The sequence below is a fragment of the Hyaena hyaena genome, unplaced genomic scaffold (genome assembly GCF_003009895.1).
Source record: "Hyaena hyaena isolate Hyena2069 unplaced genomic scaffold, ASM300989v1 scaffold_910, whole genome shotgun sequence".
Taxonomy (NCBI): Eukaryota; Metazoa; Chordata; class Mammalia; order Carnivora; family Hyaenidae; genus Hyaena; species Hyaena hyaena.
This window is the reverse complement of record NW_024081547.1, coordinates 174,983-247,071: the sequence shown is the minus strand read 5'-3', so window position 1 is coordinate 247,071 and position 72,089 is coordinate 174,983. Positions and strand designations below refer to the sequence as shown.

The following is a 72,089-nucleotide window of genomic DNA, read 5'->3' as shown; positions in this document are numbered from 1 at the left end:
AATACAATCATATACATGGCTCTACAGAGAGAGCCTTTAAAAAAGAGAGAGAGCAAGAGAAAGGTAAAGCAAACGTAAGTAATCATAAGGAAATATAAAAGCAATTAGGTACTAATATATTTGAAAAGTTAGATCAAATAGTAAATTCTCTGAAAATGTTATTTTATAGAGATGCCTGGATGGCTCAGTCTGTTAAGCATCAGACTCTTGATTTCAGCTCCAGTCATGATCTTATGGTTCGTGAGTTTGAGACCCATGTTGGGCTTTGTGCTAACAGTGTGGAGCCTGCTTGGAAGTCTCCTGCTCCCTCTTTCTCTGCCACTCCGCTGCTCATGGTCTCTTTCTCCCAAAAAATAAATAAGTAAACTTAAAATTCAAAAAAAAGAAAATGTTATAAGATTTAACTGGAAGAATTACAAAAATAAAAATCAATTAAAGCAATGACCATTGGCAAAGCCTTTTGCTTTGTTGTGTTTCTCATGGTATCTTACGTGCCTCATCTACTGACATCTGTTTGGTATCTAATAGGCCAGGCTGGCTGTTCCTGCCACCTCTGAGCTGAGGCTCATTACTAATGATGGGGTAGTAGCAGGATAGACACCCAGCTGGGGGCCGCAGTGCTATGAGAAGGGAGAGGCGATGAACTTGCAGAAACCAGACAGGGAGTGATGGCCGGAAAGCTGGCAAGAGAAACAGCCATTGGAAGTTTCCCTCTGCAGGGGGAAGGAGAGAGAATACAGTAACTGATTAGGGGTGGGAGAGCCTGGCATCAGACACCAGAGGAAAAGGATTTCATTTCCAGTATTTCCTCGGGGGTAAGTGGAGAATCCACCCACATAAGGACTGGCCTTATTCAGTCAGTGGGAAGACCTTTAAAGAAGAGCACGTGCTTCCTGAAGCGGAGGAATGCCAATGGGTGACTGGCCGCGGTGTCCAGACTTTCAGCTGTCCTTCCTCACTGCCAGTTCATACTTGCCTGGCAGGCCCCGCAATTGTGTCAATTTCCAGTACATGTCATGCTGCCTCCTACAGGCTCTGCTCCTGCACCTGAACCTGGCCGGCCACACCGCACACGGACATCTATACTGCACACCTGGGGAAATCTACAGAGACTCAGAGCACAGTTGGGGCAGGAGACAAGTGACCCATTATGTCCACACAGTCTGAGGGAAAGCTATGCAGAACTCAACCTTTCAGGTCCCCTACTTGTCTCTTCTCCTCACTATACCTTTTTCTTCAAGAAGCCACCATTGGTACCTCACTCACTTTTGAAAAAACTAAACACACACACACACACACACACACACACACACACACACACATTCCTAAAGACAAATATTAATTCCCTGAGGCAGTACAGGCGAAACTCGGAAAAAGAGAAACACTATCCAAATTGCTTCATAAATTACAGGCTCATTTCAGCTGCCCTGGAATAGGCATTAATATGCATCATAGGGTTAGTTCCTTCATTCCGCCCCCTTCCCCCTTCTAGTTGCCTTTCAGATCCTGTGCACTCTTACCTACAAGGAATAAAATGAACCATATGCCTTTTATGGGCTATTTCCCTAGCTGTCACAAGGCTGGCTGATTCTGGAATCACCATGATGAAGGCCTGATGGAGTGTGCAGACGTGGGCCAGGCTTTCTCAGAGCCTGCCTTGGCTGGGAGCCTGGGGAGAGGGGGAATTCCATCTCTTTATTCAACACCTGCTGTGCTAGAGACTCTGCTCAGAGCCATGACACGTAAATTCAATTTCTTTATTCACGCACTAAAATGTGGTCACCGTGACCACAATTAACAGTCTCTCCTCTCTCTTGCTATTAGAGCCTGAGGTCCTTGCTGTATCATAAGATCATGCCAAGGCAGGTCTAGGACCCCTACAAAGGGGGCTTCATGCACTTGTGAATCAGTCCTTCGTGCATCCCCTTGGCATCCACCTCTCCTCTGTGAAGAAAGTCTGCAAGGCACCAGGTGGCCTTCATCCCTTGGAGTCCTTGATGCCCACATGGCCCATGGTGTCCAGGTGGATGTGCAATGAGGCCCCTTTGGCCCAAGGAGTCTTCCTTTGTCATGGATGAACCACTAAGTGTTACCTTGAGACCCAGTGTCAACAAACAAGCCACAGAGCAGATGTCTTGTTCCGTTCTGTTTGCTGGATGATTTGCACCCATCTTCTCCCCACAACACAGACACAGAGCTGCCTTTCCATCTTTTGATACAGCCAACTAGGTTCCTGCCAGGAAAGCCCTTCTGTAGGTAACATCTGCACACCACTGGGAAAAAATGCAAAGAAGCAGAGGTAGAGGAAAGAAGGAGAGGGGGGAAAAACAGTCCAAAGGTACTATAAAAGAATATAGAAAGCTTGGTGCTTGGAAGAGCAGAAAGGCAATGGATAAGCTCTGGTTTTCATAACGTTTAGCCTGAGGTCAGGGCACAGGCAGAGCTGTACAGGGACCACTGAGATACCTAACATCTGTCTTTCTGGTTCTGAACAAACAGAGGACAGGGTTTGGGTCACCAGTCGGGGGGTGTGAAAGGGGGTCCTGGAAAGAAGAGGATCCAAAAATTGAATTATCTGGCCACTCTGGACTCAGCATGGGCAGAGAGGCAGCAAGCAGCCCCGTTAAAAAGCAAAGAATGAAGCTGAGATAGAAGTGCTGTTCAAGGGACAGAGTTTGATGTCCACAACCAACCAAGTTAATTTTGATAAAACATCATGCATGCTCATTGGAGGAAGATGCCCAAATCTAAAGTCTGTACCACAGAGCATTCACAAAGATCAGGACACAAACTAAAATCATCTGGCATCTAAAGAAACTAGAAAGTAAGGAATTCCTAGGTGGCTCAGTTGGTTGAGCATCGGGCCTCGACTCAAGTGATGATCTTGCAGTTTGTGAGTTCGAGCCCCGCATTGGGCTTACTGTTGTCAGTCTGTCAGAGGAGAGCCCGCTTCAGGTCCTCTGACCCCTCTATCTACCACTCCCCCGCTTACACTCTCCCCCAAAATAAATAAATATTGAAAGAAAGAGAGAGAGAGAGAGAGAGAGAAGGAAGGAAGGAAGGAAGGAAGGAAGGAAGGAAGGAAGGAAGGAAGGAAGGAAGGAAGGAAGGAAGGAAGGAAGAAGAAAGAAAGAAGGAAAGAAACTAGAAAATGTGCCACCATCTCATGAGAAGACAAAGGATGGAGAAGACTCTGATATGACCCAGATGTCAAAATTAGCAGACAAGGATTTTCAAGCAGCTTTAACAACTAGATTCAATGAATGGCAAGCTCTTAATGAATTAAGAGATAGCAATTCTCCTCAGAGGAATAGAAACTATAAAGATCCAAGTGGTAGTTCTGCAACTCAAAATTATTATACCTAAAATGGAAATGTTTATCAGCTTAATGGAAATGACAAAAGACTCAGTCAGTGAACCTCAAAGATTAGTATAAACTATTTAATCTGTAGGAGAGAGAAAAATGAATGTGGAAATACCTTGGCAATTAAGGTGAAATGGACAAATTCCTTGAAAAATAACACTTAGCAAAACTGGCACAGGATGAAAGAGCAAAATTGAATAGCCAGATGTATGTTTAATAAATTGAATTTTTATTAACATTTTTCCACAGAGGAAGCTCCAGGCATAGATGATTTGACTGGGTAATTTATCAAACATACGAGGTGAGTATAACCCTGATATCAAAATATGACAAATGTCACTAGAAAATAAAAATACAGACCAATACCTCCATGAAATAAATACTTACCAAATTCTTTAAGAAAATATTACCGAATTGAATCAAGTAATATAGTAAAAGGATAATACACTACAATCAATCATCTGAGCCCTTTTAGTGCAAGTTGCAATGAAGTAGATGTCTTGTTTACCTTTGCAGGCCAGCATGAAGTACAGGACTGTGTGATAGTTGGGTTTTAAGACTCAGGCTGAAGCAGACCCAGGAGAACTTTCCTTAAAATTCCATAAAGTTCAAAGCCAGGATTCCCCGTCCCTCCCCTAAGTGTCTCATCAAATACCCCTGGCTCTCACAACAACATGTGTAATCTTCTCCACAGCTCCTAGACATTTTTTTTCCCAGTGTTTTCTGCTCCATTTATCAAGTGTGTCTTCTGCTCCCCAAAACATCTGGGTCCATCATTAATTGAGACTATGATTTTCTGAGGACAAAGTTAGATTAATTCATTGGAGATAAACTTACCGGGGGAGTATGCAAATTCTGTGAGTTTCTATTTCCTCAAGTAAAAAATATAGATAGTAAAATATACCCCTCTGATCTCTCTAGCCTGTTTTAAGCATTAAGTAAGATGATAAGGGTGTCAATGCTTTGTATGTGTAGTGTCCCAACAAACTTTTGGTATGATGTCTTATAGCAGGAAGATTGCCCAGCATTGATTATACTTATGATCCTCTCCCAGTAGAAGGCTGCTCACCCACTCATACGTAAGTACCGTGTGTGCACAAAATAGGAATATTTTGTCTATTTTTAAGTGAGGAAATATCCTAGGGAATATGAAATCATTGTGCGGATCTTGTCCTCTCTGCACCCCAGAAGACCTAGTTTTATACTCTGACCCACTGAAAGTCCTCAGCAAGTGTTTGTTGCCATATTTGCTTTCTTGGATTCACCCACCAGCTGTGTCTTCCCCTTTGCATTAATTCGCTTTGCACACATACACTGAACGCCTACTATACACCTGGTGCAATGTTAGATGAGCTTATGGTGCAATATGGGGGCAGGGAACAAACAAACAGACATGTCCTAACATGTCTGGTCTGTGACGGTTACGGATATGCACACAAGGTTTGTAGGGAAAATCAGAGGGGTTCAGCAGCTGGAGACGTTTCTCCTGCTTGAATATCTCTCCTCCTGCAGCCTCACTACCCATGAGCCTTTTCGGTTCACATTCTCTCCATTCTTAAGGCTTAGTCCAAATGACTCCTAAGGCACGAGGCCTCCTCTCATCATACTGTTTTATTGTCTTGTTGAAATCTAGGCTCTTTTTTCCCCTAACTTACGGTGTTCAGACATTTATAATATGGATAAGGGATGGGTGAATGAAAACCTACCATCTCGCAACTCAGTGTAAGCTTCAAAATCAAAACAGAAGCTTCTAGAAAAATTAAAATCTCCCTGTAACTCCTTTTTTTTTTTTTTTTAAGTACACCTTTATAATCCATTTCACTGACTATGTGAGCTGTGATGATTACTCTTCAGGCTGTGATGGTCACTAGGTTGCAGGGGTAAGGCACATGAAAGAAAAACAGAATAATGACCAAACTTTTCACCTCATCACTCCACACTTCCTCTTTAGTGGACATGCAAAACTCCTACACTTCTGGGTTCCCGTAGTGCCGTGCTTATCTGTACTCCAAGGACCTGAGCCAATGAATACTTTTGTTCACAGCCTCTCAACTGCCAAACGATGCACGTTGACTATCTCTTCATTTCCAGAAGGAGTGCCAGTGGGCTGGCGTGTTGACTTAAAATTATCAAATATTTTTTATTCTAAGAGATAGAGGTGTATTCCCAGCACTTGGGGACCACATGCCCCTCTTTGATGAAATACAAATGTAATTAATGCTTTGCCCTTTAGTTTGAGGTTGTACAGTTATATGTATTTCTGTCCCAGGTGGTTGATCTGTTTTTGTTAGTTTACTAGACCGTTTTCCTCTGATAAATGAGAGTATTAGTTGCCAAGACAACGAGGGAGGGAGAGAGGGATAAAAAGAGAGAAGGAGATGTGAGATGAGAAGGAAAGAAAGAGGAAGGAAGGAAGGAAGGAAGGAAGGAAGGAAGGAAGGAAGGAAGGAAGGAAGGAAAGAAAGAGAAAGACAGGGTAGAGGGAGGGAGGGAGAGAGGGAGGAGAAAAGGAAAGAGAAAGAGAGAAGGAAAAGAAAGAAAGCTTGGTTTATGGCTATGGTCCCTGGGTTCTCATCCCTGCCTGGTCTTGGATTCTTATTTATATCCCCACCATGCAGCAAGGCATCTGTAGCTTCAATGACTTTGATCCCAACTGGGAAGATGAAAACTCTGGAGAATAATGGTGATGTTCTCCCCTTGTCACCTTCTTACACTTCCCCATATGTGAGTCTACGGGTTCATACAAAATTCCCAATTCACAACCCTCTTCTAGCTATTAATCATGGTTTGTTTTTTTTTTTAAACCAAACTCAGGATTTGCCATCAAAAAGCTTTTAAGACATAAAAGAAAAATTTATTAGTGTGCTCTGGTGCTAGTCCAAATTGCATTTGCTGCACAGCACAACTCAAGTTATTTTGCCTCAAGTTTGAAAAAAATATTAATCTGTATTTGCCCAAATTAATCAAGGGAGATTCTCCGTGGTAAAATGATAGGGAAGTTTACATCATGGTCATGGGGTTCATTTTCCCAAGATGTTCAGGTAAGTCCCAAAGTGCTGGTGAGAGATGAGAAAAAACTCACGTAGCAGGGGTCATCGATTTCCAGCAGCTTGTTCAGAGTAAACTAAAGTGGTTTTCAGTGTTTTATGTGGAGGAAGCATTCAAGCGGTTTAAGATGTGGAAAACAGAAGATCTGGAAGGATTTAGCTGCATGTAATAACTCTGGTCTCATCACAGACACCCAGGATCACTCCTATGCTGATGACGTGACAGGCAGGGAAACATTCTGGTCAGAGAGAAGAGGAAAAATCACAGGGTTCTTTTCATCACTTGCTTTCCTAGTGAGGAGACACACCATAGAACTGAACCATGAACGTGGTGGACCACACAGAGCTGTCGTGTGCTGAGGTACAGAACTGTCACCTCTGGGTCTCACCACGGTGCTCACCCTGTCCCAGCCCTTCTACATCTGCTTTCCCTGGAAGCCCACAACCAGGTTCCTCACCTCCTTTGCCCCAGGGGCTGTAAACCAATCCTGGCCCTGGTGGTGCACTGGTGGCCATCAGATGAGGCCTTATGTTAAGACAATGTGGCGGGGAGAAGGGGGACAGGGCTTTCTCACCTTCTTAGCACAGCAGTAGCACTTCTCAGCCCAGTGGTCGTGAGCATTACTTTGCCTCAGTTTCCTCATCTGTCAAAATAGCAATAACACTTCTTATTTTGAAAATTGTGTTAAAGAAAGCAATGTTGTAAAGTGATGATCCTTTTTCTTTTTCCCTCTCCCTCCCCTTTGCTTCTTCCTCAGGTAAAGAGGTGAAAAAGGACCCTGACAGTAGCTGATGTGACTACAGAGGATGGTATTTGGGAATGTGTCTGTACCAACTAGATGCTCACTGGGACTTTTCCTCTCTTTTCGGCTCACCCAGAAATCAAGGACCCGGCGCTGGTCACTGAGTCCCTACAGGGAACCTCCTGTGCATGCCTACTGACCACATACCCAACTCTCTCACCCCCTTCCCTCTAGTGAGCCTCCTATGTTCTGTCCCTTATGCCCTGAGTGCACCCCAGCTCCGATAGCTGCTTGTCCCTGCTCCAGAGTCCCATTCCAGGAAGAGGCTTAGCTCCATGTACCCCTATTTCAACCTTGGCAACCATGGCTTGCCAGTCCCCATCCACGGTGACATCCTGCTCCTCACGGAAGACCCTCCCAGGGATGGCAGCAGGTGTTATTTTATGAATGCAGCATCATGCTCTGCCAACTCATAAAGGAAAAGGAAAGAACTCATCTTTAGGGTGAGAGAGAGAGAGAGAGCCAGTATGGAACTTCTGTATTTAGAGGTCTTGGGCTCATCCTCCAAAACAAGTTTGGGAAGATAAGCCTGGAGATGTCTGCCATGTGAACCATTGTGGGGAGGGGCCTCTCATGGCCAGTTTTGCATTCTCACACTGGCTGATTTCCCTGGAGAAAAGGCCCCAGTTGAGCTCGCCATTGCCATCAGCCTTCCTGGGCAATGTGGGCAGTAGAACTGGAGAAATAGGACAAAACAGGATGGGGAGGCATGTAAAGGGGCCCAATGAAAATCCATGAATTCCTTTATGGACTCCAAACATTGGTGGTTGCCCTCCCCTGGGGCTTGAGGTTGCAGAGCAAGGTTGGAACAGTGTTCCTGGAGCCAGAGAAGAGATCAAAGCCAGTGCCTCTGGCGCATTCCTGGAGGAGTCACCCTGGCAAAGTTCTTCTTTGTACTCATGGGACAGAGATTCTCAGGGGGGCATATATTGATCCTGGAGGGCTGAAGGGACAATAATCCTTCCACAGGCTACCCTCCTGTTCATATCTAGCCCAGCTCATTTCTGCACAGCAGGTGTCAGAATGAAAGCCATAAGGCATGGCCTGGCTGTCCTTTTCCTGCTAGAGGGGAAGGCGAGAGGTGGGCCCAACTTAGCTTCCCTCACTGCCTCCTTAGCTTACCCTGCAGTAGCCACATGCTCTTCTGCAAGCTGGCCTTGCCATTCTTCCATCTGAAAATGGAATCTAACTCCCCTCCCATTCAATCTGGGCCAGCCTTAGCAATTTGCTTGACCAATGGAATGAGGAGGAACTGGCGTGTGGAGACTTCTAGGCTTAGGCTGTAACAAGCCTTACAGCCCCCACTTGGGTCCCTTGGAATGTTTGTTCTTGGGATGCTCTTGGGACACAGTTGCCATGATGCAGACAGCCCGGCCACACCGGAAGGCCATGTGGATGTGGTCCAGTTGATAACTGCAGCTGGTCTCCAAGCCAACAGCCAGCCTCAAGCGCCAGTCCCAGGAGAGTGCCGTATTTGCTAATCAGCCAGCTCAGCCTTTCTCTGACTCCAACCTCCACCTCCTTCTAGCAGCCATCCAGAAGAACCCAGTTAAGGCTGCCTCATTGAATCCAGTCAATCCACAGAACCAAGAGAGATAACAACAAAATGCTGACATAAGCCTCTAAGTTTTAGGATGGCTTGTTATGCAGCAACAGATAATCAGAACATACGCTCACCCCCAACACTGTGGCCTCATTGAGCGTGGCTTGTTCAGAAAGATCCCATTCTGACTCACTGAAGATCTTTTATGGTCACAATGCCCCCTTTCTGTTGACTTACAGGTAGGAGACTCTTACTTCCTTTCCAGTTCCGTTCTGAATTGGAAGTTGCTCAGCTAGAGGACCCACTCAGAGGCTAAACCATACCAGAAGTGAATCCCTCCAAGGTCATCTAGGATTACTGAAGCAGCTGTCTGCAGAGTACACACATTTGCTCTCTCCTGTAAGCCCCTCTCTGGGCTCCCTTTCAATGGAAAAGATTCTACCTGAAGAAGGAAGAGTGAGCCCCCTAGGTTCCAGGTTCCTGGCAGGTCAGCCAATCCAGCTCATGACACTACTTCCTCTCGTTGACATTGTATATACGGTACTTTGTAAAATTTTCTTACCAAAGTTCAAGGACGATGAGTCAAATCCCTGAGACAGCTCTGGAAATATTGACAGCCAAGTAATACTGAGCCAATGGAAGAAACCACCCTCAGTGTTCAACGATGTAGCTGGCAGCAGAATTCAGAGAGCAGATGCTGGGCGTTTGCATACCTCAGAGCACGTAAAGACGCCAGCTCCTCTCCTTCCCATACCAAAGGCTTGTTCAAGGGCAAACCATAGGTCTTGAGAGGTGATACTAGCCTCCCCCTGTACGTGTGGAGCCATAGTTGAATATGAGTAATGATCAAAAAGGATCGCACATAGAGTCTAAACCTAAATAATTTTAAGTAGGAAATGGATATAGGTGAAAGGCAGAGGACAAAGGTGTATCACAAGACATGCCGCATCAGGACTCCAGTGCATGGTAGTGTAACAGCATTGTATGGCGACCGATGGTAGCAACCCTCATGGTGAGCTGAGCCTACTGCACACTCTTGTCAAATCACCATGGTGTACACATAAAACTAGTGTAAAATTTTTAAGATGTTTTGTTATTTATTTTTGAGAGAGAGAGAGACAGCATGAGCAGGGAAGGGTCAGAGAGGGAGACACAGAATCTGAAGACAGGCTCCAGATTCTGAGCCGTCAGCACAGACAGCTCACAGAACCCACGAACTGTGAGATCATGACCTGAGCAGAAGTCGGATGCTCAGCCAACTGAGCCACCCAGGCGCCCTGCCCTGCACGTAAAACGAATGTAACATTGTGTGTCAACTACACTCCAATGAATTAAAGAAAGAAATACTACAGAATCATAAAAAAGAGAGACGCTGCATAAAAAAGAGGCAGATTTAGAGAAATAGTTCTCCATAGTCTTTTTATTGAATATTAATTTATTTGGGGGGAGAGAGAGAGCACAAAAGGGAAGGAGAAGAGATAGAGAAAGGATCCCAAGCAGGCTCCACTGTGTCAGCGCAGAGCCAGACATGGGGCTCCATCTCACCAATGGTGAGGTCATGACCTGAGTTTAAATCAAGAGTCAGACGTTTAACTGACTGAGCCACCCAGGTGCCCCTCAGTTCTCCATAGTCTTAAAGAAATCGTGCTCACACGTGGTGTGACGTGGAAAGGAGGAGGTATTAGGGTCCACAGCAACCTTCTCAAAGAAGAAATAGAAGACACAGCCAGAATTTTTAAAAGATGAAGATGGAATATAGAAGCCCACATGCCAACAATGGCGTGGTTTAGGACACTGCTGGAGACAAGGTAGGCAGGGGCAGCGATCCAGAAAGACAGTTCTCAAGCTGGTCATGTAGAAGACGGCATGTGTGGGCCTGGGAGAAGTCCAACAAGCTTATGCGGGTGCTGCCACAGAAGACGCAAAGCCAATAGAAAGACTCAAAGTTACAAAGGGATTAGGATTGATCATAGAGGGACCAAAGCACCCTTTCGGCGCTGCCACCCTCCCACCTCCATAACCTTGTAAGGAGAAGCAAGGAGAAAAGCAGGGTTCAAACCCCAAACAAAGGAGAACCCTCAAGAGCCAGACTTGTGTTTAAAGCACTAACAGATTTGGCAGATTTAAGGCTACACCTTAAGTGCCTGTGGACCCCTGGAAGTCTGGAGAGCTGGACTTGCCAGGAATCAGAGAAGTGAGGTGAGGGGTGGAAACAGGCAAATGGGGGTCTAAATCTGGCCAAGGAGCCATGAAACCCTGTATCCCCAGCCTGGCGTGCTGCCTGAGTGAAAATCTCTCCACCCCCTGGTGGAGGCCAGCGGCATGGACTATCTTGGAAGGTCAAGTGAGTGTCTACAGGCTGCTGCAAGACAGCTGGCCCTTGCTTCCTCCTGCTCACGGAAGCTGGAGGTGCCTTCTCCGGAAAAATAGATAGATCCAGAGAAGAGATCTGCAGTTCCTGATGATCTGGGGATCCTCCGAAGAAACTTCTGAATACCTGTGCACATCTGAGGCACAGCCCCTTCATCATAAGGCCCGCCCACAAATAGCTCCTCCCACTAGTGCTTAGTGCCTCCCTCTCAAATTGAGAATCACAGAGTATCACCAGACATATGCGCATCGCCTCTAACAGGAAAGGCAGAGGCCAACACACACACACACACACACACACACACAAATGGAACTCAGGGGCAGAATTTCAAAAGCACAGTAACATCTTCCAAAAGATAATACAGCAAAACTATGGTTTGCAAGCATAATTCATTCTGGAAACATACTTGTAATCAAAGTACTTGTATATCAAAGTGAATGTCAAGAACTATGGGCTCAGTTGTGATCATGTGACATTCAGCTTCACATACTACTCCTATTGCAAGACATCGCTCGTTTGTTAGAGATGTTTGTTCATCTTGCGGAACACTCGCAGAACAAGCTACTCGCAATCCAAGGTTTTACTGTATATGGTATTGCATTCAAAAAATAACAGTTCATGTTAGGGGGGAGAAAAGGAACAAATAGAAAGCAAGGTAAGAGAAGAGGGCTTGGTGGAAATTAAAAATATGAGAGTTTAGATGAAAAATGCATGAATGATTTGAAAGATAAAATTGAGAAAATCCTCCACTGTGTAACAAGATGAAAACAGGAGAAAAAAAAGATAAAATCAGAGAACTAAATCAAGATGTGTGTCACCCCACTACTAGGAATCTAAAAAGAGAAAACAGAAGAGTGGAAACTATTTCTAAAGACTTTTAGTTTTTAAAAAATTAAATGCAGATCTTGATATTCCCCGTATAATCTATGCAAAGAATCCCCCAAGGCACATCATCGTGAAATTTCAGAACACTCCTTAAAGAGAACATCCCAAATAATTTCAGAGAGAGGGATAAAGAGGAAAAGCTGCCATAATGGCAATAGACTTCTCAAAAGCAACATGGGATCTAGAAGATAATGAAGGAATGTCTTCAAATTTCTGAGGGTTTCCCACCTAGAATGTTAGTTTCAGCCCAATCACAAATATTAGAACGAAACAGTTCAAACATGCAATAATAGCTCAAAACAGTGTGCAGAGGCATTTTCAGGGAATTGCTGGAAGATGTGCTCCACTATAATGAAGGAGGAAACCAAGAAGAGGAAGACGGGATTCAGGAGGCAGGGACCCAGAAGGAGCACCCTGTGTGTGGAAGGGAGTCCCCGGCACACAGCTGTGGCAGTTTGGACCCCCGGGAGGCTGGGGGGTGCTGGACAACCCTTGGTCTCACACCGCCACACAGAGAAACAGTGTTCGGGATGGGCATGGAAATTACAGTTTCTTTGGAAATTTTGGAAAGGTTTGATTATAATTATAAAACTATAAAGAAAATGCGAGGCAGTGATTAATTCTAGGTAATTATTAATTCAGGGGAAAATAAAATTCAAAAATAGAATATATAATCACAGTGCTGGAGGCCCACTCCAGTCGGTCCAGTGGTCCCTGAAGGATGGGCGGTGTCGGCGAGAGAGAGAGACAGAGAGAGAGAGAGAGAGCACCCCGAGAATCTTTCTGATCACCAGGCAGGCATCTCTGTCCTGTCTTTATTTAAAGGTCCAACGACAACATGAGATCAGAAAAAGGAATTTTTTACAATGGAAAACTCTTTGTGATAAGATGCTTTGAAAAGTGTACAAAAACAGGTTTTTGGAAGTATTCTTGCAGAATTACCGCAATCGTAGTGAGGTTGAGTAAATCTTACAACTAAGGAAATAACAGGATGTTCTTAGTGAAAAACAGGATGACATACATATTTGTTCTAAGTGAATGACGCTTGGATTAGGACATAGGCTAAGTTGTATATAGATGGGCTGGGAGTCATTCCGTCTGGCTCACAAGAGGAAGAATGTTTTTGAGCTGCTTAATAAGTTGTTTGTGGAAACGTTTTTGACTTGATGCTGGATGTGTAAACACCATGGAGGCCCTAAACGTGTCGGCCTTTGTTTTTGGGTTACGTTTTAGCTACTCTTATCTATCCTCATCCCAGCTGCCAGTGTAAGGGAGGGTGTTTGTGGAAAGTAGGCCTTAGGGAAGGGACCACCATACATCACCAGTTAGAAAAGGTGTATTAACTTAAGTTCTGCCCTTATCTGTTCCTTAACTCTAAATTGGGCTCTTTGTCTCTGGTCCAGGCTCAGTTTTTAACTCCTGTGTTCTTAACCCCCTTTATTATCTAAGTCTTGGATCTGCAAGGCCCATCGGAAGAGCCTGTTGACAATCACCCACAATGCTTTCATCTAAAATCTCTTTTGAAGACGCAGGAATATGCTTTTCCTTCTGAGGTATCTGTGTGGGGAATATCGGTCTGATCTGGAATATTGTGAGGCCTGTTAATACCAGTAGGCTTATTTCCAACATGAGCCGGTAGTGGCAGGAGGAGATACCAGTTTCACTTCCCATGGCAGAAGCTGTGCAAACGCTGCCATTTCCTCACTGTGACTGTCATCAGTGAGGCCCGTGTGGCTCCCGGTATCACATCACTTAATTTTCTCAGCATTTCTTTACTTAACAAGGATTTAATGAGTAACAATTTCAGGGCAGGCTTGGTTCTTAGCCCTGGGGGTAAAGCAGGAACAAAACAGATTAATCCTTGGATTGCTTTCTTGAGGGGAAGAAGGACAAGCGAGAGTTATGGAAAAGAAACCTCAGGGTAAGGAAGATGAGAAAAGCCTTCAGGTGTTCAAGGGAAACCTCTGTGTTAGTTATGGCAACGTTGAATAGTCGATAAACATTATTCATATATTTAAAATGACGAAATCATAAGGCGTTAATCAATCAAACTGTTAGCTGAGAAAAGATAGAAAGAGTAAGAGGAAAAATCTCAACTTCCACCAAAGGAAGCTATTAAATAACTTCTAAAATCTAAAAATCAAGACACAGCTTTATAGGTGTGTTATTTAGAAATACAGAGGTACATAAAAAAGAAACAAAATTTGAAGCAGTCGGTTCTGGGAAACAGGATGGGGGCTTGGGGAAGTGTGGGGCAGTGTGTCTTTGACTCTACACTTTGTACATATATTACCTTGATGAAAATAATAAATTCATTTAGTAGAATTAAATATTCCTGAGATAATGACATATTTAACTCTACAGATTAAAAGAATACAACCTGGGGTGCCAGTGGCTCAGTAGGCTAAGTGTCTGGCTTTGGTTCAGGTTACGATCTTGCGGTTTGTGGGTTCAAGCCCTGTATTATGCTCTGTGCTGAGAGCTCAGAGCCTGGAGCCTGCTTCAGATTCTGTGTCTCCCTCTCTCTCTGCCCCTCTCCCCACTCATGCTCTGTGTCTCCTTTCCAAAATAAACAAACATTAAAAAAAATTTTTTTTTAAAGAATACAACCTGCCCTATAAATATTGTAGACAGATGAGCAGAAACAGATAATAGATAGATGATAGGTGATAGACAGATAGGGATAGAGATGTAGAATTATCAACAACAAACTTTTTCCAGACTACTTAGTGGATTCCAAGGGTACCGAAAGATTTATATGCTCGCCCAAGCAGAAAATCAACATTACATACAAGGGAAAAGGTTGGTTGGGCTCAGATTCCAATATTCAATGCCAGAAGTCAGTGGAGCAATATTTATAAGGTTCTGAGTAAGAAAAGTGTCACCCAGGAGGTTCCTACATAGCTAGGTTATACATGAAGTAAAAAGACAAAAGGCAGATCAAGTAGGCAATCATTCAAGAAATCCATGAGCCTTCCGTGGAGAAAGAAAAAGGATGACATTCAGCCAATCAAAGGAGAAATCAAAACCATTTCTTAAAAACAAAAACAAAAACAAAAACGATGAGGTGCCTGGGGGGGCTCAGTCGGTTGAGCGTCAGGCTTTGGCTCAGGTGATGATCTCACGGTTCGTGGGTTTGAGCCCTGTGTCTGGCTCTGGGCTGACAGCTCAGAGCCTGGAGCCTGCTTCAGATTCTGTGTCTCTTTCTCTCTCTGCCCCTCCTCTGTTCATGCTCTGTCCCTCTCTGTCTCTCAGAAATAAGTGTAAAAAAAAAAAAAACATTAAAAACAAAAAAGAAAAGGAAAAGAATAGTTAAAAATGAGTGGTGAGCTCTGAACTCATTTAAACAACTAAGGGACACCTCGGCGGCTCAGTTAAGCATCCGACTTTGTCTCGGGTCATGATCTCAGGGTTCTCTACTGTCAGCGTGGAGCCCACTTCAGATCCTCTGACTTCGTCTCTCTGCTTCTCCCCGGCTCTCAAAAATAAATAAACATTTAAATAAATACATACTTACATAAGAATAAGAAACTGACGAAATTGTCATTAAAGAACACAACATAGGGGCACCTGGGTGGCTCAGTGAAACGGTTAAGTGTGGGACTCTTGATTTCAGCTCAGGTCATGAGCTCATTACCTCGGGCTCTGTGCTGAGATCTCGGAGCCTGCTTAGGATCCTGTCTCCGTCTCTCTCAGCCCCTTCCCCCTCCCACACACTCTCTTCCTCTCTCTCTCAATATAAATATAGGTAAGCATTTTAAAAAAGAGCACAATGTAAATGTTCTAAACCTTGAAAATGGAAAATAAAATATATACTAATATAACAGTAAAAAATCAGGACGTATTTAAAAAAACAGAGTGAGGACCCCAGGTATGCTAATGATCCCATTTCCAAGCAAGGGATCAACAATGTTTCAAGTTGAAAGAGTTAGGCATAAAAGCATAAACAATCTAATCCATTATAAATTGGGGAGGAATCTTATAGAAATGGATCTCTTCTGTGAAGAAACATTCATCTGAATTTCTTCTCTTTCACTAAGTTCCATGGAGCTTAAGTGTGACAAGTTGATTTTAAAATAGTAAATAAGATCTTATCCTGTAAAATAGTTTGTATATTTTTGTATTTTCACCAGTTGTGCAGAAGACTGGCATGATCATCACAAAGGAAACATCTACTTCTGAATGATAATATTTGTAAGAATTTGTTTTTGTCTTTTCCGTGTACTTTTTTTAAAATTAATTTTTTTGTTTAGTTATTTTTGAGAGAAAGAGAGAGTGCAAGTGCGGAAGGTGCAGAAAAAGGAGACACAGAATCTGAAGCAGGCTCCAGGCTCTGAGCTGTTGGAAGAGCCGGATGCTGAGCTCGAACCCACAAACCGCTAAATCATGACCTGAGCCGAAGTAGGACGCTTAACCGTCCTACTGAGCCACCCAAGCACCTCTTCCTTGTGCCTTTTGGGTTGTTTGCTGTACTTTTTTTTTTTAATAAGCAAAAAGTTATATCGTGTCCATAAAATAAAACCTAAAAGGAAATATTTACTGACTGGTAGTTATTTTGTATCTAAGCCCTGGCCACATTTAAGCACGTGGAATATACAAAAGGTTCCTGGGGTCCTTCTGTGCAGTTTAGCTAGAGACAAAGGTGGTGGTGGTGATAGTGATGAGATTAGTATATACAGATAAATAGGTGAGAAATAATACAGACACATGATGTACACACACATCAATAGTCAGCCCAATGGATATAGAAATACCTAATAACACAGCAATGCATAACCCAAACATCTTGCTTTTGCATTTGACTTCACTTATCATAAATTTGCTCAGTAAGGAAATTAAAAGCAGGAAGATTTTCTGGGTGTTACCATATTGTCTAACTCAGGGAGAAAGAACCCCCCACCCCCTACATGGGTGCTATGGTTTGTTAAGATATTTCTCTAGTTCCTTCATTCATAATCCCATGTCCTATTTGAATAAAATGTTGTGCTACTAGTCAACCTGGGTATACCAGATGGTTTTGGTAAAGATTTTTAAAAGAATGTAAGATCTGCAAATTGAAGGGGAAATGGCTATTACTCGTTTTAGCTGAGTTACATATGTGTAAAGGAAGCCTAGTTTTTCAGACAGAGGGGCCATTACAACCAATCACCACCACTCACCTGTGAAATAAAGATAGTCAGGATCAAAGAGCTGTGAGCAGGTGCTGAGGAGGGAGCAGGTGCTGAGGAGGGTGCCCTTGCTGAGGCTCCAGGCATTCACCCAACTGCCCTAGCAAGTTCCCTCCACTGCAGTGGGCTCAAGGGACCAAAGCAGTAAAATCGGCATTTGTCTTTTTTACATTTGACACCTTCTTGTGTTCATCTTTATCCCTTGAATTCTGAGTTGTTCAAAATAAAGGGTCCTCCCTCTTTTGTGGGAGAAGACATTCCTTCCAGGGCCTCATGCATGGGCCCCGCTCATTCTATTCCAAAGTCTGAGCTTTAACCAATAAAGATCTGACACCTGCCTTTGTATCTGGTCCACATATTTACCTCTCTGATCAGAGTGAGAGCTTAAAGATGCCTTTAAGGCACCTTCGTGGGGAGTGTGTAACTAAAGCTTCTTGCACACTGGCCATGTTGTATTACATCACGAACACAAGAAATCACATTAATCTAGACACAGAGCAGTAAATGTTACCCAGTCAGAATGGAAAATGAAGTGGATGAATTATTGAGATGCCAACGGACAGGTTCTTCTTCCAGGGATGCTGGGTGAAAGCACATGTGTCTTGTCTTTCTAAAGGCGATAACTCCCTTTTTGTGTGGAACTTGGGGAAAGGCTGAGTGCTTTCCCAGGAGGCCACAGCCACTTGTTTGTGGGGGAATTTTCAACAATTCCTAGGGATTCAGGTCAAATCTCTACTCTTGTCAATAATTCCTAAAGACTCAGACCCACCCTAATGCCCCAGAAAGAAGCCCCTTCCTCCTGCCCTACCACAGGGCCATAGCACTTTCCACACTACATTGTAAGTGTGTCTGCAGCTGGGTGTCCCAGGTGAGTGGAGACCGCAGTGCAAAGGAGGGTGTCAGTGAGGTGGAAGCAGGCAGCTCCTTGGCAGGTCTAATCGTGTGAGGTTTTATTTGGGGCCTAGGGAAGAAGGAGAGACTGAACTGTAGGAAAGATGAGGCAACAAGTGCCATGGTGCCTTAAACAAATTGGTTCGTTTGTCTCTTCTGTGTAACAGGAAGTCTGGGCATAGTCAGAATGGGTTTAATCGGTGGCTTCATGATATTGCAGAGGGTTCAAGCTCCGTCTACTTCTCTGCTCTCACATTCTTAACATGTTGACGTGTTGCAGATCTGAAGCCTGGGCAGGGGGGAAGGATCTATTTCCAAGGTGGCTCACTCACATGACCGGAAAGCACGCGCTGGCTGTGGGCAGAGGCATCCTTTTGATGAGGGAGCATGGGGTGGGCTGAGGGCAAAGTGTAAGCCGTGGCACTGCCCCCCCCCCACCATGGGATTCTCAGGCACTCCTGGCTTCCCAAGGACCAAGGAAAGAAAACAAATGGTTAACTGACAGAGATCACAGTCATACAGGACATGGGTCTCCATCAGCTTACAAAGATCTTAGTAAATTACAAGAAAAAGGCAATCTAATCAATAGCCTCATCTCCAGAAACCTATAGAGTCCAGTTCCTGGAGCCCCAACATCACCCTCCATAGTGATATGGGGAACAAAGGTATGAAGGAAATGGCAGGTAAATTTAAATTTCCTTATAACCTGTAGCCCATTGACAAATACTTGAGGCAAACACAGAGTAGAACATTTCTCCAGGAACCCCCTGCCAACAAATGTTAATGCCTGACTAGAGGGAAAACAATCTGAGCCTGACAACAGCAAGGTCTCAGGTATCCTAGGAAACTTCTTTAGCATATCAAAGCCCTCTGGACGCCTCCCTTTGGACTTTACCTCCCCAACTGCATAGTATATAAGGAGCCACTTTTTTTTTTAATTTTTTTTTAATGTTTTATTTATTTCTAGGAGAGAGAGAGAGAGAGTGTGTGAGCAGGGGAGGGTCAGAGAGAGAGGGAGTCACAGACTGAAACAGGCTCCAGGCTCTGAGCTGGCAGTCAGCACAGAGCCCGACGCGGGGCTCGAGCCCACGAACCGCGAGATCATGACCTAAGCGAAAGTCGGACGCTTAACCGACTAAGCCACCCAGGCGCCCCAAGGAGCCAGTTTTCACATCCCCAGTGCAGCTCTTCCTGCCCAGGAGTCCCATCCCTGTGCTTTAATAAAATCACCTTTGTGCACCAAAGATATCTCCCAGAATTCTTTCTTGGCCCATGGGCTCCGGACCTCATGAGCCCCCCATCACCCCACCCCAACACCTCATCACTTTCCTCAGCATGTGGACCTCCCCACAAAGCCACCTGAGCAGCCTCACAGCTGGTTTGCCCCAGAAGGAGTGACCTTACTAACTGGGGGAAGCCACAGTGTCTTTTATGATCTTGGCCTCAAAAGGCAACAGCGTGGCCCCAGGTCAGCCCAGCTTCACTGTGGGAGGGCCATGCAAGGCCAGGAGTACCCAAGGGCAAGCAAGGGCCTGGTGAGGCAGCTGAGAGGCTAGATTCCCAGCATAAGCAGAACTTCCTGGTAGAGGGCAAGGAGCTGCACCCTGGGGAGCTGCAGAAATTATGGGCGTGTTGGGGGAAGTTCTGGCTGGAGGAAGGCCCAAGATTTTGCAGCTGTGCGGGTACCTGTGAGAAGTCACTGTACTTGGCCATTATCGTGAATGTGAGGACATGTATACCCCAAAGCTGTGCGGACTGGGGACAGTCTGTTTGTCTACAGGTTGGCCTCCTCTGAGGGACCAGGACCCCCTCAAGGGGAAGGCCGCTTGTCATTCACTCCCTTTACAGAGTACATTGCCTGGAACAGGGCAAGTATGTCCTGGGTGTTTGTGAAATGAGCAATTGGATGAGTTGAAGGAAGCATTTCTGGATATCATTCGACAAGGACTCTTTTTTTTAAGTCTATTTACTTACTTATTTCCTTATTTAGAGAGCATCTGCACACATACGAGCAGGGCAGGGCCAGAGAGAGCTAGGGAGAGAATCCCCAGCAGGCTCCGCACTGACAGTGCTAACAGGGGGCTCGATCCCTGAACGGTGAGATCACGATGACCTGAGCTGAAATCGGGAGTCAGACACTCAACTGACTGAGCCACCCAGTGGCTTGACAAGGACTATTATGGAGCCAGAAGAGAAATGGGGCTGGAGTAGGGTGGGAGGGGAAGGCACACTGCCCCAAAGCTCACACTCAAGGGACAGCACTGATGGGAGCAAGAGCGGGGAGCCTCCAGGGGCCGCCTCACCGTTGCCCGTGCTCTTCTAGCCACTATGAAAGCCGGAGCCCAACGCTATTTCACACCCACTTCGGGACCAATCTGCTTGCTCCTGACTCTGACAACCCGGACAGTGAGAAGACAGGGAGAATGCTGCTGCCAGGATGAATGCCATGAGCCATGGTGCCCAGTCTAGTGACGCAGACATGTGAGGCCTGACGCCTCTCTGTTTTAGCTGTGTTACCACACAACCAGCCTACGAGTGGGGGGCAGCCCTTGGAGATCACCTGAGATGAGAGAGGGCTTCTCTCGTCAAGGGGTTTCTGGAACACTCCCAGCAGGAAGGGAGATCAGCATCAAAGTGAGCCTATCTACCTCCGATTCAGGACAAGAAAGCTCAAGATTATATTTACCTAACAGAGTAAAGCATGAAGTGGCCTAAGTGGCATCAAGCTCTGTGCTTGGTCCATTGTTTCTTTTCCAAGTCCCTGTGCATCTGGAGCCGCACTGGTGGCTTGAAATGTGCAGCCAGCAACGCACATCCTGTCCGCCCCCAACGGAAGGACCTCGTCATCAGCACCTGCAATCCATCCCCGGCTACAGACAGAGTCACTGGATAACAGCACTGCCCCTTTGAGGAGCAGGGACTGATTTGTTGCAGGGACTAATTCTGAGTCTACCAGAGGCAGGGCAGTGGCTTGGGCAAGGGCATGGCCAGCAGGCACTGAAGGGAGAGTTGTGGCATCTCTCTGACCCTGCAGAAATTTCCCTCCGTCCTCAGCGCTGGCTTCCTAGGAAATCTGGGTGGAGGGTTGTGTGCTCCCAGGAGTGCTCAGGGGCTCCTTTGCCCCCGCTCGTACTCACGTTCTCTCAGATTTGGAGATGCCCACCGTTCTTGGGTTCCCACTGCCAGTGTCAGCAAAGAGCTTCTATTAGACCTTGTTCTACGAAGTAATCAGTTTGGACCCAGTGAAGCTGAATTCTTAAGGTCAGAAGTGAAATTGACCCAGATTTTCCTGGTGATCACATGAGCCTGAATACGCTGGGAATACACATTATTCTGGCCTCTGCCCAGCTGGAGGGGGTCACAGATCAGATTTTTCTTTCCTTGGTGAAGGGGTGGGAACAAAACGACCCCCAAATGAGCCAGAGGTCCAGTGTCTGCCAGAAGGTGTGATCCTGTAGACGTGCAGCTGCCTTTCTGTGCCGCCTCTGGGGACTCCATCTTGATGGATATGATTGAATTTTTCCAGGGAAGTCTTTCTAGAAAAGCTATCCCTTCCCCCTGCTCCCCAGCCTCACACCTGCCATCCAAATGCAGCCAAGCCCAGAAGTCAAGTAGTGCCTCACACTCCTGCAGTGGGACGGGCAGAGTCCTAGAGGGGACAGATCTTGGGGGACCTAGGGGCCATTCCTACAGCTCTGTGCTGGGCCAGACCCCCAGGTTCATGGGCCACCTCACCAGCATGGGCCTCTGTGCTGTAGCGTTCCGGGAGTCCTGAGTTCCCATGGCATAATATTCATCTTCTGGCCCTGCTTGCAACCTTGACAGCCGCCTAGTCCCAGAAGCCAGTGCGGATCCAGACTTCGTGGGACCTGACGCATATACAGTTTGGAAGAGCCTTCCTTAAGAAAAATTGGAATACAAAATTAGGTTAGAAGTGCATGTTTATTTAGAAGGAGAAAGAAATACTGCACTCTAAAAATCTGGAAAGCTGGCAAATCCCATAAACATTACAAATCCCAGGGGGAAAAAATGTTCATTAACTTACTCTCTGTTATAATTTTATAATACTTAATTTTCCTAATATTCTTGGGTTTCATATTCTCTGATCTTTTTCTTACATGGCAATGGTTTTATGTTATCCTTTTTCTTTGAAGAGGAGAGTTCAGGTTTCCTCTAACATGATCAAACAGATTTCGTTTTCTATCACTGACAATTAGGAAAGTATCTTTTGTGTTAATGGCTCATTATTAGTATTTCTGTGTGTTGAATTTTTGTCAAATTTGAGGAAACCTCTGTCATGTTTCTTCTACGTGTTAACTGTAAGGCTTCAGGACAGTTCACATTTTCATAATCCATCAGTTGATGGACACTTAGGTTCATTTTCATAAATACATTTTAAAATGACCACATTCATTAATGTAATTGATGTTCTCACCATAATGGCACATTACAGATTTCACTGATGATCTCAGTGTCTTGAGAAGTCAGCAGGAAACCCACCTCTTTCTCCATCCCCAGTGTGTTAACACGCTCCACTCCTCTTCATACACAGCTGCCTCTCTGTTAACTTCTCCCCCTGCTTCCCTCATGCCCTGGAGAGCCAACCTATACCGGATTGAACATGACCCTCCAGATTCATGTCCACCCAGAGTCTCAGAATGGACCTTATTTAGAAACAGGGTCTTCACAGATGTGATTAGTTAAGATCAGGCCACGCTGGATCAGGGCGGGTCCCAAATCTAATGACTGATGTCCTTATGAGAAGAAGGGAAGAGAGAGGTACTGGCGCAGAGAGATGAAGGCCACATGGGGATGGAGGCAGAAACTGGTGAAGCAGCCAGAAGCCCGAGGACACCACACATTTCCAGGAGCCACAGAAGTGGGAAGGAGCAATGGAGAAATCTCCCCTAGAACCTTCAGGAAGAGGCGGTCCTGCTGGCAACTTGATCTTGCACTTCTAGCCTCTAGAGCTGGGAGAGGATAAATTCCCATGGTTTGTAGCCACCCAGTTTATAGTACTTTGTCACAGTAGCCTGAACAAACTAGGGAACAGTCCCCTTATCTGGACTCCATCATTGTCCTGGCCACTTACTCCTCATGTGGGAGGGGAAGGGAGGCTGGGATTGAAAGACACTGCCCAACCCAACTGTATTTAAAGTATCTTTTTTTATAATTTTATTTATTTATTTTGAGAGAGAGAGAGAGTGAGAGCAGGAGAGGGGCAGAGAGAGAAGAAGAGAAGAATCTCAAGCAGGCTCCGCACTGTCAGCACAGAGCCCAGTGTGAGACTAGAACTCACCAACAACAAGATCATGACCTGAGCTAGGGTGTGGTGCCTGGGTGGCTCAGTCGGTTAAGCGTCCTACTTCGGCTCAGGTCATGATCTCACCGTTTGTGGGTTTGAGCCCCGTGTCAGGCTCTGTGCTGACAGCCAGCTCAGAGCCTGGAGCCTGTTTCAGATTCTGTGTCTCCCTCTCTCTCTGACCCTCCCCTGCACACACTCTCTCTCTCTCANTTTCAGATTCTGTGTCTCCCTCTCTCTCTGACCCTCCCCTGCACACACTCTCTCTCTCTCAAACACACACACACACACACACACACACACACACACACACACACACACACACACATTAAAAGAAAAAAACTTAAAAAAAAGATCATGGCCTGAGCCGATGCTCAGATGCTAAGTTAGATGCTTAACTGACTGAGCCACCCAGGCACCCCTGTATTTAAAATATCTTACAAAAACTTACATAAGCACATTGGTTGGTCCCTTTCCCAGCCCTGAAAGGCCCTGGGACATAAGCTGCTTCCAGAACCAAGCATCAGACCTTCTGCCCGGGGAACCAAGAGCTCCTCTTTAAGGAACATCCAGGTTCACATCACAGGTCAGGCACTGAGGTTCTCAGGACTCTGTGACATCCTTCAAATGCAAAATCCTCCATAAACACAGATGCTCAGAGTGAGTGAAGGAATGAGCAAATGGGTGACTGAAAAGACAGTCTGCACATAAAGCATAGTTCCTATCCTTAAGTAGCTGGTAATCCCCAAGAGGCTGCCCATACTGTGCAGCGGAATCAGAGAAATGTCATCAAGTGCACACGAGCAAAGGCTTTCAAAGCTCAAGAAGGAAGGACAGGTGTGGAAAGCAGATGCTGGATGCTGCATGGAAAAAGTGGCAGAAGTCTTGGACCTAAAAGATCATAAAGTTTTAACCAAAGGTGTTGAGACCTTCCCTCCAGCCTGACCCAGAACGGAGTGTTTCCATCACTCAGAAGCCCTGTCATGCTGGAGCTTTCCAGGCAGCAAACATAACAGCAGCCTTCTTGTAGCCATCAATGTGGAGAAGTTTGGCATGAAGCCCGACATCAACCTTACTTGTCCTTCGCAGGGCTTCAGGTGTGGTAAGTGTGTGTGAGACCTAAGAAATTGAATTTTTATATCTATGATGAGGAGGAGAATAATTTAAGGCCAACCTGAAGGAAAGAGGGCATTAGGTCATTTTGTCATAAATCCTAGTCTTGAACATTTAGGGACCTTGAGTGCACCTAGGCCCAGCCCCTATTTTCACAGCAGAGGCAATGAGAGCCAGGGGTGCGGTGGCCTGGCCACTGTCACAGCTGGAGAACAGTCACCCTGCTCCAGGCCCTTGCCCAAAGCCATTGCCTTCCTGCCACACCAGGCTGCCCTGAGCCACTAAATCATTGCTCTCAGTGCTATTGATTAACCACGAGAGAAATTTGGAGCCTAATTTGCTCTGTATGAAATAGCATTTTTTTTCCTATTTATTTATTTATTTTGAGAAAGAGAGAGAGAGGAGCAGAGAGAGAAGGAGGGAGAGAATCTCAAGCAGGATCCTCACTGTCAGAGCAGAGCCCAGTGTGGGGCTCAAACTCACAAACCATGAGATTATGACCTGGGCCAAATCAAGAGTCAGACACTTAGCCTACTGAGCCACCCATGCGCCCCTGAAACAGCTTTAAAGGTGACATTGGAAGCTAGATCTTCACAATTTAGCAATGTGGCAACAGGATCCACACAAGAACCTTTAAGAAAAAAAAAAAAAAGAAAATCAATGATACAAAATCAAATACAAACAGTATATTTCAACTATCCTCATTTAACACAATTATTCTGGCACCATGAAAACACAGTTTGAATTCATTAGTCATTTCACTGATTGAGCTGAAGTCTAAGTATTTTCCCTAAGCTGTGCACTTATTTGACTAAACTAATTGACTTTGATTTTGACAGCAGGACTGCTTGGCTTCCCTCTTGGGCCAGGACCAGGGGTTGCAGGGGTGGGGATGAGGTAATACCTAAAACTGCACCAGCAAAACGCCAAAACAAATCATTAAGATGGAGAAAACTAGAGGTTCCTGGGTGGCTAAGTCAGTTAAGCGTCTGACTTAGGCTCCAGTCATTAACCCATGATTCATGGGTTCGAGCCCCCAGTTGGGCTCTGTGCTGACAGCTCAGAGCCTGGAGCCTGCTTCAGATTCTGTGTCACCCTCTCTCTCCGCCCTTCTCCTCATACTCTGTTTCTCTCTTTCTCTCAAAAATGAATAAATATTTTTTTTTTAATGGAGAAAATTAGGAGTGCTTGGGTGTCTCAGTCAATTGAGCATCTGACTTCGGCTCAGGTCATGATCTCACCGCTCATGGGTTCAAGCCCAGCATCGGGCTCTGTGCTGACAGCTCGGAGCCTGGAACCTGCTTCGGATTCTGTGTCTCCCCCTCTCTCTGCCCCTCCCATGCTCATGCTCTCTCTCTCTGTTTCTCAATAATAAATAAATGTTAAAAAAAAATTTTAAATAGAGAAATTAGAAAGTGATGGTCTCTATGCAGTGGGTCTTTGACTGTATTCTTTGTGTAGGGAGACCAGCTGCTCTAGCTTTATGTGCCCATAGCTGGCATAGAACTTGCCTTTGTCTTAAGCAACTGATGCCTGGAGAAGAGAGTGATGGAGAGGAAATACAGAGCCACTGGTGATAGGGGGACAGGATGGGGGAACAGACATAAACCTTAATCTAGATTTTAGTGGCTCACTTTTTCTGGCTCCCTTTGAGCCACTTAAAAAAGCTCTACTTCCAGGGGCATTCACTTTCAAATGCCCCCTCTCTGTAAAGAGAGCTTTCATGCTATTCTTACTTTCTGATCATGCATCTTAATAAATTTTTGCCTGCTGCTCATTTTAAAAAAGAAGCTCTACTTCTGGAAGAAGAACTAATTAAACGCTTTTCATAAGCTTTCATGCATGTGATCAGATGTAAAGTGGAAAAATATACTCTTCAATCTTCCCTGAGAGGCACCTGGCTGACTCACTTGGTTAAGCATCCAACTCTCGATTTTAGCTCAGGTCACGATCTTGAGGTTCATGAGTTTGAGCCTGGGCCCTCTCTCTCAAAAACAAATAGACATTAAAAAAAATCCCTAAAAGATGAGAATTGTACCTTCTTCTTGGGATGGCCAAATTATAAAGCTTTAAGTCAGAAGATTTAAAAGAAATCCTCCCAGAAAAGCTATACCCCTCTATTTGGTGAGATGTACTTTCTCACCAGGAGGGAGGCCAGACATTGAAAAAAAACAGACTTTGAAAAAAACAAAAAGTCAAATATCAAAGGGCAATCATGTCAAGAGGCTTAAAAATAATTAAGGAGAGATCTTTTTTAAAAAATGTGTTGCATCTAAAATACAGAGCAGCTACATTAATAAAGAAAGCAGCAAAGGCCAGGGAAATTTTGTATAAAGCAGGAAATCCATTTTTAACACAGTCTCATTCTTGAGTTCATTGTGGGGACCCAAGTGAAGACTCAAGAGGCACAAGTCTCCAGATTATAAGCCCCACTGATGTCAATTTCTCATTGCTTTGCATCTGTTCCTGTCAGAAGCCGTATGCCAAGAGAAGAGACAGCAGACTGTTAGGATTCTAGAACTGACAATCCCAGGTCCCAGGTGACCCCTAGACCTGAGCAAATCATCCTGGTTGGTCACCCTAACTCTTCAGATAATTTCAGCGTTATTTGTTGTTCCTTATTTTTATCTTCCTTTGTCAGGTTGATGGTTAAACTGCTTCCCAGTGATCTATACGAGTAAACGTGTAAATCCAATGCAAAGCAATAAGGACAGTCTTCAATTACTCCATCTGTTGAATCGAAGCACAATTTGCTTCCTGGTGGAAATTACAATGGTAATGAAACTCTGCCACAGACCACATCGTATCTTCACCCAGGAAAATCAATGAGGTTGTCTTGAACCATATCCTAGGGAAGCTCTTAGCTTGCATTATTTACACATGCAAAGTGTTCCTTCTTACATTTTGGAGGAAGTAGAGTGCGAATCAAGGTGAATCAGGTTCTTTTCTAAAACAATAACTGAGCAGTAAGCGATGAATTGGCTAACAGAAATGGTAATGTGAGTCGGTTTCCCCATCTCCCAATCAGAAGCTGTGATAGTATCTACTTCATAAAATTGTTCTGAAACAATTTTATGTGGCCATATTTGTAAACCACTTAGAACAGTGTCCAGCATGGAGCAGGGGCTATATGAGTGCTTGTAAAGCAGATTAATGAATTAAAGCTGCCCTGGTTCAGGGGCACCTGGGTGGCTCATTCAGTTGAGTGCCGACTCTTGGTTTCTGTGCAGGTCATGTGAGTTCGAGCCCCATGTTGGGCTCACAGCTGTCAGCACAGAGTCTGCTTCAGATCCTCTGTCCCCCCTCTTTCTCTGTCTTTCTCCCTCTCTCTCTTTCTCAAAATAAATAAATATATATCTCAAATATATATATCAAAATATGTATATCAAAAATAAATAAATAAACAGTAAAAAAATTTTGTTACTGTTGCCCATATGCAGATGGGTATAAATACAGATATATACACATGTATGTCCATATATATGCACATAGCTATAGACACGGGCAGGCTTATGTGAAAAAACGTTGACTTGTGTGTGAAAACGTGTGCAAAGAAGGAGTATAAGAAGGTTTGAGCAGATGTCTGGACATCTCTGACCCTATTTCCGATCCGTGCCCGGGGCACCCCTGTGGGGATGGGTGTCAGCAGAGCTCTCCCTGGACACCAACCGAGCCGGCACCTCCAGGAAGAGGGGAGCTGGAAGGCTGCCCTTGTGAAAATACGTGAAAGAAGATGCCAGCCAGTGCCAGCCCAACCCCCTCCAGAACCGCCCCGATGTCAGGCTAAATCCCCCTACCTGGAAGTGGGAGGCAAGGGAACCTGGGTCCCAGCCGTAGGTGTCTGGCCCATCCCCTGCCAAGCTGGGTGCAAGGAGAGGGTTTCCCAAACAGGAAGAAGGATGCAAGAGCCCAGTGGGCTCCGGGGTCTGGTCTCACGTGGCCCGTCCTGACCCCTGGCCTTTGCAGCTTTGCCACAAAAGAATGATCACAGCAAAAGCGCCTACGAACAGTCTCGTCTCCTGGGAGTGTGAGAATGGAGCCTCGGAGCTGGGAAACCGGCTATCCTGAAGGAGGGCTAGCCATCGGGACTGGGAAGCCACACAGAGTGAGTGACCTGTGAGCCTGTCTCCAGGGACAAGACCCTGGAGGGCTCCCTGGATGCCACAGGACAAAAGGCAAACGCCCCGAGTCCGAGCCAGGATAACCGTGCACCTTGGGAGGGTGGAAGCGAACCAGGACATGCCGAGGACCAGTGGGAACAAGTCATATCCGGAGCAGCACGAATTGGGCTAAAGAAAACATTTTATTGGAGTTAATTTCACCTGTTTCCTTTTACTTTTTAATATGACTATCAGAACTTTCAAAATTACATATGTGACTCAGATTATATTTTTATCACCCAGCACTGATCTACATTGTTTTCCTCATCAGACTGAACAAGGCAGCATAGTTAGAAAGGAAAATTCTCTGAAATATACAATGTGTCAGTGCTGCACCCTGGGAGTGAGGCCTGTAAAATTCAATCTCACAACACAGGCATTCATTATTCAGCTCTTCTGGCAAAGCCTGTCCAGATGGACTTGACTTCTGAAAGCAATTGGCACAAAATGAGGTGGGAGACGTGGACAGCCCTTGTAAAGCAGCTTAAGAAGCTGGATTTTCTCCCAAGTGCAGGGAGAGGTTATCAAAAGGCCTTAAGGAAGAACAAGGCAGGAGTTAACTTGTATTTCCAGAGACCTGTTTTTGCTGCTGGGTAGACAATGGACTGGAGGGGGACCGGCAGACCACTGCATCTGCACAGGTCGAAGCTGGCGGCCACCCCTGTAGTGTGCGGGTGCAGTGCTTGACATTAACTCTTTGGAGAAGAGAAAAAGTCAAGAGAGAAGAAAAAGCCCTGATCGCTAGGGCTTTTTGTCAATTTCCATGGTGGAACTATTGCCACCATGGCTGGTTCCAAGTCACCGAGGTCAAGTTATTGATGACGAAGCTGGGGAGAACTAGCAGCTCCACCGCCTGAACCAGAAGATTCTGTCTCCCCCGCTCTCTGCCCCTCCCCCACTCGGGCTGTTTCTCTATCAAACATAAACATTAAAAAAAAAAAGCAAACAAAAACAATGAAACCTTTTGTTACTGTAAAATGTTATATCATTGCTGTTGCTGTCGTGCTCATCAGTGACAAGATGTCTTTTGTCACCAGGGCTGTGACAATGGCTATTTCTCACTCTGGTGAAACTTGCTTCTGGGGGCAGCTCTCAGGCAGGCTGGCACTCAGCATTGTCACCCAGAAGGGGAAGCCTGAGCTCAGATGTACAACTGAGTGGCCTTTGTGGCCTGGGGCTGGGCCCAACCACCTGCAGAGAACCTCCCAGCTCACAGCTCTGTCTTTGAGGGACCCCGTCTGCTGTCTGTGGATGGTCTTCAGGGTCAAAGCCATCAGGAAAATGCCAAGGTATATGATTTGTAACTATTTCCTTGGCCAGAACTTCTCTGAATCTTTAATATGCTACAGTGCATTGTGAGGTTCCAGAAAATACTATGTAGACTTTCTTAAACTTTCTTAAACATTGAGCTGTTTTCTTAGAACTGTTTTGTCAAGGAGCATCCCACGAGATCATGGCCTGAGTCACTCCCTGGGAGATGCCACATGCTGGAAGGGTTTCAGAAACCCCTAGTCGAGATTGAAAAGTGTCGAACGGGCTCATTTCTCCTCTGGGATGTTGCTGAGAGCATCTTTTCCTCTCTGGGCCAAGGAGATGTTTATTTTACTTAAGGCAAGTCTCTCTCCGCTAACAATTCTTGTTTTTTTAAATTATTTTAAATGTTTTTTATTTATTTCTGAGAGAGAGAGAGACAGCATGAGCAGGGGAGGGTCAGAGAGAGAGGGAGATACAGAATCCGAAACAGACTCCAGGCTCTGAGCTAGCTGTCAGCACAGAGCCTGATGTGGGGCTTGAACCCATGAACCATAAGATCATGGCCTGAGCCAAAGTCAGACGTTTAACTGACTGAGCCACCCAGGCACCCCTAATAGTTCTCACTTGTTGAAGCAACTTAGGAGCCCGCCTACACGGGGCTGAAGCCCACGCTCACAGGACCTCACTGAGGAGTGTCCATGCTCCCTGCTCCCGAGCTGCCACTGCCTGGTGCCTTCTGTGGAACTGAGCCCCTGTGTCCTCTGTTGGGGAAGAGGGTATTTCTCTAAGAAACCTTTATATATGTCTCTGGGTTGCTGGCCTGGGAAACCTTCCTCTAGTCCAGTAATCCAGTCTGAAAGGAGGAAGAGGAGCCAAGGACTCAGCATTTAGGCAGCTTTGTGACTCTCAGGAGAAGGAATAAATCCAGTGGGGTCGGACACAAAACAGAAGTTACTTGGGGTGCTGGATACCAGGTCCCCTGCAGCAGGTGTATGTGAAACTCAAGGGGGAGGGGGGCAGACAGGAAGACCCTGGGAAGATCTAGTTCCAGAGCTACAGAATCTGCTCTTCCTGCATCTGCAGCTGCACAGGTGCCTTGGTCCGCAGGTGCGTCACCCACACTGGATCCTAATAGAGGGGCCCAAACCGTGCTCAGATGTACTTGGAAAGAACAGTCCAGGCCAGCACTGCCCAGTAAAACTTGCCGGAATGACAGAAATGCTCTCTTGTGCACACCCAGTCCGGTAGCCACTAGACACGCGGGGCTATCCAGCACTGGGGATGTGACTAGTGTGACCAAAGAGATAAGATGAATTTTACTTTCATCTCGTTTTGATTTATTTACATTTTAGTAGCACCACGGGGTATCATATAGGGCAGCACGGTCTAGAGCCACATTGCTGATGTTCTGACGTTAGGTTAAGTGCTTAGAAGTTAGGGCAGAGAGATACTGTATTCTCAAAGCTCTCTTGGTTCACAAGGGACATTAGCCCAACCCTGGGTGGGGCACCTACAGATGTGTGAGGACATTATTGGTTTGTCACCATGCGTGGGGGATACAACTAGCATTTAGTGGGCAAGAGCCAGGGAAAGCTAAATGACCTACAATGAGGGGAACAGATCCATACAAAGAACTGCCCTGACTCCATGCCGTTACCACCTCCTTACTCCTCTTCCCTCACCGCCGGCAGAAGCCCTGAAAGTAGCTCAGGACAAAGCCTTCAGGAAGGCCTACGCCTGTTCATGTCCACTATATAATTGTATGCTATAGGTTGGGGCTAAGAGTAACAATAAATATAACCAGCGGTTCGCATAGAGCGCATGGGTGCCCGACTGTGCTCGCACACCTCTGTGCATGATTCAGAGAGACAGACACAGAGCTGCAAGTTTTTATCTGATTGGTAACTTTGAATCCTATTCAGCCATCCTATAGTTTGTTCACAGTCTGGGAGTAGTAACTTTGGAGCTGTGTTTTAAGCATGGCCCGCCCTCGGTCACAGATCCAGGCGCCCCCCACCGGCAGGCTCCCGCCAGGCACGTTCTACGGATGCTCTGCAGCGCCAGCTGGTGGCTGGAAAGTTCTAACCCCGGAGCCCTGGAAACTGTCCTGATAAACCTAAATTATGGTGCCCCAAAATGGGAGAGAAATGAGCAACAAATAAAGGTTCCATTCCAGAAGTGTTTTCTGGTGGAAAACAGCACGAGGTGTGTCTTCAGAGCTCTGTTCTGTTCCAAGATGAAATCTGGGGAGGGTCTGAGAGGAGGGTCTCAGGAGAGCGCTAACTGCAGCAGCCCTTCCCCAGAAGGACGTCCTCATCTCCAACACACACCCCCCCCCCACTCCCACCCCAGGGTCCGGGGGAAAGCTGTGGCTCCATCTGACGTGGCTCCACAGGCCTCCTGCCTCTCACGTGGGTAGGCGGCTTCCCGCAGCCCCGGTTTGAGGCCTTCTTCACTCTGCTTCTCCATCCATTCTCCGAGGCTGCTTCCAGATGGACTTGCCATGCACTCTGCCTGCCCTCCTTCCCCCACTGCATCCCTAAAGAGGGAGGTCTCTGGCTCCTGTGTCAGTTATCAGTCTGTGTGCACAGACTGGGTCTGAGGACATTTCTAGAGGGCACCCAGAGAGGCTGACGTGTGACCCGCACTCGAGAAGGCGGAGGGGAAACAACACAAACAGGAACACCGTGGACACAGCCGGCAGAGAAGCCCCCGAGGGTCTGGTGGGAAGCGTGAGGATCCTGTGTCCCGCAGCCCCTCCCTGGCCTTCCCCCTGGGTCTAGGGCATGGCTACTGCAGACTGATGTCTGGGTCTCCTTAGACTTCCCCGCTTCTTCCCTCACCCCCAGGGGTGTCTCTTAGCTTAATAATTCAAGGAGGCTGGATCATGAGAAGGAATCGGTATTAGCATGATTAGCTCTTTGTGCTTATTTACTCTGCAGTAAAGAGGCTGGAAGGCCTGGGCCCCCTCCTGCTAATGACGGTGAGGACGTCTGCACTGTATGGATCCATCTTCACCCACCTTCCAGAACTAAGACCCCCAGGCCCAAGAGGAACTCCTCCAGGACGGAGTAACATCTGGGATGCCAAGAGGGAGAAATGTGTACCTGACCCAAAGGTGCCACAGCTCTGGGTTTGGCTCAGGCACCTTTGGCCTTTGGCAGGCGACCAGTGCAATCGCACAAGGTCCATTGCTCAAAGGGGCCCACGCCTGGGGTCATCTTGAATTTCTCAATAATCTTGTCTTTGGATTTGTATTTTGTAAGCAAATCTGATGGGACAGTGGAGGATGTGCCAGGGCCTTGGAGCCTTGGTTCATGCAGGGTCCACCTCCCCATTGTCACAGGACAGGTTCTCAGCAGATGGCTCCCTGTCCCTGCCCACTGAGCTGCAGCTGCCTCTGCTGGGATGGTGACCTGGGCGTGGGTAGGGCCGGCGTCCGGCATGCACCCATGTCCGGTGCACGGCAGGGCTAAGCCTCCATGAGGGTCTGCTCCTGAAGGACCCATACTGAATAGCAAATGCAAACACTATGATAGGCAGAGAGAGAGAGAGAGAGACGCCGAGGAAAGAAATTGAACTTTTCCCCTTATTTTTGGACAAAGGGGCCTGTTCTTTCATTTTGCACGGATCCAGAAAAATCATCCAGCTGACCTCCAAATTCCAGACTCACGGGAGCTGCATATGGATCGCCAGCAGCTGTGGGGCAATTCCTGGCAGCCTTGAAGTTCTAGGTCATTTGGGGAACCTTGCATTTTCTCTTTCTGCAGTTGTCCACAGGCTCACAACTCATGCAGGGGGATGCAGGAAACAGGGAGCAGGCCCAGTGCTCACCAACCTGGGTAGCCACACAGTCACATGCCAATCCATATATCCCAGATGAGTAAGCACAGGTGGTGGGAGGAGTCAGGTCCTGATGAATCTTAATACTTCCATCCCACTCATCTTTTCTTCTCGTGCCTTCTGCACCCTTCTCTGATAACTCACATATAGAAACCCACTGCTTTTGCCAAGAGAACTGGTTAGGATTATTGCATTATAATGTTTAAGCCAATGTTCAGCTCTGAAAATAGAAGTCCAGACATGCCTCTTATATATCTGCCAGGTGACACAATGGCCCAGCTTCCGGTGGGGCGTTCATCTGTCTATATGCCCACAGAAGCCACAGATATGGCCCCAGAGCAGAGTGGCTTCTGTAGAGGTGAGGATTGGTTGGTGGACGATATGAAGAGGAAAACAATTCGTAGACCGAGGAAGCTGTTGAAGATGCTGGAAAAACAACACAGCTACAAAATGACATACAAAATCTGGGAATAGATCAAAATGTGTTGCTAATTCTACAACGCTCTAAACATCACAGTTCAATTTTGTGAGTTCACTTAGCATGCTTGCTGTCAGCCCTGAAGTTAAAAATATTCATCTTCATGGGAGATATCACTCTGGCCGGTGACATTTTATAAAGGCTCCTTCAATAAAGTCATATTCAATCAAATCTCAAGAAACATTTGCTAACATCACAGTTAAAAGGAGCTATTGGCTGAAGGACTAAACCTAAACACATCAAAAAGGTCAAACACTAGTTTCATCTTGAACAGACATCTTCTGCAAGGGGACTTCTGCAAGCTGTCCATGCAATAAGCTATCGCAATGTTGCCTGTTCTCACCACCAAGGTCTTCGGTGCGAAGAATGTAGGATGTTCCACTTTCTTGAAGTGGGAACACCAGGTTCTAGAAAGAGCTTCAGAGGGGCTTGAAGAGGAAAGGCAAGGCTTCTGTGTACAAGTTCTAAGATTTGAACAGCACAGCTCAAACCAATTTTGTTTTCAGATTCTCCAATCACCACCCCTCTGATGGATCGCCCCTGTGAAATCAAAGCCAGACTGTACCTCAGTTTCAAGCAATAAAACAACTTTAGATTTTGGCTCTGATATCTGGAGAACTTGCAGACTGAGACTCCCCCAACATGGCCTTGCTGGGCCCTGAAGGCAGATAGCTGAATGCATCTCTGTGTGCTCACGTATTTCTCAGAGCACATCTGCATATCCTATGAGGGCCTTAGCCTAATATCTAGCACTCCCTCTAAATTAGGCACAGAGGGAGCGGGATAACCGAGAAGCTCATCAGTTAATGTTTTCATGACCTTAGTAATGTTATGTCTGTTGGGTTTGAAAAGCACTGGATAAATACTGGCTAATATAAATTAAGAACGACAAAGAGTAGGACCAGAGACTGGCCAATTTCAATAAAGAGCAAATGGAATAACATGTGTTGAGTGCTTTTGTTCGTGTATCTATTAATATGTATTCAGTGCCAGAAACTGTTCTGAAAGACTCACAGGTGAGGGAAAGAATGAAGGCCCTGCTCTCATGGAGGCCATATTTTAATTTAATGGAGTTCACATTCTCTTCACCATTGGTAGACAATAAACACACGCATACAGAGCATAATTTCAAGTACTGAGAGGTGCTGGGAAGCAAAATAAAACAGGACAGAGAAAGAGCGATCTGGATAGTGAGAACAAACCCCACATTCTCTGGGAAGAAACAAACACTAATTTGCTCAGCTTGAGTCAGAAGCCAAGTTTGGGACCAAACCAGTGGCCAGGAGGGTGGGGACAGTGTCTGAACCTGACAGCTGAGGGCCTACCACACAGCTTGCAGAGGGAGGACAGAGATGTTGGGCTGTCACCCCACTCTGCCCCCAGGTTCCGGGCCACTGGTCCTGGTCTGAAGGCAGGCAGATGTCAGCCTCCAAGAGATCATGGAGCAGTAAAGGATACAAACAACTGTGGGAGAGGCAGGCAGGCAGCATCTTGAAAATGCAGAGCCCATTAGTCAGTCTGACCTGGAGGTGCCAACAGGCACAGAGATACAAGTCCCTAGCAAGGCTTGTCCTCAGTTGGAATCGGGCCACGATGAAAATAAAATGAGGTCTTAGATAAAATGACTTACACTGGCGTCTGAAATGCGTAAGTTCCCAAAAAGTCTGGCTGTCAAAGTTGGAACTATTAACTGGCCTTTTCTCTCCCAGAGTTCAACTCATTCATCACTGAGCACAGAACCCGCTGTCAATTACTCTAAGTGCTTTGTATTTGTGAACTCATTTAATCCTCCGAGCCCCTTTAAGTAGGCGCCATGAGGCTCCTATGGTTAAGTGAGGAAACTAGCTTGCCCAAGATCCACGGCAGGTCAGCTGGGGGCACCGCGGGCTGGCCTGCCCAGAAGCCTGGCCAGCCAGCACAGCACAATACCACAATACGGCTTCCATCAACTCTAACAGGAGAGTCATACACACTTTCCGAAGGCCAACTAAAAAGCTTACAACAAAATGCGCCTTATTCCAGGTTTATATTCTTACGGAAGTAATAAATAATATTTTCCAAGAAAAATTTTTTGAATAATTAGTCAACTTCTGTCCAAATCCTGGGACAGTCTTCACGTACTAAGATGCACCGGAAACCTAGTTCATTCCTGCTTCTTGTGCATGATGGCTCAGCTCTCTGGGGCTCTGTTCACGGAGCAGGGGTCTGCTCACAGCTTCCGCTCTCCGGGGGGACAAGGGAGCATTCTGGATCTGAGTGGCAAAGGAATGGGAACTTCACAGTGTTCCTCCAGCATTAAGAGGTCTGTCCCAGAAGTGATGCACTTGACTTCCACCACCTTCCTTAATGAAAGAATTATTCTCTTGGAAAACGTATTGAAGTCTTCTACCTCATCAAGTAGCAAACAGTACAGCACTGCAGTAAGTGGATGATCAGTATTTTAAAAACTCAAATAGTTTAAAGTAACTCCTAAAGGTACTTAACTAACTCCCAACGAACAGAATATATGACATTAACAAAATACTGTTCTTATATAAACATAGTTGCAATCACATGAGAATGTGTCTTTGGAAAAAAAGGAAATAAGCAAAATGAGTAACAAAAATAATCATACTTACATAGTTTCAGATTTTATTTTCATAATTATCTTCCTATAGAAGCAATAATCTACATTTCCTTAACAACACATTCAATATTTACTCATCAAAGAACTGGAAAAAATAGGGAGGAAGCACAGATTCCATACACAAATACCATACATACTTTGCATATGTACAAATAAACTCAATATATTAAATATAATTGTAGATTGACTTCACTTACGATATAATAGAACATTGAGTATTCAATTCTGAGCATACTCATGCAGACTTCCACTTTGGTAAACGGGAGGACACGAGCTCTGGAAAAGTGTTTCCTGCTGTAAACACACGTTTCCCACTTCTGTCCACACTCGGGATAAAGACTTCTATGCGTGGAAAAACAAAATACGTGACGATGGAGCAAGGGCTCTTTCCTGGACACCGTAGCCCCAAGTCCTGCACGTGAGCCCCTAGGCGTGGACAGGGAGGGGGAGAGAAGCTGCACTTGGAAAAAACAGAGCCTTTTATGTTGTTTAGGGTCAGCTGCCCTGCTGATACCGAATGCGCTGAATCACTCCTCGGTTTTAGAATGTAAAAGTGACCAATTTTTCCAAGGCTGCAATGGCTAATATAGTCTTCAAACAAACGGTCCAAAATATCTTTCAAGTGCTGCCGAATCTGTTTAGACAGATAGTTGCTTAGTTCACAAGAGCATGAACATGAGATTCCTGAAGTTTCCGACTAGATCCAAAGGGCACAGCAGCGAAGGCGGGATCCTGGAAGTATCAGTGTGTCATTCAGGTACAAATATCTCAATGCAGCTTTACTGTGACTGTTCCAAGCTAATCTGTACAGAACTAGTGGAAACGGGCTGCTACCAGAACTGTGGAGGGAACTTGGGGAATCCAAACGCTGTATTTGTTAGTGTTTTAAATTGGAGCTTCAGTCAGTATTTCTCCCCACCCACTCCTCACCCAAGAGCACCTGCCACATGAAGATACCGTCCTGAGTACACCCTCCTATCCCTCGGAGGCAACCAGGGCTAAACAGCACTCCTTGTGACGGATCGGCCCTGGGCCCCCGGGTCTTCAGGGAGCAGCGAACAGACACACACTGCACTCCATAAGGCCCGGCTCCGGGAGGACACAGGACGTGGGGATGGGAAACCACCCTGGGTGGCATCTGCCCGCAGAATGCACCCTGCTGCTGAGCGGGGCCTCTTTCCACTCAGCAGATTCGGAGATAGGGCCATGCCACACAGGTGAAAAAGGAATGCTTCAAAAATCATCTTTTAGGAATACCCACCAGGACTAAACTGCTGGCAGTGGTCAGTCCTTTAAACAGGAGCACTTCAGAAACAATTCTGCCCTTTCAGCTAAATGTCTATAGCATGTGGCATTCTCCACGTCAAGTTACTGTCCTGTTACAGCTCTAAGTGAATCGAAAATTATTTGGGAGGGAAGAAATGTTCTAGATTGATGGAATTAGAATGCATAAAACAGTCCTCATTCGTTCCCATTTAGTCAAAACCAAGTGGATTTGGGGAGAGCCGCTATGTTTTTTTAGGGGGAAAAATGTACTTCAAAGAGGAGTTAAATATACTTTCAAAAGATTCCATTTACATGTAAGACCTTAAATGTATCTTTCATTGGGCTAAACAATATTGTAAGGCTCAAAATAGCATCCTGTACCAGTCTCGCCTCTGAAAAATTTTAAAGATTTAATAATTTAAATGTATCTAGTATCACTGGGAATAAATTTCCTTTTCAAAACGAAAGTTTAAAATGCTACCTTGTTGAACCAGTAAACTTCATTTTTAGCAGCAATTACTAAATAAAACACAAAGAAAACTCTCTAACAATAAATTTTAAAAGCCCAGGAGAAAAGAATTTCTATGCTTACTGTCCCTTTTGTTTAGAACATCCTTTGTGGCTTGCAAATTTAAAAATCAACTGTATTAAAATGTGACAATACATTTGCCTGTTCATTCTTGCCGGGTGTCTTAGAAAGGCTCTTATGGAAAGAAAAAAAAAATGTTTTCAGGTAGTGGGTTCAACGGGTGACTTAGAGAAATGAGGAATAAAAATGAGTCTTTATTAGCATTTTCAAAACCAGGACTGCAGCGACGTCTAGATCCCCTTAGACAAGGTCCAAGCCCGTGAGCGGCACGTCAGGAATTTCTCTTCCTTTCCGCAGAGCAAGACCCTAGCACAGGCCTCCCGCATACTCGTCCTCATCTTCCTCAGCGGCGGGGGCAGCGGCGCCTTCAGACTTGGCCTGTGGTGTTGCAGATTTCTTCTTGATTCCCCCTCCTGGAACCACCAAACTCAGGCCCAGCTTAGCATACTGTCAAGGACAAAGCATGTTCTCAGGAGCTGGACAGCCAGAATCTCAACCTGCCACATGTCACCAGTAGTCATCTACAGGAGACAGCTGATTCTTGGCCTCAGGAGAACCCATGCTACCTTTTAGATGGAAGAACAACCACAAGTCGACACTGCTCTGCCATCAGATGGCTCAAGACCATGACGTGACAGGTATGCAAGTGGTAGAAACAGCAGTTCTATGCCACATCTAGGAGCCTGAGATCATCGGGACACACTAAGTAAAGTAATGCTTGCAGTTACCTACAAAGTTAAGCTACGGACAAATTCTTAAAAAATAAACTTACATAAGCTTGTGTGAGAATCTATCAAGAAAAAAACAGTTCCTCTGTATACATCATTACAGAAAACTGAAGGTCTTCAGCTGATCTAATACCAAATCAAATCAACAGGGGCTCATAAATCTACTGAAAAGGGAAACACACAAGGGAGACCCCCAGACATGGCTCACGTTCTGTACACGGCGCTGTACGAAGCTGTTTCTCAAATGCAAACCAGTCTATTCTTCAAGACAAGCGGGCAAGACAGGGACCAGCTGCTCCGTTCTTACGGATTAAGTTAAGTGAGGCTTACAGAGTTCATTAATACCCTGCATCACACATCCAGCTGTCACAGAAGTGGGCCTCCAGCAAGTCCACTGAATTACAAAGGCCACTACCTGAGGAGCCTCTTTCAGTGAAGCCTAAAAGAAACTCAAACTAAGCAACCTATAGAGGCCAACAGACAGTCGGCAAAGTGAGATATGGAGCCCAATTAAAAAACAGACATAGAGTCAACAGTTAGAAGGCCAGATAAACAGCTGTAAACCCACATGGCTGACATGGAAAGTCTAAGCCTACAGTGAAATTCAGTGCAAATCCCACCTTCTTTTTTGAGCAGTAGCTGGAGGTGAAAACTAGAGGGGGCATATCTCACACACCCATAGGAGAAAAACTATCTCGCTAGAAGCCTCCACTTTTGAAGGGGAAAGAAAAGAGGCCACTTACATCATTGTCCATGTACTTGAAAAGGGGTGAGTTGCAGACCTCCGACACCTGGTCTTGGTCTTGCTGGTCATAGCCTTCAAGGAGCTGCTCCAGTGCGGCGCAGTCTTCACTCCCGCTGAACCCTGGAATGCTGCGGCGAGCAGTAGTCACACGTCTCCACCTGTCTCCCCCCCATTCTGCCCCCTCTTTCTGCAAACGTTTGGCAATATCTGGAGACATTTTTGTTAACAGGTGGGTAGAGGCCTGGGATGCCCCGGACACCCCACAATGCACAGGACAGGCCCAACAGCACGGAATTATGCACCCCAAAATGCCAGCAATGCCCAGACTGAGACCACTCATTTGAACTAGCTTCAACAAGAAAGGATCTTCCTGTAACATACAATCTGAGAACATTTCTTTACTCCTTTGTTGTTGTTGTTGTTGTTGTTCTTTATTTCTTAGAAGGCAAACAGAAAATCATTCAACTCATTCACTCCCACTAAATCCCCAGGAGAAAAGCAGAGGAAAGATCCCAACTTGTCAAAATCCCGCTGAAACGGAAGGGAAGTCCTCCCACCACTACGCAATTTATTAAAAACCAAAAACAGCTTCATGGCCAAGAATAGCTGCTAAGCAGTGACCTGACCTGGAGGACCACAAACCTTAAAACATTAACACCGCACGTGCGGACAGTGCGGCCAGCGCCTCACCTGTAGCTCTCCCTGACGCACCTCTCTGCGGCCACGTAGTCACTTCTGTGCAAGTGAACTAAGACTTGAGCGATCGTTTTCTAAAACAGAAGAGGGGATTATGGTCCAAATTTACATCTGTTTAGCAAAGTCAATCCCCTGACATCTGAAATTTGACTTTGAGAGTCATACAGAGACTTACAAATTCTTAGCAGCTTCCACAGGACATGTGAGGGAAAACATGCAACAGCACACAGAGTCAAACTCTACTGTGCACACGAGCTACGTGGGGTCTTGCTAAATGAAGATGGATTTAGGGACACTGAGGCAAGCCTACAATCCTGTTCCCAGGTGCCCCAACACTGCCAGTCTGAGGGCCACACTGAATAACACAACTTAGGACACCATCACTACACACTGTAAAGAAAACGTCTCTTAAATATCTACATAGGTTCAATCTTGAAAAACGAATGAAAAGGAGGGGGGAAGCCGTGAGTCAACAATAATACTCTGGAATTCTTAGATAGTCCGACAAAGATGAATGAACGAGTAAAAACTTTAGATAATAGGAACAATACTATCTATATGCCAACAAAAGCATTAGTAAGACCAAAGATATAACTGATAAGATCTTATTGGTAGAATAAGCTCCTCAAAAAGGGTTTTTTAATCTTTTCTCTCCATTTTTCAGGCAACTTTTATTGATCCATCTTTAACTTCGCTGTATCTTTTATCATCTCCATTATCAGATTAAGTTCATACAGTATTAACTGCAGACATTGCTTTTTTAGTTCCAAAATTCTCATTTAGTTCATGGAAGGAAGGGAGGGAGGAAGGAAAAAGAAGAAAGAAAGAATAAACGAAGGGTCCTTTGGTCTATTCATCTGTTTGCCTTTCTACCTCATGGACCAGTTGCAACAGCTGCTTCAAAGTTCTGAAGTTGTGACCTGGTAATTCCAACATCTGGGGCACCTCTGGGTGGGCATCCGTGTCTTCTCTTGAAAACTGGCCCTACTTCCTGGCTCCTTATGTGTGGAGCACTTCGGGACTGTATCCTGGACACCGTAGATGTTATGCTGCATAGACTCTCCTATAATTCTCAGAAGAGCGTGGATGTTTCCAGCAGGTAGTAGTGCAGGCAGGCTCAGGCTACAGGTTCCATCTGGTCTGGGGGGCAGCGGCCCTGGTCTTCAGCTCCTCTGCCCTGCTGCTGGGGCTCGGCCCCAAGCCAAGAGCCCTGCCAGGGTGCTGTGAGCCCTGGACAGTGGTCAAATCTTACTTCAGCTCCGAAGCCTACGCTCTGCTGCTCTGGGTCTGTGCAGCCAAGGCAGAGCTGGAGAATAAACCCAGGACTTGTGTCGGCACCTGCTCAGACCCACACTTAGGGGATTCCCTTCACCGCCTTCCTGGGTGTTCCACCTTGCTCTTAGCTCCTTGTTCCAGCTCCTCTGGCCAAAGAGACTAATAAGCCTCTTGGGTGTTTTATCTGCATGCACCATCATCAGAGCCATTGCTTCATGACTAGGGCTTACCCTCAGAGCAAAGACAAGGGAGAAACACGGGGTAGAGGGGTCCCTCCAGTTAGAAGCATGGGGTAGTTGGGTTTGTTTTAGCTGCTGGAGCTCCAGGGCTGGGAGCCTCTCTCAGGCAGTGCCACATGAGGAATAGGGAAAACGCTGGAAACCCTCTCCTGTACTGTCTGCTTGTCCAAGTGTTTACTTACCCATGCTTTTATTTTTCAGAGTCCAGGAATTTTTGTATTTTGTCCAGGAGTTTCAGTTGTAATCAGCAGGAGAGACAGACTGTAGGGGGCTTACTCCATCTTGGCCAAAATTATTTTTAAAAATACCCATGGAATCCAGTCTTAGGTACAAAGTTATGGCAATATGAAAAATTAACAAATATAAAGCCAAAAATAAGCACTTTCAAATCATACCTTATAACAAGTTGGATAATTCTCAATCTCCTTATAAATATTTTTTTCTTTCTGAATAGAAAGTGCTGCCTCATCAAACCTAAAGACAAAACAAAGAAATGTCAAACAAGGCAGCTCTAAATGACCTCAAGTGGAGATCACCTTTGTATTTGATAGTACACAGTTTAGCGAAAATAATGCATAAGGTATTTGTAGCTCAGTAACCCAGTTTCCATGAGCTCTGCACATCTGCTTATCGTTTTTGCGTGTGTGTGTGTGTGTGTGTGTGTGTGTATGTGTGTGTGTTTGAGAGACAGAGAGAGAGCACAAGCTGGGGAGGGGCAGAGATACAGAATCCAAAGCAGGTTCCAGGCTCTGAGCTGTCAGCACAGAGCCCGATGCGGGGCTTGAACTCACGACTCGTGAGAGCATGATCTGAGCTGAAGTCAGATGCTTAACCAACTGAGCCACCCAGGCTCTTTTAAATGCTCCCAATGGCTGTTTCAGGCATTAAGCAGACAGACAAAAAGCAGAACTTAAGGAGAAGATACTTTAATCAGAAAAGTTTAAGTCTGGTAAGGATCATCCATTAATAAGTGTCTATCCAATTCAACAAACTGCTCTGTGATCTTCCGTGAAAAGTATTAGACTAGCCCTGATTTCATCATCCCAGAGTTCTTTCCTTCCACTAAGACCATCTAGACACCATGAGGGCCGTGCCTCACAGCTGGGGAGTTCCTTCCCCAACTCAGTCCTCACCACCACACGCTCCACTGTTGCTCAGTAAAAAGTCGCTTTCATCCTCAACATTCACCGGTTTCAGTGACCTCTCCCCATTTTCCTTTTCTTCCATCCCACTCAGATGGCAGGATGAAGAGGAAAAGCACTGCTAACACTGTTCCCCAGAATCCTCCATGGGCCTCGCTCTCCTACTCCGCAGCCTCAATCCCAGCACACCCTCACCTCTTTGTACAGGCGTGTCACACCCCCGTCCCAGGACTCCCTACCTGGCATCTAACCTGTGGCTGAAGAAAGTGTGCGGGCCTCACCTGTCTCTCTCACCCCAAAAGCCAAAAGGACAAGCTGTCTGCACTGTTTGAATGCAGAGGCAAAGAGCTGTTTCAAATGCAAATTAAAATATAAAAATGTTAACAATTATCTTTTAAAAAGATAATTTTAAAATTATGCCTGAACAGGTGAGTCGCATACACGTGCACATACCACCCCCACACAGTATGGCATAGTTTAAGTCATATGAATTAAACTGAATTTCTCTGGGCGGTCCCCTGGCAATTTACTGCCTCACACAATAAAGAGCACTTGTCGGGATGAGCACTGGGTGTTGTATGTAAGCGATAAACCACGGGAAACTACCTTAAACACCAAGAGCACACTTTACACACTGTATGATAGCCAATTTGACAATAAATTATATTTAAAAAATAATAAGGCTCACTGAAGAAGTGCATTCTGAATTTCTAAAGACCAACTTGATAAATTTGGGGAACAAAGCCGGTTTATAAGTTGCACATGGTAGCAGAATTCTAAGACTGTTCCCCAAGATTCTTGCTCCTTATATACATCCTTGTATAGTCTCCCCTTGAATGTGGGCATGATTTCTGAATATGATGGAACTCACTTTTTTAATATTTTTACTTATTTCTAGGAGAGAGAGAGAGAGAGAGAGAGAGACAGCGTGAGCAGGGGAGGGTCAGAGAGAGAGGGAGACACAGACTCCGAAACAGTCTCCAGGCTCTGAGCTGGCATTTAGCACAGAGCCCGACGCGGGGCTCGAACCCACGAACCGCAAGATCATGACCTAAGCGAAAGTCGGATGCTTAACTGACTAAGCCACCCAGGCGCCCCATGATGGAACTCACTCTTATGAGGATACTAATCAACTGACTGAGTAAAGCAGAGACGGTCTGGATGGGCCTGATCTAATCATACGAGCTCTTGAAAGGTCAGAGATTGGAAGTCAAGAGACATGCTCTCACCACCCTTGAAGAAGCCACAAAACTACTATCTCATAAACCATCTAGAGGACACATGCCAAGCAACTATGGGTACGTCTAAAGATAAGAACTGCCCCTAGCCAACAACTAACAAGAAAATATGAGTGTGCATCCTATGGCTACAAGGAAAGGAATCCTGCCAACAGCCAGTGAGCCTGGAATGACTTCACAGCCATACTGGACACCTGACTCCTGCCTAGTGAGACCCTGAGGACAGGACCCGGCTATACTGGCCTGAACTTCTAACCTGCAGAACTATGAAACAATGAGTGAGTGTTGTTTTAAGCTACTAGGTTTGTTATTTGTCATACAGAAAAGGAAATTAATATAGTGGATAACATACATCTGTTTCATTTGTAATTATGACCATGAGCTTATCCCAGATCCTGTTTTATAAAACATATTACATCAGGACATTTAGTGAACATCATACCCAATTATACCATTCTAGTAGGAATCTTAACGTTTTAAGTTTTTCATATATTTAACAATAAAGGCTGTATTCTTCACACGATTCTACTTCCTTGGCAAAAAAAAAAAAGAAAAAGACAGCATTTCCATGTGCTCACAGCTATTTAGCAAAACAGCCATCTAAGAGAAATACTGTTTATTTATATGTGATTTAAAAAAATGATTAACTTGGCTAAAAGTCCATGAAACTGATACATAAAGCCAACTGTTTTCAAATGTATCTGGAAGTTATTCATAACTTATTATACTGGAACACAGAGGTACTCCTAACAAGATAAAATGTATCTGGTTTTGCTGAAAAGAGAATAAACTGTTTTCGATATTCCCATAATTCAAAAACAAAATAAAATGTAAACCCCACAAAAATTAGGTGCATATGACAGGAAACTGTCATAGGACTTCACTCAACCCAGTTTTCAGTGGACATCTCCCTCACAATGACTCAAAACACCTCCATGGCCTCCTGAAATCCAGAACGTATTTTTAACTACCTACAAAACTTTTTAGCCAATTCATATTGCCAACCAAGCTTATCATCACTCTAATAAACCTTGGCATCACAACAGAAAGGACAAGACAAAGACAGGAAACTAGTAATTACGACCAACTAGTACCTACCTACCCCACATACACACGCCCAGCTCTCCCTGTGTTTAGAATCTAGTGACTGTCTCAGCCACCAGGTGAGAGTCTGAGAGACAGCCTGACAAGTGGGGAGTCAGGTCATGTTGGGGGTGCTTAAATGACACAGAAGTCAGATTCCCCTCCTCACTGAGAATCAGGACAAAGCTCTAGAAAGCACTCTGGTTTTGGTTCACTGAGCACCAACTACACAGTATTGCCAACCAGCTCAGCTGCCTCAGAACGTCCCTGGAAGGCAAGGGAATGATCTGCTAAGTCAGACCAACTGGAAAGGCCTTTTCAGGGAGGGAACACGGGCACTGGTGTGGACTGATTCAAGGCCTCAGATGCAACCTAAACAAACTCTGACTCACTTCCGAATTATGGCTCTCCAGAAATGAGGGAAGAGCTGGAGATGAATGCCAACATATTAAACAAGCTATTTAATGTCGCTATACTAAGATAGAAACTATTGTTAAGTTAAGGTTAATTGTTACAGAATCGCACTAGTGTAAGAAAATATTATCTAAGTGTAACAAACACAAAATATCTGATGCTATCTGTATAAATGTATAAAATTACTGTTTTAGTTCTCTTAGACAACTGACAGTCCCAGTTCAGATTATAATTAAAATATATAGTCAAAATACTCAAAGTATCATATAAATTCTTGCAGTTATCTTTCTTTTAATATAGATCCTCCAGGTTTTTCTCACCCTGTACTACTGAATATCCTGATGGCAGTACTGTGACAGCTGACTTCTAACTCTTTCACACGATCCATACAGTGATAGTTTTCAAAATATCAAATTCCTTACCACCTGTGAATAAATTCAAATCAATCTTTATGTCCTTATACAACTTAAAAAAAGTATCCCCACAAAATATTTGTTCAAGACAGTGCATAAAATACTATTAATTTTTCAATGCACTTTTACTCAAAAGGAAGAAAAAAGCAATAAAACAGCCATGAAGTAAATAGAAGACGTACTGGTTGCCCTAGATATATAAATGTCCACCTTCTCAGCACTTCCATACCAATTTCCATGACTGTGAAGAAAACTTGGTACTTGGTCTAGAATAATGGTTCTCATTACACACGCTGCAAGTGACCAGTAACTTCTGAGAATGGTGGTGGCTACAACGGAGCTTTCCAGCTCAGCTGCCTTCTTGGGGAGCTCCTCCCCCACCTCTCCTCCAGGCCACATCCTTCCCTGTTCCACCCCCTAGAACCCAGCTTTAGGTAATCCCCATCTGGATAACAGGGGAGCGGGTGTGAAAGCAGAAACACCCAGGGAGGCAGAAGCAGAGCGCATGCCTACCCTGAATGGGCCTGACTTTGTCTCTAGCACCAACTTCACTTCTGAGGTCTTCAGTGGTTAAGGGGCCTCCGGCCCTAAGAAAGCTCTGGGGGTCTAGGGGGAGGACCATCAGACAGCTCTGTTTCTGTAAGAAACCCTTTCAGGGACTAACACGAACTTACTCTACCACCATTTATAAGTTGAGAATTGCCAGAGTTAGCATTCTAGTTCTCTGGGTTTCCAGGAAGCTAAGATAATTAAGATGAATAAATGCAATGACCTGAGGTTTATGTATAAGTTAAATTTTGCTTCATGGTTTAATACAGAAGTCTTAATTTAAAAACACAATAAAAAATACTATTCCATTTAGCCCAACAAAAAAATCCAAAGCAATGAAAGAAGGTCCTATAAAGTAGTATATCTAAATGAAAACATGCCAAGAGTTACTAATTCTGTACTAATTTACTCTGCTGCTACTTTAAACCTGTTTGAATTATAATTTAGAATATACGGTCTTCATGAAGAAAACATTTAATTCAGTCTCAGAAAAAGGTCAACAGATTCTTTAGTCATTTGTTTTTTGATTCCTTCACAAAATAGATCTTGGGTCTCTTCTGTCACGAAGGAAGTAGGGGCAAATTTCAATGAGGTTGTCTACATTCAGACTTACAGTTTTCCGAGTGTGTTCATCTTACATAGATCTAAACAACATCTCAGCAAACATAATTTTATTAATGACAGAAAGTGTCTACTAAGCGTAAATTTAATAAAAAACAAAGGAAAATCCAATAGGATTCTAGGTTTCTGAGGTCCAACTATTTATGGCTTAAGTCATATGTTTAAAGAATAAAAAAGCAAATAAATACCCTATTTAATGACAATATTTCACTGTCAAGCACCTGTCAATTTCCTTGGGTGAACATTTAGGATACCTTGTTATTTATGCCTATATAGCTATTTTTTCTCAAGAGAAACACATTATAACCCAACCAAATAACATATCAAGACAACTGCTCTCCCACACTGCTGAGCCAGGTTTTAACCAACAAAATCACAATGCATGCTACATTTTGGCATCAGATTTAGAAAAACAACAGTTTTAATATTTAATTCAATGTTCCACCTTTGCGGACATTACTCTTCCTAATAGGTAGTCTGGTGTGCCTATGGCTTACACCAAAAAGATGAACAAGCCATTCCCCACATTATGTAATGGTTCCAAATGTGGACTGAAGGTTTACATGGACACACAGGAACAGTTCTGGAAATCTTACCTGCGTCCTCGGACCAGCAATCTGGAGGCTTTTCCTAGTAATTCAACTGCCTGTCGTAAGCGTTCCTCATTCTGAAAGAATCAGAGAAAAGAAACAGTTGATTGCTTTAATCTAAAATCTTTTTTTTCCTCTCATCTTCGCAGATGACATGATACTCTACATAGAAAACCCGACAGACTCCACCAGAAGCCTACTAAAACTGATCCAAGAATTCAGCCAAGTTGCAGGGTACAAAATCAACGTACAGATATCGGTTGCATTTTTATACACCAATAATGAAGCAACAGAAAGAGAAATCAAGAAACTGATCCCATTCACAATTGCACAAAAAACCATAAAATACCTCGGAATAAACCTAACCAAGGATACAAGAGATCTGTATGATGAAAACTATAGAAAACTTATGAAGGAAATTGAAGAAGACACAAAGAAATGGAAAAACATTCCATGCTCATGGATAGGAAGAATAAATATAGTTAAGATGTCATTACTACCTAAAGCACTCTACACATTCAATGCAATTCCAATCAAAATTGCACCAGCATACTTCTCAAAACTAGAACAAACTATCCAAAAATTTGTATGGAACCACAAAAGACCCCGAATAGCCAAAGTAATACTGAAAAATAAAACCAAAACGGGAGGTATCACCATCCCAGACTTCAGCCTCTACTACAAAGCTGTCATCCTCAAGACAGTATGGTATTGGCACAAAAACAGACACATAGACCAATGGAACAGAATTGAGAACTCAGAAGTGGACCCAAAAGTATACAGCCAACTGATCTTTGACAAAGCAGGAAAGAATATCCAATGGAAAAAAGACAGCCTTTTTAACAGATGGTGTTGGGAGAACTGGACAGCAACATGCAGAAGAATGAAACTAGATCATTTTCTCACACCATGCACAAAAATCAACTCAAAATGGATAAAGGACCTGAACGTGAGACAGGAAACTATCAACACCCTAGAGGAGAAAGCAGGAAACAACCTCCTTGACCTCCACCGCAGCAACTTCTTACTTGACACATCCCCAAAAGCAAGGGAATCAAGAGCAAAAATAAACTGTTGGGACCTCATCAAGATTAAAAGCTTCTGCACAGCCAAGGAAACAACCCAGAAAATTAATAGGCAACCAACGGAATGGGAAAAGATAGTTGCAAATGACATATCAGATAAAGGGTTAATATCCAGAATCTATAAGGAACTCACCAAACTACACGCCCGAAAAACAAACAACCCAGTGAAGAAATGGGCAGAAGACATGAACAGACACTTCTCCAAAGAGGACATCCAGATGGCCAACAGACACATGAAACGATGCTCAGCATCCCTCCTCATCAGGGAAATACAAATCAAAACCACACTGAGATACCACCTCACGCCAGTCAGAGTGGCTAAAATGAGCAAATCAGAGAACTCTAGATGCTGGCGAGGATGTGGAGAAACGGGCACCCTCCTACACTGTTGGTGGGAATGTAAACTGGTACAGCCCCTCTGGAAAACAGTGTGGAGGTTCCTCAGGAAACTAACAATAGAACTCCCTTATGACCCAGCAATAGCACTGCTAGGAATTTACCCAAGGGATACAGAAATGCTGAGGCATAGGAGCACATGTACCCCAATGTTCATAGCAGCACTCTCCACAATAGCTAAAACATGGAAAGAGCCTAAGTGTCCATCAACAGATGAATGGATCAAGAAGATGTGGTTTATCTATACCATGGAATACTACATGGCAATGAGAAACAATGAAATCTGGCCATGTGTAGCAACATGGATGGACCTTGAGGGTGTTATGCTGAGCGAAATAAGTCAGGCAGAGAAGGACAAATATCATATGTTTGCACGTATAGGAGGATTAGGAGGAACTTGACGGAGGACCAAGGGGGAGAAGAAGGGCGGAAATGGTGGGGGAAAGGGAGAGAGGCAAACCATGAGAGACTCTTGAATGCTGACAAAAACTGAGGACTGATGGATGTGGGGGGGAGGGGGGGATGGGCATGGAGGAGGGCACTTTGGGGATGAGCACTGAGTGTTATGTAGAAACTAATTTGACAATAAACTATTTGTAAAAAAAAATAAAATAAAATAAAATCTTTTTTTCCTCTCAATAATTATTTGATTAAAAAGTAACAGCAATCGATCAAAATGGGCAGGGTGAAAACACCAAAGCTGTTAATCCATTTTATTAACTGTCTAGTAAAAAACTACAGTTCAATTGTGAGCACAGAAAAACTGAAAAGCAGTCACTGCATTTCTCTATTTTCCTACATATTATGAACCTAAACATTCTAAGGAAAAAAATAAAATTCAAACTTACTTCAAACACATTAGCTGTCTGCTGATATAACTGCACAGCCTTTTCTGGATCTACATTTTCTATAAGCCTATATGAGACAAGAAAATTAGACTCTTATGAGAAACAGAAAACTTGTTTTTATAAGGTCTTTATTAAGATAAAAAGCCAATGGCTCCTATGCAGAGACTGTGTTCTACATACTCACTTTCCAGCACGTTCCAAAGCCATGGCTGCCGTGTCAGGGGTGCCGTTTTCCAGATACATCATGCTGGCTTTCTCGATCAGCTGAACAGCTTCTGGTAGTTTCTGCATCTCCTTTAGGCAAAGGATATATGCATCAGCTTCAACACAAAATTAACGATCGGAAACTCATTTTATTCTTAATTCATGAAAGTAGAGGATTCAAAACATACAACAGATATATTTAAGATGAAATGCCTTCACATGGTTACTCTCTCCCGAGTTTATTTAGCCAAACTACAAACGTATCCATTAAGTTCTACAGAGTTCATCAGTGCTTTAGTTTCAGAAAAGCTCTACAACAGCAGAAACCAAAACCCTTGCTCTTGACTGTTTTGTAGGATTTATAATTCTCTGAACACTTACTGTATCCCTACTACGTGTGAAGCCTATGCCAAAGGCTGCAAACCGGCAGCTCAAGAGCTGTACCTCATTTCCAAGTTCATCTAGCTTGAACCATTCAGTAGTTTTAAATCAGAAACTTTCACAAAGGTTCTGTTTCACAGCTTCCTATTTTAAAGAAGTCTCACAAGCTCTGGCATCAGCAGGCTTGCACCTCCACATGGCAGGAGTGGGTTGGGGCTGAGCAGACATCCTGGGAGACGTGGCACCTCCTGCAGTGGCCTCATCCCTCCGCGCTCCCCACCGTCCTACAAGCCCAGGCCTGCCTCCTGAGTGTCAGTCAGTCCCCACTGCTCTGGGCTCATTGGAGTCTGCAGCTCTCTTTCATGATGAGTGCCACCAACACGTAAACTCCGTGCCTCACTGTGGGATCATAGTTCTCAGCATCCTATGCTCCTTACAACTATTATCTCCAAATCAAAACTCTTTTAAAAAGAGACGAAAAATCATTTAAAAGCTAGATATAAAGTCTATATGGCATTATTCTACTTACGGCTGACATCCTAGATCTCAAAGTAGGCTCCATGCAGACATCTCACAGGTTGTTCTCAAATCTGCCTATTCGGTCACTCACTAAGTTGACAAATTCTTTAGGATAGAAAACCTGCTGGTGTCATTCTTACTGACATCCAAATCTAACTTTTTTATTCTTTAGCTAAGGAATAAACAAGGATGGGCTGCCTTCCTAAAAGTTACACTATTTTATACTTTTCCCCATGTTCGTGTAGCGTGGCAAAATCATCAAGAGGAAAATAAAAACATGCCTATTTTCAGTGGTTTGTGTGCCTTAGTCACCTTATCACTTCTGCGGAGCAAACAGGATATAAAATCTAACAGCTGTACAACGACAGAATCTGAGGCTGCTCTCTCTAACAAGCGGTGTCTTCCACTCTGCCTCCTTCCACATCCTGCCGCTTCCTTATGAAGGTCTGTATGATAGACTGATGGAAGCTTTAACCCACAAAATTAACACCGGGCCACGTAGCTCAGGACCCCTAATGCTGCTGAGGACTGTCCAAAGGCATTTAATTTAAATACAAGAGCAGGCAGAAAGCATTTTCTCTTGTCTCTTCCCCTATCTACTAGGATTATTTTTCCTTCATTCAAAGCAGAGCCTTCAAATCCTCAAATTAAACCAATACTACTGCAACAGAAATGATGTCGAAATATCTTCTGATGAAGACTCAAGTTTTCACACAGCTGTTACAATATAAACTGAAGCTATGGGGATTATAAATTACAGTGCTCTAGCATTTCTGTATTAAGAGAGTGTATCCTATGGGGCGCCTGGGTGGCTTAGTCGGTTAAGCGCCCGACTTTCGCTTAGGTCATGATCTCGCGGTTCGTGGGTTCGAGCCCCGCGTCAGGCTCTGTGCTGACTGCCAGCTCAGAGCCTGGAGCCTGTTTCGGAGTCTGTGTCTCCCTCTCTCTCTGACCCTCCCCTGCTCACGCTGTCTCTCTCTCTCTCCCTCTCCTAGAAATAAATAAAAATAAAAAATATTTAAAAAAATAAGAGAGTGTATCCTAATAATAGGCACAAATGAGATGACACAAGCCACCTGGGAGCTTTCTATTTCTCAGAGGAACCTGGGACAGCACAAGGTCAGGGCGGACACTCAGCTCCTTTGGCTACAAGAGAAATTCTAGTTGCTAAGAAACTGCTGCTGCTAACCTGACCTGCATCACGAAATCTGGTTGCATGTTTTATCCAGAAAAGCTTTACTACAATGGCTACGTAACAGCTTATCACATGGAAGTACCATAATTTATTTAGGTATTTTATTATTAAAAATTTAGGTAAATGCCATTTTTCTTAAGCAATATATAATAAACATTTTTACACATAAATCTTTGCTATCTGTTTCTTTACAACAGAGTCACAGCACTGGAATTCCTGAGTCAAAGGCTATGGAAACTCTTAAAGCCCTGGATATATATTTTCAAAGTAATTTCTTAAATGGCATTAGAAAATCTGCATGAAAAAGTTAAATGTAAAGAGTACAATATGTATGTGGATAAAAAATAACTAGAAGAAAAACTAAACTCATCATTAACATTTTTGGGTGTTTCCAGTTTCTAAATGTTCTACAATGAGCATGTATTCTTTAAAAAAAAAAATCAGTAAGTAAAGATTATAAAAGTCACTGAGATTAAAAAAAAAGTTTTAGTAAAGCAGGAGTTCTCAAAACAAAGCTTCATAATTCAAACAGCTTTTACCATTAGGGAACATAAAAATGGAAAGGAAATTGTTCCATGTCAACTGCTACTCTGCATGCTTTGAGTAAGTGTCATAAAGTAACATGTTTTTTCTCACAACAGTATATTAATTGCCAACCTGCTTTTAAGAGGCAGAAATATGAAAAGCTGCACAGGCACATTAGCCAACTATTCCATTCAACAGGAATCAGAATTAAATAGCAATAGCTTAAGTATAAGGTTCTCTTCAATGCCAGCTTTTACAAAACAAGCAAAACTCTTCTTTCTAAAACCCAAAAGTGGGGCGCCTGGATGGCTCAGTATGTTAAGTGTCTGACCTGGGCTCAGGTCATCTTGCTGTTCATGAATTCGAGCTCCCTGTCAGACTCTGTGCTGACAGCTCAGAGACTGCTTCGGATTCTGTCTCTGTCTCTCTCTGTCTCTGTCTCTGTCTCTCTGTGCTGACAGCTCGGAGCCTGCTTCGGATTCTCTCTCTGCTCCTCTCCCACTCGCACTCTGTCTCTGTCTCTCTCTCAAAAATAAACCAACATTTAAAAAAGTTAAAAAATAAAAGTGAAATAAAACCCAAGAATAATAAAAAAAACATGTATTTGTAAATTTTTACTACATTAAAATGTCCTGAAGCTCTTAGGAGTAGGGAAATCTCCCACAGAGCTGTTTATCAATATGCCCCTGCTTACAAAGCTTAGAATCTGTTTATCAACAAGCTCCTGCTTACAAAGCTTAGAATCTGTTTATCAACAAGCCCCTGCTTACAAAGCTTATAAATGTGTTGTTCCTGGTTTACTCCATCAAGTTTTCTCTTAAAATTCACCTTTAAAACTCCCTATCTTAAGACACACAGAATGTACCCTTGGGTCCAATTAGCATTATTTTGGAAATGAAATCTTAGCACCTCTCACCTTACAGCAAGGAGACTTTCCAACCTCAACACAGATTTACTTTAACACCTTGTAGTTAATTCATTTTACCTACAGAACAGTTGTGGCACATTACTGACCTTCAGCATCATGCCAGCTTGCTCATAAGCTCTGCAAAGAGAATACAAGTTCTCAGATGACATCTTCATGAAATAAGGGGGAGGAGAAACTTTCTACCGCACATAGGAGAGGTGAGGTCACCTAAAACTGGCTCAGGCACTATATATTGTTTTAGGCTTTTAGTAACACAATTTTTCCTTCTTTTTATTTTTGTGGGCAATGCTGCCTTGGAAACAACAGATATATGAGTTAAAGGGACTTTATTCTGCAGACGCAAAATTAAGTAAAACTCAGAAAGGTTAAAGGACTTTCTGACAAACCTAAATCCAAGTTTTGAAACAAGTATGTACTCTCCACGAAAGCAGGAGAAAGCCTCCTTCTCTCCACAAGTACTATTAACTATCAAGGAAAAGGGAGGAAAACGTACTTGTTTTTTCATAGGTCATTGAAGAAAATGGCCCTAGAAATATCTGGTGAATTGAACTTAAGCACTGTATATCTTAGTTAGGAGTGACTTCTTTTCTAAGGGGCAGGTAAAAAACGAAACAAATGGAAATGATGATTTTATCTAAATCAATACAAAATAATTCACTGTTTATGGATTTATAACTTAGGAAAAATTTACTGACCTATGGAAAAACAGCAACATTTAAAACACAAACTACAAATACATGAAAACATGGAAAATATTTACTTACTTGGCAGCATGAAAAAGACTGAATGGATGTAACAAAGTTAAAATTAAGGAAAAAAACCAAATCAACAGTTTCTACAGATCTACTACTTAAAAAAACAATGTCAACTGCCCCAGTTGATTCCAAAAGACAAATCCTACCAACAGATGAAGCAGTCGTTTTATGCCTGTTGATGTCTCTTAAAACTACATGATTCACAAAAACACTGACAACAGTATATAGATTTTTAAGCTGTTTCCACGGTCTATTTATCTGAAGAGTGTCACTAACATGCAAGTTATTACATCCACAATTTCAAAGTGGGATAAAACAGACACTTTTTACTTAGTAAATGTTCAAATACCTCAGGAAAATTTACTCAACTACTTAATCTTTTTTCAAATACCTAAGGAAGACTCTATTTTAAAAATACTGATTTTATATTTTATACATTTCCACTACCTGCCTCACCCTTCACGCCTGTGTATTCCCCTCACTTCAGCCCAAGTAAAACCACCATCGAGGAAATCCAGATTCAACAGAAATAAACTCTCAACTACAGTTCTGCAAAACAGGGTAAACATTATGAGAAGTCTCTGTAAATGCTCCCTCAGAGTCTAAAAAATGCAGAATTTTCCTAATCATTTTCTAATTTAATACCACTGGACTCCACATGTAGCCAACTTCTAATAAAATAACGAGTTTTTGTCCAAATCATCAAATTGCTGAATTCCTCTGCAAAGGCTGAAAAAGATACGCCCTGTTATTCTCGTGAGCAACAGCTTCTCGCAGGCAGGCATCTTTTGCTTGCTCAAACTGTTTGGCATTTTTAAAAGCAACAGCTGAAACAGAACAACAAAGACAGACTTTCTAATCCATTGTTAAAAGACTTCAAATGAATCATTACTAAAATCTGCATCAGGTGGAAAGTATTAGAAAATATATTTATTTTAATCAAATACCTAAGAAGCTTTACAAAACAGTATTTATTAAAGCAATTTTCTTACAACTTTTTTGATAACCAGTAACTTATAAGTACTTTCAAAAGTTTGGGTTTTTTTGTTTTTTGTTTTTAATTGTAGACTACTGGTGATAAATCCATGCTACTTCCACTCAAAACCAAGTCTTTTTAACACCAGCACCTAAGCTTTGAGAAACTAAAATCGCATCAGTCAAATCAATACTCCCAAGTAGCGGATACTGTCACAAAGGATAGTACCTGACTTCACCAGTTTTACATTTAATAATAAAAACAGTGCTTTAGTTACAGCCAAGTCCATCTTTCAAATTATTTAGAAACTGAAGACCAATAAACACATTCAGTATTTGTGTAATAAACCCGCCTTATGTCACAATCTTTACATAAATGCCCAAAACATTAATAATGCATGTCTTTTAAATAAAGCTTTTACACTGTTCATAAGTTTCTGTGAAAATGACATTTCTATTGTCCAAAGAGCTAAAGTATATTGCTTACTGTTACAGAGTATCATCATCAGAGCAAAACAATTAGGAATGGCCCTAAAATAAAATCTTACAGACTTGGGAAAACTTGCCAACAATTGCTTACAAATTAGTAACAAAGGATACTGTTTTTAAAAAATTATTTGTTAAAATCAAACTCTTAAAATTCTCTTCAATAAAATGTTGAAAACAAACAAACTACCGAACTATTTTCATCCCTGGACTTGCACATTTTGCTTTTTAAAAATTTATTCTACTGATTGAATGTATTTTGTATAATCCCTTAAAGAAACAAAGGATGATTTAATGGCAAAATAGGACCTGAAATATGTATCTGTGAAAGCAACTCATGGTCTCAGATGCGTATAAAACAAATCTGTGTTAAATTTCCCTCATGAGATTTGCAAAATACTGTGTCCTCCAGTTACAAAAGCATTCTTGCACAGAATCCCCATGAGGTTTGATCTGAATAACTTTCCTTTTAAATATAACATAAATAATGGGCATAATTCAACAGATAGAATTTACTCAGGATTTCAATGAAAGTGTTAAAGACTCATTAGTTTTTTATTTACTGGATTTCTTTATTCTTTGGTGATATACTAAAACTTAAGTCTATCCAAAGCACTTTCCATAGGTGGGCTCTACATTTGACTAACCAACGTGATCCAACCTGTGGCTGAAACACAACTGCAAATGTATTCAGAGCACTTCAAAAATTGCCTTATGCTTTGTATCCAAAACATGTTGAAAGCTATCATTCCATAACTAAATGCTAGATTTTTGATAAAGTCCCTCTCTGCTGCATACTGCAGATCATTTTTATCTAAGGTACAGATACATTTATTCAAAGATTTTATACAGCTTAATACTTCATGTATCAGTATATCTCAACAGTGTGGCTCTTAAAAAAACATATGCCAACCAAACACAAGATTGGCAGATATACTCAGATTAAGGCTAAGTTTTTTAAAAAGTTAAGAAAAATATTTATTCAATTATAGGAAGCACAATAGAGAGATACAGCAAAAAAAACTCCTGGAAGTAGCAAGCAACTGACTGAAGTTCAAGCATATACAAACAATGCGAAAACCCTGCAGCTTTGCACGGCCAACCCCATCCAACTGCTGTCAGGAGAGAGAGCTGCAGGGAATGGGATCTCTCACTCAGTCCTCAACATACCTGAAAATAACAAGTGAAAACAAAACAAGGGTTTGGGCTTTTTTTTTTAACTATTAAAATCTTACAGACAGCATCAAGTGTTAAGTACTTCCCCGAGGAGAAGTTACCAGCCTCTGTTAGGATTATAAATTGGGGTTACAAGACAACAGACAGTCTCACATACCTGCTTTTCCATATTCAGAAGCGGCACTGTCATAATCTGGCTTCCATTTTAAAAAACCAGTTTTCAGGCTAAAATAAAATGAAGACACAAGTTACCAACCACATGTATAAATCAGAACCCTGCTTTAATGACTTTATAGGTGATTTCAAAAACCAGCAACAGGGAGCCTGGGTGGCTCAGTCAGTTGGGTGTCCGACTTCGGCTCAGGTCATGATACTGCAGCTTGTGAGTTCGAGCCCCATGTCGGACTTTATGCTGGCAGCTCAGAACCTGGAGCCTCCTTTAGATTTTGTGTCTCCCTTCTCTCTGCTCCTCCCCCACTCATGCTCTGCCTCTCTCTGTCTCTCAATAATAAATTAAAAAAAAAAAAAAACGTAAAAAAACAACAACAACAACAAGGGGGAGCCCAGGTACAAAGTCCCCCTCTTGCCCACCTCCTCCATCCAAATTTATTCACAATGAAATACAACCTCACCATTTTCCCTTTCACGATCATAGATGTGGATTTCCTCCCTTTGAAATGTCAGTATAACATCCACATACAGCAGAAATTCTCAGTGTGTGGTCCCCAGACCAGCCAGAAAGTGTGCTAGAAATACTAACTCTTCCTGCCCCAGACCTACAGAACCAGAGACTCCGGGCTGGCAGCAGCAATCAGAGTGTAACAAACCGTGAGGTGCTTTAAAGCTTGAGACCCTCTGCAACACAGCACCAAGTAAGCAGCTGGGTTCAGGAGACCTAAGCTCTGGAGGGGCTAGAGATATTAACTAAGGGGCCACACCGGCTTATGCCACACCCCGGGCCTAGGTAAGATCTGCTGGCGACGCCACTGGCCTGGGTTAAGACCCGCTGGGGAGATCTTAAGACAGTAAGCAGAAAGACTACAGAAGACAAACACTCAGAGGAACAACACAGGGAGTCAGCAACACGGGTTGAGAATTCGCACCAGTGAACAGGACGGACAGTGAGAAAGATGAGGACGTCATGAAACAACAGGATCACCTGTTCCAGGATCACCACTGGTTCCTCAGATGCCAAAGCAAAGGACCATCAATTTTGAGTCCTTCCCTTACTTGCTCTTTCTTCAATACTTTCTTTTCTATTTTAAAATAAGCTCAGACTCTCACTTTAAAGTATCTCAGTGACTATCAAACTTGGGTGTGCATAAGAATTGCTAAGTAAATGCCATCTTAGATTCTAAATTTCAATTCAATTAGGAAAGTCTACTTACACAGAACACTGTAAGGTGCTTCAAAGGAGCACCCTAACTGAAAGATAGGTGAATCCCCTAGAGCCCTCAGAAGTACACGTTCGTTCTGTGAGCCCTAAGTTTTAAGCAATATTTTTTGCCAATTAAGTGTTTAACATTTGTGTTTTTGTATTTACTGTTATAAGATCCAAATGTGTGAGCAATTTTTCAAACTTACCAAGAATATTATTGCTCAGAAAAATAAAATCCTTAAATTGCAGCCTAACCCACAAAACTAGAGAAGAATTCCAATAAGACAAAATTCTAATCCTTCACCCCTACCCTAAAGGGTTCATTATATCCTGTATACTAACATAATTTTTTTTAAACACTTGGTTTATTTTTTTTTAATGTTTTATTTATTTCCGAGAGAGAGCGAGATAGGGTGAGCAGGGGAGGGTCAGAGAGAGAGGGAGACACAGAATCTAAAACAGGCTCCAGGCTCTGAGCTAGCTGTCAGCACAGAGCCCAATGCGGGGCTCGAACCCACGAACTGTGAGATCATGACCTGAGCCGAAGTCGGACACTTAACCGAGCCACCCAGGCACCCCTAAAAAATCTTTTTAGAAGTTAGAAAAAAGAGGAGTCAATAAGGAAATTCTGTTGATGCTAACAGATCAATATTCATAGGACTAAAACCCAAAAAATCACCATTTGCTTGAGGTAATTAATTAAAATTGCAAAAATTTAAGACTTGGCAATATTGAACCATATTATCATTAGAAAACAGAGAAAACTCAAAATCTGTCTCCTAAGCTCCTGGCCCATTTTTCCTGTCATTTACTGACAACTGTCTGGAGGCACTTCAAACATAACAAGCAAGCCTGAATCCAACACCTACCTGTCCCAGTGCTATCCCAACCATCAGGCTCATGCCTCAATATCCCCTATCTTAGCTGAAGATCTCTCTTCCATTTCATCTCTCCAAACTCTCAAAAACAGAAGAGTCAATGACTCCAGTCGAGTCATTAAAGCTTGACAATTCTGTCTGACAGATGTCGCCCAATCCTGCCCCTGCACTGTTACTTTCATTTGGATCCTTGACAGTGAAATCCCAGTCCCCTTTCCTGCCAGCTCTCCTCTTCCATTCCCCACACCCTGAGAATATTAACATTCCCTTACTTTGTATATCCACTGAAACCACTGCATACCTCTATTCTAGCACTTACTATCTTATTTTTACGCATCTGTCGACTTGTATGCCCACCTGTGAAGTCTAAGCTCCTGAGCAAAGGACCACTTTTCATGACCTCACTAACCCCAGGGGCTGGGACGGATACACAGGACAACTTTGCAGATGTCTGCTTACTGAATATGTCAAAGTTCTCACTTTTCTCCGTCCCTGTCCATTCCCCATGTTGCTGCCACACCTCTTTTGCCAAAAATAAACCTAAACGGATCCTCCTTGGTATATGATCCCTACAAGAGCTAAGGTTCAGGACCATCAGAAGGGCAGCCCCTTCACAGTCGGGCCCCAACTTTTCTGCTCTCGCTCGTCCTCGGGCACTGCAGCTACTCTACATTAACTATTCTCCCAGCATATTTTCAGGGCTGTGCACAGATTCTGTCTCACGGGATTTTCCTTCCGCTTAAAAATTTCTTATTTTCCAGGCTCTGCTCAGAAATCACCTCTGGGAAATCTTCCTAAATTTCCCCAGACAGAATAAACTTCTCTCCCTATGCTACCAAAGCAAAGTTAACACAGCTTTATTATGGTCCTTATTATATGCACTGTTCTAATGACATTTTTGCGTTTGCTCTCACTAAAAAGCAAGATTGTTGTGGGCATCTCCCGCCCCAGGAGAGTTCCACTACCGTAGCCTGGAAGCAGTAATATGGTAAAACAGAAAGAAAGATCATGAATTTTTCCACTGTTCAAAACCTGGCGCTGCCATCTTTCAACTGTGCAGCCTTGGGCAAGTCATCATAAGGCTTCTCCGAGCCTCACCTCCTCTTCTGTAAAATGAGATTCCGCACATCCAAAGTTGTGAAGATCTCAGATTAGCTACGTGAAGCATCTGACACAAGGCACCACGTAGACTTTAATGCTCTAGAACTGCTAGACAAAAATTCGTTGCAGTAATGACACTGAGGAGGACGGGAGTGTTCAAAGGACTGACTGGGCAGAATCAGTTCAGGTCCGCAAATACTTGTTGGATGCCCACTACGTACCTTCTTAGAAGCTGGAAGAACACATAAAATGACTAAAAGGAAGCGCAACCCCCCAGGAACCATATATTGGGACATAAGAGGCCATCGCGTAACTTTCAGGGTACGTCGGTAGCTCCCTTCCCAACTCAGGGTCTTTCAGAATGCTGGTTTTCAACAAGGCGATTCTATCTCCCGAGGGGTCAGTTTTGTTGTCTCGAACGGGGAGGAAAGGTGTTGCAGGCATCTAGAAACTAGACGCCACCGATGCTGCTAAACTACAACGCCCAGGACGGTCTCCTCAACCAATCACCCTGTCCAGAGTGTCCCTAGCAAAAAGCAGCAGCACAGCCTCCAACCCGAGGACCCCCGAAGAAAGAGGAGACCACTTCCGGCCGGGGGACCAAGTCCGCTTCCGGAGGTGCAGCAGGCCCCGCCCCAGGCCGCAGCCCCCGGGAGGTCGCTGCCTGCCCCGCTCGCTCCCCCGCGTCCTCCCTTCAACTCCCCGGTGCCAGGACTGAGCGGCGGTGGAGCAGGGGCCCAGCGCCGGGACAGGGGCCCACGGTAACGTCTCTCACTCACTATTTCTCTGCTTTGGCTAGGTGCTCCAGCCCCTCATTTATCTTCTGAGCCGCCATCTCGAAGGTCCGGGCCCTGACGTGGAGGGCAAGAGCCCGGCTAAGCAGGCGTGGGAACGCCGAGGGGGCAGCCGGGACGGCGCGGCAGCCCGGGTGCTACGGGGGCCTGTAGGGCTCAAACCTAATGCAGCCAAGGTTGCTCGGGAGCCGGTCTAGACGCAGCGCGGGCACACACCGCGCAGGCGCAGAGTGCCAGGGTTCGCCTGAGCCTGGCGCTACTAGCGCAGGCGCCGTGGGCACTGAACGTCGTTCGTTCCGGCGTTCGTTCCGTAAATATTTACTGGACATCTATGTGCCGCGCACTGTTCCAAGTACAGCCTTTCTTTTCTATTCGTGTGCAAATACGTTGGTGCTATAATTTACTACATTTGTTTCAGAGCTGATCACTCATCCCGCCTTTTGAGCGCCAACTATATGTCAATCAGTAAGGAAAACAGACTATCCGTCCTGGTGACTGTCAGATAATCAGCACTCTGAAGGAAACAGAGTTCCGGATCGCTTGTAATGCTCAGGCAGAAATAATAGGCAGGAACACCCTTGGCTCAATTGATAACTCGCGGTGATTTTACAGACGATTCCTGCAATGCCCATGCAGCCTCTCAGTTTCTAACCCCGTAACTCATCCACTCATTCTCAGGATCATACTCTTGACCTTACTAATTACTAATAACTGCGTGTCCTACACTACATCCATTTCAAGCAGCCCACTTAATCTCCTCCTGCCATTCCACCTTACCTTTCCTAGTGCCAGGAATTCTTCACCTTCAACAGAACTCTCACCTTTTTCCTCTCCATCTGCTCTTACACACCTCCCCCTCTTGACCCGGCAGAGATTCTGTTTTCCTTCATTTTAGCTACTCTTTGGTAGCTAAACCTCAATCTCCTTGGCCTTCCCTTTGAATCCTCTCTCATTGTCTAGAAAATCCCCAACTCCCTACCTACTCTGGAACTGCTCTTGAGCAAGTAAATGTGGCTGGAGAAAAAAAAAACAAACCAGCATGCCAACATTTCTCATTTTAATGACCATAAACATCAAGGAGATCTTTGGTGCTTCTGAGCAACTGTACTTTATTTTCCTGTCAAATTACTCACCCACTCACTTGGATGGCTGTTCACACCCTTTTTCTCCTCAAAATGCCAACACAATCTCCCTGCTTGCCTGCCAACTCTCACTTCTTGTTTAATAGGAAATAGCAGTTGAAGAGAGATCTTGCATTTGGCCTCATCAGCCCATCTACCAATGATCTGTATCAGTTTCTGAATAGTCCGCCTTTTCTCCAGTGAACCTCTCCCTCACTATCCTCATGTCCTTATTTAGTTTCATGGGTATAAGTACCACCCACACATGGGGCCTCTCATCATCATCCCATTATCTAGCCTGAGCTTCCCTATATGAAGGCACAGCATTCCAAGAGGGTGAAAGTGGAAATCTAGGCCTCCTGGGACCAACTCAAAATCACTTCTGCCGCTTTTATTGGTCAAAGCAAGTCACAAGGCAAGTCCAGATTCAAGAGGTGGGGAAGTAAAGGAGTTGCGAAATATTGTGACCTTGACTTCCAGTTCACCATAGCTCTGGAGTGACTGCTTCAGTATAAGAGAACTGGGGCCTTTATCAGAAAACAGGAAAGTCTTACCTTTTTAAGGGAAATTAGACTTAACATCCACCGAGCATTATCAGCCTCTAAAAACCATTGACAGTGTCAGAAGGTTTTCTAAGGAATCTGCACCAAAAGGCTATAGCCTTCTCCTCATTCTCCCTTGTTCACACATTGATTGGCTAAACATTTTCTGAGCACGCCCTCTGCACAAGGCAACCTGGCCACACCCACAGGACACAATTGTAAGCAAGGGTACGTAGGGGAGAAAGAAATCTCTTCCTCTACCCAACTCAGATTCCCCAACTAGGGCACTGTAAATTAGACTGGCAAAGACAGACCAACAGGAAGAAAGCATACAGATTTACTTAATCGAAGTTTCACAGGACACAAGAGCCTTCCTAAGTAAATGAAGACCTGCAAAAGTGGGTAAACCTGAATGTTATGCTGGGTTTGATGAAGGAAAAGAAAGTTGTGGGAAAACACAATAGGACAAAGGGTATGAGTAAAGGGTCGTAAACAGAGGGAGGCTTAGCAAGGACTATTCATTCAGGGTCCCCTCAGCATCCCTGCATCTTCTGAGATAAGGAAGGTCCTCTTTTCCAGGTATAAGGAGGGCATGTCTCATAGGAGGGCTGATGGGTTCAGGACATGCTCCCCCAAAATATGTCACCTTGGTGTACTGAATGTTTGAAGCTGAGGCAGTTTACGGAAACAGCACAAGCAGGAAGCTCACTCTGACTTCCTCTGCCCATCACCCTCCTGCTCTGGAAACAGGTCATAAAACCCTCACGTGACAGCTGCCTCCTTCCACCTGGAGGAAAGCAACATCCTTCTCTCCAAAGACAGGGGGACACTAAGAAGCTGAACGAACAGGCTTTGCTAAGCTTCCCCCACTTCCATACCCTTACCTCCTGCTCTTTAACCTGTGATACTCCACTCTTCACTGAACCCAGGTTAAAAGTACATAGGTCTGGTCTTCGCGTCTTCGTTTCCTTAGGAAGGCTCCCATGCCATGTAAAACTCACATGAAATATACTGGAGGCTTTTCTCCTGTTAATCTTTGTTTGATTTGCAGAACTAGCCAGAGATTCTAAGAGAGTTGAGAAAACCTTTCTCCTCTCCTGCAGGGTCTTATGACCCTCTTCGGCAGAGAAAGGAGAGGTCAGAGAGATCTTCCTGCACCTGATCTTTCTCAAATTTCTTCCATCTTAAATTTCTAAATATGCCAAGGTGCCATATTTTGGGGTAGCCTGTTCTAAACCCTATCAGGACATAATGCCCGCTCACTTGGAATTTGTGGCCTAGGAGAGGACACAAATATTAAACCTACTTCTGTTAAGCAGCGACAAAGAAAGAATGGAAAAAAGAAAGAAGGCTAAGACATCCCCATGGCATCTGAGGGTTCTATGATCCCGAAGAACTTTGACTAGGGAAGTTGTGTAACACATGCTAACTCTCCTTCATGGGAAAGGGATCAAGAAGACAGAGGACAGGAACAGTAAGTGGGGTACATAAATATTCCACTTCCTTCTTCCGCATCCCTCCCCAATCCCTTCCTACATTAGAGTTGAAGTAGGGCTTGAGTGAGGGATATTAGGGAAGCCAGCTTGGGTGAGCCAAAAAATGGAAAGCTTGGGCCAACCAAAGAAAGATCAAAGAGTGTAGTTTTTCAAGCTAAATCTGGTGATATGCCCCATGAAAATAATTCTTGATATCACAGCCGCTACTACCAGCACCCCAGCAAAAGTGCCATTGTTTCCTTTGCCTTCAACTCACCTCCTGCTGCCTTGCCTCCTTCCAGGCTGTCTCTCTCCTCATCTTCTGGACCCCTTCAGATGCTCAGTGTCCCATTCATTCCCCAGGCTGGCTGCTGGTTCAAACAACCCCATCCGACTCATCCTTTCCTCTTATTCTAAAAATTCCTTCTTTATCTTGCCTCCGTAAAAATTTACCTTCCCACGTGCTGTACAGATTTTGGACGTGACTACAGTGATTTCCATCAAAAGGGTGAATGAGGCTGAAATAGGGCTTGCTACCGCATGGCTCTCTGACAGTAGGCTGTGGTTTTTGGGAGAGTTCTTGGTGCCCTTGCCCGTGCCCAGGCCCAAATCTCTGGGCTTGTCATGTGCACAAACCTCCCTCCCCTCATCTGGTCTGCTGCCAGGAAACAAGATTCTTGGGCCCACTGTCCTCAGCTGAATGTTCAACGAAATGAAGGGTCTTTGTCATTGCTTGGGAAAGAGATTGGGATGAACTCTATTTTGACTCAGAAACCATAAATGAGGAACCACAAAATCTCCTCCGTCACTGAGTTTTGTGTGTTTATTAAATCACTAGGACCTTGGCGGTGTTGTTTCTTAAAAATTTCTTTCATTTTTGTTTTTGTTTTTCAAATACATTGCTACCTTATAGATTACATACACTTCTGACCCTCGGCCCACGAGTTTGACCATGAGTCATAAAGTCATTTCTCTGGGAAAATAGATTCTGAGTTACAAAAACAAACAAACAAAAACTTATTAACAGACTTTTAGGACAAATCCCATTATAATTTGATGGATTCTCCTTGGAATAGGAGTTTAGAAAATTATTCTTGGCTTTTAGGGGCACCTGGGTGGCTTAGTTGGTTGTGCGCCTGACTCTTGATTTTGGTTCAGGTCATGATCTCACGGTTTGTGAGACTGAGCCCCAAGTTGGGTTGTGCTGACAGTGCAGACCCTGCTTGGGATTCTCTCTTCTCTTCTTCTCTCTCTGCCCCTCCCCTGTTCATACTTTTTCCTCTCTCAAAATAAATAAATACACGTTTTAAAAAATTATTCTTGGCTTTTGTTGGGATAAAACTGATAGATGCCATTATGATCCATATATTTGTTAATATTAATAAATACATTAATTTAAAAAATCACTTCCAAATCTCTATGAGATTCTATAGATAGCAATATGGAGAATTATTTCTCTAGATTCATACATCCAACATGTGCTCCAAAGCCCCACTCAGAAGTCTAAAACCTCAAACCCAGTGTGTCCGAATCTGAAGTCTTAAGGCTCTCCAAACCTGATCTTCCTCATCTTACCCACGTTGGGGGATGGCTCCTTTGGCCTGCTCATTGCCCCAGCACGTGGGGTCACCCGGGCCTCCCCTCTCCCTCTCACACAGCATGTCAGGAAATTTGGTTGACTCTACCTCCAAAGAGATATCTAGAACCCAACCACTTCACACACTGTCCACAGCCATGACTATGGTCCGGGTCCCCCTCCTCTGTTACTGCAGGGGCCTTTGGACCCGTGTCGCGGCCTTGTCCACACGGGTTATTCTCAACACAGCAGCAAAAGGATTCTTTTACGAGGTATCAGATCAGGTCCCTTCGGGCTCCAAAGACGCCCATTTTCACAGAGTGAAAGCCAAAGGCCTGACCACGGCCTGCATGACCTACCAGGACCTGAGTGTCCCCTGCAAGGCCTGCCTCCTTTCATCTGCCACCCAGCCACACCAGCCCTGCCCGTTCACCAACACACAGGCACACCTGCCCCAGGACCCGTGTTCTAGGACTTTCTCGCCCGGAGCACGCTCCCCAGAGTGTCCGTGGATGCCCCGCCTTCTTCAGGTCTACTCTAGCCCCTTCTCTCCGAAGCCTGCCCCACTGAGGCTGTGACCTGCCCTCTCTCTGCTCCCACACTTTTCATCCCCAGCATTGCCCTCCTTTTAGGGCACCTGTCATCTCCTTACGTGATATCATTTTCTTATTTTATGAAGATTTTTGTTTATTGTTCATCTCTCCACGTGGAAGTTAAGCCTTGTGAGGCTGCCTTTCTACAGTCCATTGGCTGGTGTTTAGAATAATGCCTGACATTTAAGAGGCACACGGTGTGCATACCTGGGGTTAACCGGTGAATTGTTCCCTGTCCCTGTGGCCGCAGGGCCTCCTTCTGGCATTGTCTGAGGGTTTGCTGTAACCGCCATTGCCCTTCACCTGTGAGCTATGGGGGACAAGGCCCCTGACTTCTGCAGGCCGGGGTGCAGTGCTGCACATAGAACAGAGATCACTCGGTGCTCTTCTGCAATTCTCTCATTTCTGTGGAAGATGAGAGAGATGAGTTAGAACGTTCAGAAGCTGCTTCCTCCAGAGCCTTGGCGTGGCTCGTCCCCGGGGTGATTTCTCTGGCTTGCGATCTGCTTCTCTTCGTATTGTATTCCTCTTGCCTCAGCACAAGACAGGAGACCAGTGTGGCCTAAGCTGGAGCATAGCTTCCAATGTAGCCAGGATCCCACAGTCGCCTCTGCCTCAGCAGGAAAGAGGTGGGTGTTGGCGGTGCTGACAGTGGACTCTGTCTGGATTGCTTGACTCTGCAGGCTCTGGCTGGAGGCCAGCCGTTGAGACCCCCATCCTGGCAGTCCCTGGCAGCTGAGAGACAAACGGCTCGATAGGACAACTAAAATCTGTCAGAACCCCTACAAGGTGTTTCATGTATCTTATTTCACATATGAGGAAACTGAGGCTCAGAGAAGCTAAGTAACTTGCCAGTAAATGGGAAGACAGAACATGAACCAAGAACCATTTGACTCCAAAATCTATCCTCGAGCCACTATAATGGACTTAAAAATGGAATCTGTTTTGTAGTAGTTTAATAACCACTCACACAATATCCCCACTTAGGCGCATGGATCAATTACTGATGTTCAAATGTTTTTGAAGGAAAAAAATCAGAGTACATTTTACTACATATCTGTTAGTGTTTGGAAATTTCACTAGTAATTGAAAAATTGGAGTTGGGGATTTATTAGATATGACTGAAGAAAGCTGCCAAATGGCTGAGAAGGAAACATCCCTGCCAGATGCAGTTGAGTGTATTTTACGGAGACTTCCCCAAGTTCATTCCCTCCTTGCGGAGGTCTTGTAGTTCTCCCTAGTAGACACACGGTGGCGCCACGCGCACAGGCTTTTAGAGCCACGGGCCAACCAAACAGCAGTGATTGCTACTTTTGGTTTTAGAGCCAGACTCTGGCAACGTTTTTCATTCATAACTGAACTTTCCACATAAAAGTGATACCTCTCATTATTTTGTACACATAGTTAAGCAGTGTTTCCCAAGAGTACAGAGTACAGTAAAGCTGGAAACATCTGCAGCATTTATAGGTTGAATAACAGATTTTTTTATATCCACTTTAACCAACACAATTGTTTTGATAAATAATACTTTTAAGAAGGGAGAAGATGTAGAACTTACTCTGATAGTTACCTCTGAATGAAAGTTGAAACCAATTTACCAAATCGGCTTAGTAGAGTCCTACTGTATATTTTATTGGCCTACTTGTAGACAACCTAGTTTCATCCTGAAAATGTTCTTTTCAAAACTATATACCAAGGGCACTGGGTGGCTCAGTTGGTTAAGCGGCCGGCTTTGGCTCAGGTCATGATCTCATAGTTTGTGAGTTCGAGCCCCGTGTGGGCTTTGGGCTGACAGCTCAGGGCCTGGAGCCTGCTTCAGATTCTGTGTTGCCTTCCTCTGCTCACTCTGTCTCTCAAAAACAAATAAATATTTTAAAAAATTTTAATTTAAAACCATATTCCAAAGACATACCTGTGAAGAGGACTTTAAATTGTAATAATTTAATGCTGTTGCAAAAGAATATATTCACATGGCTACATTTTGTGCAAATATCAAGTACACAGATTCAAAATAACACAACATTAACTTTTATCAATGAAATTTTATAAATAACGCATCTTCCACACTAAAATTTCCTCAAGAATTGCACAGTTTGAACCTGTCAGGAACAAAGAATTGTAGTCTGAGTTTATGCTATTTACTCTTGTTTAAATTTATTTTTGAGGGACGCCTGAGTGACTCAGTCGGTTAAGCATTGGACTTTGGCTCAGGTCATGTCATGGGTTGAGCCCGCATTGGGCTCTGTGCTGATAGCTAAGAGCCTGGAGCCTGCTTCAGATTCTGTGTCTCCCTCTCTCTCTGACCCTCCTGGGCTCACACTCTGTCTCTTTCTCTCTGCTCCTCCCCCACTCACGCTCTGTCTCTCAAAAATAAACAAACATTAAAACATTTTTATTTATTTTTTTTAAATTTTTTAAATTTATTTCTAGGAGAGAGAGAGAGAGAGCAAGCGTGAGCAGGGGAGGGTCAGAGAGAGAGGGAGTCACAGACTGAAACAGGCTCCAGGCTCTGAGCTGGCAGTCAGCACAGAGCCCGACGCAGGGCTCGAACCCACGAACCGCGAGATCATGACCCAAGCGAAAGTCGGCCGCTTAACCGACTAAGCCACCCAGGCGCCCCAAACATTAAAACATTTTCAAAAGTTTATTGTGGAGAGAAGAGAAAGTGCGTGTGTGAGTGGGGGAGGGGTGGAGAGCGAGGGAGAGCGAGAATCCCAAGCAGGTGCCACACTTAGTGTGGAGCCTGGCACGGGGCTCCATCTCACATCCTGAGATCGTGACCTGAGCTGAAATCAAGAGTTGGACGCTTAACAGACTGAGCCACCCAGGCGCCCCTATGCTATTTACTCTTTAGGCATTCATTCAAGAGATATTTGTGGACTGGCTTCTGTGTGCCAGGCAGTGTTCCAGGCCCTGGGGGTGCAGCCGTGGATACAACAGAAAGAAGACTTGCCTGGTGCTCACAGAGTTTATATGCTGGGGAGGGAAGGGTGCAGGTGGGGGCCTGGGTGACAAGCTGGATGAGATCTATGCTTCTTGGAAAATAAAGCAGGAAGGGAGCTGGACAGTGCACGCACAAGGGTGGGAGCAGTTACCTGACTGCAGTGACAGCTGAATGAAGCCATGAAGGCTTGATGGCTTGAGCCAAAATGGGCTCTCTGGAGAAGGAGCATGGCTAATGAAGAGTTAAAGCGAACCGGCCCGTTGGTGAGAGGGTGTGCCCGGCCTATTCCATGGAACACTAGGGACCTGCAATGTCAAGGCCCCATCGGAGTGCAGAAGACCAACCACTTAGTGAATGAGCCAACACGACCCCTCCTTCGTGGAGTCCTGTCTAAAACCAGGCAAAGTTTGGATGATGTTTGAAAATCTGCAGGACCGTGCCTTTTGCTTACATACAGACAGCTCCCTTCTGCTTGTGTGATTAGAAATGGACAAATAGTAATAAAGAAGGCAAAAAAAAAAAAAAAAAGTGCTTCATAGTCTTTGGTGGAAAGCTTACTCAAACATGAAAATTTCAAGCCCACAAAGTGCGCCAGGGTTGCAAAAGCAGCCACAAGACCCTTTTTCTCGAGATTCTCGTGTCGCTGGGAAAGAGACATACAAACTCCAGCGACGGACAAATCGTGTTCACAGGGATCAGTAGGGCCGCTGAAACCCCAGCGCACCTGTACGGCCGGCACCAAGCTCCTTCTGCCCGCGGTTCCCATTATACCCGCTGGGGGGAGCTCTAGGCCCACGGCCATTGCCAGAGGAGGGCGTGGACTCAGAAATCTACCCGGGTAAGGATTTTTAGTTGTGCTCGCATTGGAAAGGAGACCTTCCAGATTTGGGAAAAAAGGAAGATTTAAAAAAAAACAAAAACAAAAACAAACCTCATCTCCCAACTCCCAACAAAATCAGAGATGAAAGAAGACGGTTTTAGCATGGCAAATAAGAAAATAAACAAGTGCTTGAAATGGATAAGTTTTTCCTTTTATATTTGTTTTTGCAAAGGGTTTTTTCTTCCCTGAAAAACAAAATACTAAAATAGCAAGTTATGTTTTCATTTACGAATCCTTCTCAAGAGGAAATCTAATAATAACAAGGGGTTTCCATTGGATTCCAGGGTATTTCATAATGTAAATATATTTCTATCCTCTGTGGAGAGAAACCTCTCCTGAGCCAGGTAGTTCTTATTTAAATTGGTGATTTTGTTCATTTGTAATTTTTTCCTCATCTTTTACCTTGAACAACCTCTCAAACCGAAGAGAAACTTTAGATTTTACAGCCGTATGTTAGACTGGGCGCCTATAGCTAGTGACAGAGGGTGAAAGGCGATTACAAGGGAGTTGTTATGCTTTCTTCTAAAATCAGTCAGATTTTATCCGATTTTATCTCATTATAGCAAATGTTCACATGTTGAGAGAGCAGGGCTGTGTACCGGACAGAGAAAAGGCTTCGGCTTCGAGACAGTCCCAGGTTCCAATCTCAACTGTGTTCCTTAAGGTGTAAATTATTTCACTTCTTTGAGCCTTGGTTGGTTTCCTTTTCCATAAAATAAGCATAATAGTGGTGTGGTGGATTCAAAATGGCGGTCCAATCTCAGCCGCTCCTCCCATTGAGAGGTGGAGTCTGTGTCCCCTCTTCCCCTGAACCCAGTGTGGGGACATATTCTGGGGCTCCTTTGACCAGTAGAACATGGAGGCAGCACTGTCATTCCAGGCAGCTCCTACTTCCTGC

General features: G+C 44.3%; 1 protein-coding gene across 1 annotated transcript; it reads right to left on the bottom strand.

The window, feature by feature from the left end:
- Positions 1-36,836: 36,836 nt before the first annotated feature.
- On the bottom strand, positions 36,837-62,222 carry NAPG (NSF attachment protein gamma). The gene is made up of 12 exons (XM_039220836.1): positions 62,046-62,222; positions 58,067-58,134; positions 56,015-56,099; positions 55,282-55,299; positions 54,604-54,634; positions 50,950-51,059; positions 50,766-50,832; positions 48,443-48,513; positions 42,782-42,860; positions 40,867-40,946; positions 40,175-40,304; positions 36,837-39,150 (listed from the first exon to the last, which is right to left on the bottom strand). The coding sequence occupies exons 1-12, from the start codon at positions 62,099-62,101 to the stop codon at positions 39,010-39,012; spliced, it is 936 nt and encodes a 311-aa protein (XP_039076767.1). The 5' UTR covers positions 62,102-62,222; the 3' UTR covers positions 36,837-39,009.
- Positions 62,223-72,089: the final 9,867 nt, after the last annotated feature.

Coding starts and splice junctions, on each gene's coding strand:
- NAPG (XM_039220836.1), bottom strand. CDS start 62,101: ATGGCGGCTCAGAAGATAAATGAGGGGCTGGAGCACCTAGCCAAAGCA. Junction 48,514..50,765: donor AGACAGCTAATGTGTTTGAA/GTAAGTTTGAAT, acceptor TGATTCTTTCAG/AATGAGGAACGCTTACGACA. Junction 40,305..40,866: donor TGCGTCAGGGAGAGCTACAG/GTGAGGCGCTGG, acceptor TGCTCGCCGCAG/CATTCCAGGGTTCAGCGGGA.